This window comes from Mauremys reevesii, linkage group 13, assembly GCF_016161935.1.
Source record: "Mauremys reevesii isolate NIE-2019 linkage group 13, ASM1616193v1, whole genome shotgun sequence".
In the NCBI taxonomy this organism is placed as follows: domain Eukaryota; kingdom Metazoa; phylum Chordata; order Testudines; family Geoemydidae; genus Mauremys; species Mauremys reevesii.
In genome coordinates this window covers 308,268-379,396 of record NC_052635.1, presented here as the reverse complement: position 1 = coordinate 379,396, position 71,129 = coordinate 308,268, and the positions used below count along the sequence as shown (strand labels likewise).

The 71,129-nt window shown below is 52.1% G+C and overlaps 1 protein-coding gene and 5 pseudogenes across 1 annotated transcript; 4 read left to right on the top strand and 2 right to left on the bottom strand.

Moving 5' to 3' along the window:
• Positions 1-9,966: 9,966 nt before the first annotated feature.
• Positions 9,967-10,898, top strand: LOC120380684 (annotated as a pseudogene).
• Positions 10,899-23,219: 12,321 nt separating this feature from the next.
• Positions 23,220-24,066, top strand: LOC120380683 (annotated as a pseudogene).
• A 4,678-nt stretch (positions 24,067-28,744) lies between these two features.
• LOC120380682 (olfactory receptor 10G6-like) lies at positions 28,745-29,677 on the top strand. Its single transcript, XM_039498642.1, has one exon. It carries the CDS (start codon positions 28,745-28,747, stop codon positions 29,675-29,677), a length of 933 nt encoding a protein of 310 aa, XP_039354576.1.
• Positions 29,678-41,265: 11,588 nt separating this feature from the next.
• LOC120380681 lies at positions 41,266-42,185 on the top strand (annotated as a pseudogene).
• A 12,730-nt stretch (positions 42,186-54,915) lies between these two features.
• Positions 54,916-58,921, bottom strand: LOC120380680 (annotated as a pseudogene).
• A 3,548-nt stretch (positions 58,922-62,469) lies between these two features.
• On the bottom strand, positions 62,470-63,382 carry LOC120380709 (annotated as a pseudogene).
• Positions 63,383-71,129: the final 7,747 nt, after the last annotated feature.

The window sequence follows — 71,129 nt, the reverse complement described above, 5'->3', positions numbered from 1 at the left end:
GGAGTGAACCTAACAGGCAATGATCAAGTGATCTCTCTCCTGCCATCCATCTCCATCCTCTGACGAACAGAGGCTTGGGACACCATTCTTACCCATCCTGGCTAATAGCCATTTATGGACTTAGCCACCATGAATTTATCCAGTCCCCTTTTAAACATTGTTATAGTCCTAGCCTTCACAACCTCCTCAGGTAAGAAGTTCCACAAGTTGACTGTGCGCTGCGTGAAGAAGAACTTCCTTTTATTTGTTTTAAACCTGCTGCCTCTTAATTTCATTTGGTGACCCCTAGTTCTTGTATTATGGGAATAAGTAAATAACTTTTCCTTATCCACTTTCTCAACATCACTCATGATTTTATATACCTCTATCATGTCCCCCCTTAGTCTTCTCTTTTCCAAACTGAAGAGTCCTAGCCTCTTTAATCTTTCCTCATATGGGACCCTCTCTAAACCCCTAATCATTTTAGTTGCTCTTTTCTGAACCTTTTCTAGTGCTAGAATATCTTTTTTGAGGTGAGGAGACCACATCTGTACACAGTATTCGAGATGTGGGCGTACCATGGATTTATATAAGGGCAATAATATATTGTCAGTCTTATTCTCTATCCCCTTTTTAATGATTCCTAACAGCCTGTTTGCTTTTTTGACCGCCTCTGCACACTGCGTGGACATCTTCAGAGAACTATCCACGATAACTCCAAGATCTTTTTCCTGACTCGTTGTAGCTAAATTAGCCCCCATCATGTTGTATGTATAGTTGGGGTTATTTTTTCCAATGTGCATCACTTTACATTTATCCACATTAAATTTCATTTGCCATTTTGTTGCCCAATCACTTAGTTTTGTGAGATCTTTTTGAAGTTCTTCACAATCTGCTTTGGTCTTAACTATCTTGAGTAGTTTAGTATCATCTGCAAATTTTGCCACCTCACTGTTTACCCCTTTCTCCAGGCCATTTATGAATAAATTGAATAGGATTGGTCCTAGGACTGACCCTTGGGGAACACCACTAGTTACCCCTCTCCATTCTGAGAATTTACCATTAATTCCTACCCTTTGCTCCCTGTCCTTTAACCAGTTCTCAATCCATGAAAGGACCTTTCCTTTTATTCCATGACAGCTTAATTTACGTAAGAGCCTTTGGTGAGGGACCTTGTCAAAGGCTTTCTGGAAATCTAAGTACACTATGTCCACCGGATCCCCCTTGTCCACATGTTTGTTGACCCCTTCAAAGAACTCTAATAGATTAGTAAGACACGATTTCCATTTACAGAAACCATGTTGACTATTGCTCAAGAGTTTATGTTTTTCTATGTGTCTGACAATTTTATTCTTTACTATTGTTTCAACTAATTTGCCTGGTACCGACGTTAGACTTACCGGTCTGTAATTGCCGGGATCACCCCTAGAGCCCTTTTTAAATATTGGCGTTACATTAGCTAACTTCCAGTCGTTGGGTACCGAAGCCAATTTAAAGGACAGGTTACAAACTTTAGTTAATAGTTCCAGAACTTCACATTTGAGTTCTTTCAGAAGTCTTGGGTGAATGCCATCGGGTCCCGGTGACTTGTTAATGTTGAGTTTATCAATTAATTCCAAAACCTCCTCTAGTGACACTTCAATCTGTGACAGTTCCTCAGATTTGTCACCTACAAAAGCCAGCTCAGGTTTGGGAATCTCCCTAACATCCTCAGCCGTGAAGACTGAAGCAAAGAATCCATTTAGTTTCTCCACAATGACTTTATCATCTTTAAGCGCTCCTTTTGTATTTTCATCGTCAAGGGGCCCCACAATATAGTATTTGTAACTGAAAACTGTATCAATTCAACACACCTACATTTAAAAAGTCATGTGAATTATTTGCCAGCTATTATCTTGTGGCCAGGAGAAAAACCTGGGACACAGGAGATCTGGGTTCCTGTACAGGCTCTGTAGAAGACTCTCTATTTGACCTTGATTAACTCACTAAAAAATAAATCTCTTTGTGCCTCAGTTTCCCCATATGTTATTCGAGGGTAATTAAATCCTTTGCACTCTCAGCTACAAAATGTGTATTACATTCACGTGGGACTGTCTCTATCTGTGCTAGGTGTAGCACAAAGGAGCCCACGTCTCAGTCACAGACTGTACGTCCTACCATAGTCCCCATGATAACAATAGGGATAATACAAATTAAACAGTCAAATGTAGTTCCGGCTCCGCTGTCCTTGGCAGTGACACATGGAACTCAGCTGATGGAAACCAAGAATAACTTCTGAGCCTGGTACCAGCGCACTGAGAAGGCCCAGCCTGGGGACTCATTAGAAATGTCAACATTCTAATTAATCCCAACGGACATGGCACCCCGTGGGATGCTCTGACTGGGCTGGGGATAAAACAGCTACAGAGATTAATTATACCGTCTGCTTCTACCCCTTCGTCCTGGCTCCCAAGTAAGACGCCCCCCGGAGAAGAGCGGGAAATTATAGCGATTAGCAGAATCACAAGGGGCCTTATTACAACTGCGGTGCTGGGACACCAGCAAATGGATCGATGAGATCACTGCTGGAGCCCCCGAATCTAGCCCTGTCTCTCTCACATCCTTCTCTGTGTGGTGTCGATGGATTTGTCTACACTATAGAGCTTCCCAGCGATGTCGCTAACCACCGCCAACCCCTTAGTGTAGACGCACAGTAGAAGTCCAAGATGAGGCTTGTGTCTATTCTGCTTACTGGGCTAGTGAAGGAGCAGCTTTCGTTCAGTTAAATTGGCTGCAATCCTCTAAATGTCCTTTCTCCTGACCCCCGATTGTGCAAAGGGGTGGGCAAGAGGACACGTGCAAGGCCCAGAAAGACGCAGCGCGACGTTCATCCCGATGACAAGAGGAGGGATGGCGTTGATAACCCTTCCTATGTTTCGGTTTAATTACATAGACCATGAAAAGCAGCGTCTCTCTCACACTGTGTCCGAGCGCCACCGCAAACAACGGTGCCAGGATCTTGTTATAGTTGGGCATGGGGGAGAGTGTGGTACTGTACTGCCAAAAATGACTCAATGCTCTTTTTGGAGTCTCTTCTGAACTGCCAAAAGTGAGGAGAAGTGGTGCCCAGGACGTATGCTGCCCTCTGTCTGCACAGCGGTGAATTTCACCCTCACACATAACCACACAAGGGCACGAATACATCCCTGTGCACAGAGACACAGCGAAGGGGCAGGGGAACAGCGGGGGACACAAACCAAGGCCAAAGCTCTGTTGGCTTCACAGGCCTCCAGCTGCACGTCTGGCCCAGGTTCCTCCTATTTCACACCCCTGGGGGATTCTCTGGCTTGTGTCACACGGCAGGAGAGCCTAGACGAGCATGAACGTCCCCTCCCCCCAGACAATGTTGGGGTCAGATTCTCAGCTGGTAGAAATCTACACAGCTCCTTTGATTCCAGTGGAGTTACTCTGATTTACACCAGGGCGTGCAGCTGAGAGGGGAAACAGCCCCAGGGAATCTGATGGAGTTCCCCAGGAGTCAGGTCAAGGGGAGCGGGAGCAGAATCCGGACCCCGGTGGAGCTGGGGATCTGGCCCTCTCAGTTCAATGGCGCTACACTTATTGATGCCGGCGGAGGACCTGGTCCCAGGGGTCTAGGAGCGTTATTGAAAATGATGCAGAATCTCCGTTAATTGGCGACTCTGCTGAGGTCTCAGCCTGGGAGCCTGGCAGGGATTCAGGGCCCTGGTCCCGATGGGCCCGAAGGGGATTTAACGACCGCAGAGAGCCGTAAGGAGGCTGGAAGCTGTGAGAAAGCTGTGGGGCTCGGCCGCAGAGTGGGGCGATACGCTGTGGCAGCCCTCGCTAGCTTCGGAGCGGATTAGGTCTCCGGGCTGGATAGCAAGAGCCCAGGCTGTGCACCTCTCCTGGGCGATGGGCCGTTTGGGATAAGAAAGCTGGATGGTGCTACAGAGGAGTCAGGGCCGTGGACAGAAAGGAAGAATTCCAGCCAGCTGGAGCGGCCCCTCCCAATGCAGCCAGTGTAAGACTCCTGCTTTGGTAAAGTTCTTCTCGCTCTGTCCCTCAGTCTCTGCCTCTCTCTGAATCTGCCAGTCTCTGTCTCGCTCCGAGGAAGATGTCAGCCCAATATTTTCTGTAGAGAGAAATCGATCCAGCCGTCTGTCCATCCTTCTCTGTGTGCCTGCCTGCCAGTCTGTCTGTCTGTTGTGTAGCTATCCTTTATCTCCCTCTCTCCGTGTGTTACAGCCCCAGCCCGCCAGCGTCTCCCCTTCAGCCCAGCCTCTCCTGCATGGGGAAAACTCCCTGGCAAAACAGACAGACACTTCGTTATTGTCCTTCAAATATCACCTTAAAAATCCCTCTGGCAGGTTATCCACAGAGCCCAGCCTGCTGATCACGGCCGACCAGATGACGAACTGTGGCCATGTTGGGTGCTGAGAGCCGTTGAGCCAAACGATGAACCCTGGAAATGATGGAATGCATGTCAAGCCAAGGGGTGAAGCCACCCCCAACCTCCCAAGTTCCAGCACCTCTGGATATGGCAATTCCCCTTCTCCTTCTTTCCTTTTCCTTCTCTCTCTAACCCCCAATAACCCCCCCACACACACACACACCATTCACATCATTAAAAAAGCTGGGGCAATGCTTCACAATATTCAGTTGTTTGTATGTTCCATCCTTGTCCTCTTCCTTAACACAAACATGTAGCAGCCCCTGTATTTATAACAACAAAACCCTACCAAAACAAAGTGTTGCACTGCACATATGGCCATCCCTCTGCAGAGCGCAGGAGAGAGAGAACAAACCACCATTGATGATAAGGGTGGGGAAAGGGCCTAGATAGAATAGAATTGAAGAAATTGGAATGGATCAGGAGAGAAGAAAAGAAACTGGAATAGAATAGAATAGAATAGAATAGAATAGAATAGAATAGACATCCCCCTTGTCTCTTTGTTTCTGGACTGTAAGACCTTCAAGGCAGACAGTTTCTCTCTCTACGTTCAGCGCCAGCTCAGGGAGGCCCTGACCCCAAGTTGCATTACAATGATAGAAATATTCACCACTCCTAATGACAGTGAGTCATGGGGGCAGTGGAAGGAAGGGTGACCATTGCAGCTGTAGGATGACAGGTCTGTTTGGCCTGGTCTACACTACGCGTTTAAACTGATTTTAGCAGCGTTAAACCGATTTAACGCCGCACCCGTCCACACTACGAGGCCCTTTATATCTATATAAAGGGCTCTTTAAACCGGTTTCTGTACTCCTCCCCAACGAGAGGAGTAGCGCTAATATCGGTATTACCAGGGGCGGCTCTATAAAGTAGGCTGCCCCAAGCAGCGCGGAGCGCTGCGCCGCCCTTCCCCGGTCCCGCGGCGGGTCCCCTCTTCCCGCGGCTCCGGTTGAGCTCCTGCCGACGTGCCTGCGGCAGGTCCACCGAGCCCGGACGAGCGGACCTGCCGCAGTCATGCCTGCGGAGCTCAACCGAGCCGCGGGAAGGGGACCTGCCGCAGTCTTGCCTGCGGCAGGTCCGCCGTCCCGGCTCCGTGAACCTGCCGCAGGCATGCCGGCGTGAGCTCCACCGGAGCCAAATGCCGCCCCCCCGGGAAACGGCCGCCCCAAGCGCCTGCTTGGCACGCTGGTGTCTAGAGCCGCCCCTGGGTATTACCATATCGGATTAGGGTTAGTGTGTCCGCAAATCAACGGTATTAGCCTCCAGGCGGTATCCCACAGTGCACCACTGTGACCGCTCTGGACAGCAATCTGAACTCGGATGCACTGGCCAGGTACACAGGAAAAGCCCCACGAACTTTTAAAATTCATTTCCTGCTTGCCCAGCGTGGAGAGCTCATCAGCACAGGTGACCACGCAGAGCCCATCAGCACAGGTAACAATGCAGTCTCCTGAGAATCGAAAAAGAGCCCCAGCATGGACCGCTCGGGAGGTACTGGATCTGATCGCTATATGGGGAGAGGATTCAGTACTAACAGAACTGCGTTCCAAAAGACGAAATGAAAAAGTATTTGAAAGAATTTCTAAGGCTATGACGGATAAAGGCCACAGCAGGGACTCCGTGCAGTGCAGAGTGAAAGTTAAGGAGCTCAGACAAGCCTACCAGAAAACCAAAGACGCAAACGGAAGGTCCGGTGCAGGGCCAAAAACATGCCGCTTCTACACTGAGCTGCATGCAATTTTAGGGGGCTGCGCCACAAGTACCCCACCCCTGTCCGTGGATTCCGAGGTGGGGGTTGTAATCTCTGCCATGGCTGAGGATTATGCAGACGGGGAAGATGAGGAGGAGGAAGAGGAGGACGAGCTTGCAGAGAGCACACAGCACTCCGTGAGCCCCAACAGCCAGGAGCTTTTTCTGACCCAGACGGAATTACCCTCCCAGCCCTCCCAAGCCACTATCCCAGACAATGAAGCCATGGAAGGGACCTCTGGTGAGTGTACCTTTGTAAATATAAAACGTGGTTTAAAAGCAAGCGTTTTTTAATGATTGATTTGCCCTGAGGACTTGGGATGCATTCTCAGCCAGTAAAAGCAAAAAAGAATCCTGTGGCACCTTATAGACTAACAGACGTTTTGCAGCATGAGCTTTCGTGGGTGAATACCCACTTCTTCGGACTTGCATTTGAAGAAGTGGGTATTCACCCACGAAAGCTCATGCTGCAAAACGTCTGTTAGTCTATAAGGTGCCACAGGATTCTTTGTTGCTTTTACAGATCCAGACTAACACGGCTACCCCTCTGATACTTGTCAGCCAGTAAAGTTACTTAGAAAAGTTTGTTAACATGTCTGGGGATTGAGCGGAAATCCTCCAGGGACATCTCCATGAAGCTCTCCTGGAGGTACTCCAAAAGCCTTTGCAGAAGGTTTCTGAGCAAGGCAGCCTTGTTCCGTCCACCATGGTAGGACACTTTACCACGCCATGCATGTAGCAAGTAATCAGGTATCATTGCATGGCAAAGCATAGCTGCGTATGGTCCCGGTGATTGCTGGCATTCAAGAAACATCCGTTCTTTATCTCGCTGTGTTATCCTCAGCAGAGTGATATCGTTCAGGGTAACCTGGTTGAAAATCACGAATTTAATTAAGGGGACAGAGATGCCCATTTTCCTACTGGGTTCGTGGCCTGCTGCTTAAAAAAAATCCTTTCTTGCACGTAGCCAAGCGGGGGGAGGGGAGGAGTGAAATAGCAATGAGCTTTTTCGCGTTTGGTTAGCAGGGATCTTCCCAGCTAACAGCCACGTGGTGGGGGGGGAAAAGAGGGGTGATTAGCAGTGAGCTTTCATGGTACCAGCCATGCAGTGGGGGGAGGGGCAAAGCACTGCAGAAGCCGAAAGACAGTGGCTTACCATGGCCGCATGCAAGCTGAATTCTGATGCCCGGACCTGTGTCTGTGAGATCTGTAACCCCAGAGCTGCAGGCACTCAATATTAAGATGCAAAATGCGACCTTGTAGTGAAATCACATGTGCTATGTAAGATGAATAGTGCTGTTCACTGTGAAAGAGTATAACCATTGTTCTGTAAAATGTATCTTTTTAAATACTTCTCTCCCTTTTTTCCCTCCCTCATGCAGCTGCAAATTTTTCAAGCCTCCCTACTCCATCCCAAAGGCTAGCTCAGATAAGGCGGAGGAAAAAGAAGACGCAAGATAAAATGTTCTCGGATATCATGGAAGTAACCCGCAAGGAAAGAGCTCATCTGAATGAGTGGAAGGAGGTGGTATCAAATTACAGGAAAGATGCCAGTGAACGTGAGGACAGGAGGGACGCCCGAGATGAGAGGTGGCGGCAGGAAGATCAGCGGTGGCGGGATGCAACTCTGGGGCTGCTGCGTGATCAAACTGACATGCTCCGGCGTCTGGTGGAGCTTCAGGAACGGCAGCAGGATCACAGAGTGCCGCTGCAGCCCCTGTATAACCACCCTCAACCCTCACCATGTTCCACATCCTCCTCACCCAGACGTGTAAGAACGTGTGGGGGGAGGCTCCATGCACCCGCCCACTCCACCCCCGTGGACAGCCCAACCAGAAGGTTGTCATTACTGTGAAATTTTTTTAGTGGCCTTTTCCTTCCCTCCTATCCTCCTCCCAAACCCCACCCGGGCTACCTTCTCAGTTCTCTCCCTCTTTTTATAATGAATTAATAAAGAATACATGATTTTTCAACGATACTGACTTTATTTCCTTAAGCAAGCTGTAATCGAAGGGGGAGGGTGGGTTGCTTACAGGGACTGAGTCAATCAAGGGGGTTGGGTGTTCATCAACAAACACAGCAGTCACACTGTACCCTGGCCAGTGATGAAGCTCGTTTTCAAAGCTTCTCTGATGCGCACCGCTTCCTGGTGTGCTCTTCTAATCTCCCTGGTGTCTGGCTGCGCGTAATCAGCGGGCAGGTGATTTGAATCAGCCTCTCACCCCGCCATAAAGGTCTCCCCCTTACTCTCACAGAAATTGTGGAGAACACAGCAAGCAGCAATAACAAAGGGGACATTGGTTTGGCTGAGGTCTGAGCAAGTCAGTAATGTGCGCCAGCGCGCCTTTAAACGGCCAAAGGCACATTCTACCACCATTCTGCACTTGCTCAGCCTGTAATTGAACAGCTCCTGACCACTGTCCAGGCTGCCTGTGTATGGCTTCATGATCCATGGCATCAAGGGGTAGGCTGGGTCCCCCAGGATAATGACAGGCATTTCAACATCCCCAACTGTTATTTTCTGGTCTGGGAAGTAATTCCCTTGCTGCAGCCGTTTAAACAGAGTAGTGCTTTTGAAGACGCGAGCGTCATGAAACCTCCTTGGCCATCCCACGTGGATGTTGGTGAAACGTCCCTTGTGATCCACCAGTGCTTGCAGCACCATTGAAAAATACCCCTTGCAGTTTACGTACTGGGTGCCCTGGTGCTCCGGTGCCAAGATAGGGATATGGGTTCCATCTATCGCCCCACCACAGTTAGGGAATCCCATTGCAGCAAAGCCATCCACTATGGCCTGCACGTTTCCCAGAGTCACAACCTTTCGTAGCAGCAGCTTAGTGATTGCTTTGGCTACTTGCATCACAGCAGCCCCCACAGTAGATTTTCCAACTCCAAATTGATTCCCGACTGACCGGTAGCTGTCTGGCGTTGCAAGCTTCCACAGGGCTATCGCCACTCGCTTCTCTACTGTGAGGGCTGCTCTCATCTTGGTATTATGGCGTTTCAGGGCAGGGGCAAGCAAGTCACAAAGTTCCATGAAAGTGCCCTTACGCATGCGAAAGTTTCGCAGCCACTGCGAATCATCCCACACCTGCAAAACTGTGCGGTCCCACCAGTCCGTGCTTGTTTCCCGAGCCCAAAATCGGCGTTCAATGGCTAGAACCTGCCCCATTACCATCAGGATCTCCAAAGCGCAGGGGCCCACGGTTTGAGAGAATTCTGTGTCCATGTCCTCATCACTCTCATTGCCGCGCTGCCGTAGCCGCCTCCTCCTCACCTGGCTTTGCAGGTCCTGAGTCACCATAGACTGCACGAGAATGCGCGAGGTGTTTAAAACGTCCACGATTGCAGTATTGAGCTGAGCAGGGTCCATGCTTGCTGTGCTATGGCGTCTGCACAGTTCACCCAGGAAAATAGGCGCAAAATGGTTGTCTGCTGCTTTCCCGGAGGGAGGGGTGAGGCTGTACCCAGAACCACCCACGACAATGATTTTTGCCCCATCAGGCACTGGTACCTCAACCCAGAATTCCAAGGGGTGGGGGAGACTGCAGGAACTATGGGATAGCTACCCACAGTGTAACACTCCGGAAATTGACGCTAGCCTCGGACCATGGACACACACCACCGAATTACTGTGCATTGTGTGGCCGAGTGCACTCGACTTTATACAATCTGTTTTACAAAACCGGTTTCTGTAAAATCGGAATAATCCTGTAGTGTAGACGTACCCCTAGTTTCAGTAACTCACTGGCATTATTTCTCTCCCTTGCCCCAGGAATCAGTCCCTCATGGGACGGGTCAACCACACTGTAGTGACTCATTTCATTCTCTTTGGATCCCCAACACCGACGGCCTCCAGACCATCCTCTTCGCCACCTTCTTAGACTTCTACCTCTGCACCCTGCTGGGCAACCTGCTCATTTTCTCAGCCATCCTCACTGACCCCCGCCTGCACACCCCCATGTACTTCTTCCTCTGCAATCTCTCCATCGTAGACCTTGGATTCTCTTCCATCAGCACCCCTAAATTCCTGGCCAACCTCTGGGCTCAGAGTAGAACCATCTCTCTGGGTGGGTGCATGTCCCAGGTCTTCTTCTGGCACTTCCTGGGCAGCACCGAGTGCCTTCTCTGCACTGTCATGGCCTATGACCGGTACGTGGCCATCTGCCACCCGCTGTGCTACCTGCTCATCATGAACCGGAGGGTGTGCGCCCTCCCGGCCGCCGGCACCTGGATCGCCAGCTCCTTCCACGCCACCATCCTCACCAGCCTGACCTTCATGCTGCCCTACTGCGGGTCCAACGTGGTGGAGTATTTCTTCTGCGACATCTTCCCGGTGGTCAAGCTGGCCTGTGCGGGCACATACGTCAGCAAGATGGTGAGCTTCACCAACACTGGCATGGTGCCCACAGCCTGCTTCCTCCTCATCCTCGCATCCTACATCCACATAGTCTACTCTGTCCTGAAGATAAACTCATCTGAAGGGCGGCGCAAAGCAGTCTCCACTTGTGCCTCACATCTGGCCGTAGTGACGCTGTTCTTTGGGCCCTGCGCCCTGGTCTACACACAGCCCCAGCTGAGCAAAGTGCTGGTGACCCCTGTGCAGATCTTCAGCAACGTGGTCACGCCCATGCTGAACCCGGCCATCTACACGCTGAGGAACAAGGAGGTGAAAGCGGCTCTGAGAAAACTGAGAGGGGGTCAAACACCTGCATGTTGATGTGTGGCAGCTGCAGGAGTGGCATGTGGGTCTGCATAGAAATACATCGACAAACACATCTCCCTCTGTCTCACCTCATCCCCACACAGCATCTATCTATCTATCTGGATCACTAATAACCATAGAAATACTCTTACTTCACTGTCTGACATTTTCAAAGCTGCCTAAGGGACAGGCACACTCAGTCTGCACTACAAGTAATACAAATTGGAGATTCAAACCTTGAAGAGGCCTTTGAAAATCTCAGCCTTGTTACACAGCTCTACAGAGCTTGAACTCGTTAAGTCTATCGTTATATGGCAGGTTTTCTAACCCTTCAGTTATTCTCCTGGCTCTTCTCTGATTCCTCTCCAATGTGTCAGCACCCGTCTGGAATTGTGAACACCAGCACTGGACAGAGTGTACCATCAGTGGTCACACCAATGGTAAAATCACATCTCTGTTCATACTAGAGATTGCTCCTTTTTATATCCCAAAGTGGCATTAGGTCTTCTGGTCACAGCATCAAACTGGGGGCTCATGTTCAGCTAATTCTCCACCATGATCCCCAAATCTTTTTCAGAATTGCTGCTCCCCAGGAGAGAGGCCCCATCCTGTAAGCACAGCCTCGATTCTTTGTTCCCAGATGTGCACACATACGTTTAACTGCATTAAAATATCACAAATCCAGACTTATGGTGCCTGAGAAAAGAAAACCTGGAATGGGAAATCAGTGCACAAAATGTGTACATTGATTTTTAAAACCACTGTAGCTTCTGATGGATAATGGGACAGCTCCATTAACCTCCAAACCATGGGCACTGGACAGCCATAGAGGGAGAAGCCAAGAGAGCAGGCGGCTATAGTATTTTGTAATTGAGAACTGTATCAATTCACCACATTTAAAGAGCCTATGGGAATTATTTGTAAACCATTATCTTACAGGTAAGACAAAGGCCTGGAACACGGGAGATCTAGGTTCCAGTACAGGCTCTGTAGAAGATTTTGTATTTGACCTTAAGTAACTCACTACACTGCTTTGTGCCTCAGTTTCCTGACCTGGTTATACATGTGTAATGTAGAGCTACTGAGACCACTGAGTAAGAGAGAACAGTGAAGCTGCTTTACAGCCTTAACTAAGTGCCAGTTGACTAGAGACTCATGCTTTTAGCTCCAAAAGTCCCAGGTTCAATCCTGCCTGCTGATAACCCAAGTCTGTTGGCATTACACATGGGTAATTAAATTCTCTGTCACTCTCAGCTATGAAATGTGTATTGTATTCAGGTGGGCACTGTATCTCTGTATCTGTGCTGTGTGTTGTACAAAGGGACCCATGGCTCAATTCCAGACAATAGAAATTAAAATAGTCAAATGCAGTTCCAGCTCCAGTGTCCATGGCAATGACACACAGAACTCAGCTGATGGAAACCAAGAATAACTTCTGAGCCTGGTACCAGCGCACTGAGAAGGCCCAGCCTGGGGACTCATTAGAAATGTCAACATTTTAATTAATCTCAACGGCCATGGCACCCTGTGGGATGCTCTGACTGGGCTGGGGATAACACAGCTACAGAGATTAATTATACCGTCTGCTTCTACCCCTTCGTCCTGGCTCCCAAGTAAGACACCCCCCAGAGGAAGGGAAGGAAAATGATAGTGATTAGAGAAATTGCAGGGGGCCTTATTAAAACTGTGGTGCTGGGACACCAACAAATAGATCAATGAGATCATTGCTGGAAACCCCCCAATCTAGTCCTGTCTTTAATTCTGTAAAGACCCTTTCTCCTGAACCCTGATTGTGCAAAGGGGAGGGTGAGCGAACACTTCCAAGACCCAGAAAGACGCAGAGCCATGTTCATCCCCTGAAAAGAGGAGGGATGGCATTCATAACATTTCCTATGGTTGGGTTGGTTAGCAAACTCTGAAAGGCTGGTTCTGTGTCACTCTGGCTGAGTGGCACCCAGAACAACGGTGCCATGATCTACTCCTGGGGGAATTTCTGTGCCAAAAAATTAAAAATTCTGTGTAAAATATTTGAAAGTCTCTGCATCTCCTGTCTGGGTTCATACAGTATGTCTGGGAGGGGCCTGCCGGCATGGGAAGCTGGCTCCTTGGAGTGGTGGCACCAAGTTCTTCTCTCCTTGGCTGCTGCATTTCCTGGGAGTAGAGCCCCGTGGATCACTGGATACCAATTGCTATCCGCGGATATCCTCATCTGCAGATAGAAATTTGTATCCGCGCAGGGCTCTACACACCAGTTTGAATTATTTATGGTCATTTATTTCAAAATACCTGTAAGTAAGTATTCTGTAACATAAAAAACGATTCAGAAAATGCTTTTTGACAAATAGATTCCGTACTAGGCATATAACACAGAACTCTGAGTAATAATTAATTCAAACTACAATATAGAACCATATTTCTTGCACTTCTCAGAAGCAGTGCAAAGCTTGAGGGAATCAGAGATAATGGAGGAGCTGAGGGAGAGGGAAGTAAATTGTTGGGAAGGAGCTTGGCTGTGAACTTGGAGGGTTGTTGGATATGGGTGGGGAAAGTATGGAACAGGTTTTTTTGGGGGGTCAGAGATGGATTGTTAGGGAGTTTCCCCCATGCAGACCCTGGTTGACCCTTAGCCTCTCCCATTCAGTCTGGTACATCTTCACCTATTCCCATGTGTCCTTGTACCCCCTGTCCACATGTGTTCCTCCACCCCCACCCCCATCCCCTTGTGACCCTGCACTCCCTCCCCTTGTCCTATGTGACTGTATACCCCTCCCCCATCCCCATGTGTCTCTGTGCCCTCACTCAACCACTCTCTGTCCCTATGTAGCTCTGCATCCCCTCCCCAATCACCATGTGGCTTTGCATCCCCTCCCCTCTGTGGCTCTGTGCCTCCACTCCCATTCAGCCCCTGTACCGGTCTGTCCTCTCCCAGTAGCCCTTATGAGCCCCTGTCTGACCCCCCAGCAGCCCACACTGTCTGTCTCTCCATAGCCCCTGTCTCCTGACCTGGCCCAACAGGTGATGTGAAGAAGGCAGGCTCTTTCTCTTCCATAGCTGGTGGGGAGCTGGGCTTTGTTCTATCACCACAGTACCCTCTGGTGGGCAAAAGGCAGAATTGCAGCAATATTTTGGCAGAAGCTTTTTTCTGCACAAAAAAATTAAAAATATGTGCAGCTCATTAAAGCTGAAGTAGCACCGAATTTCCCCAGGAGTAAAATCTCAACTCCATCTTAACAATGAAACCATGGTCAACCACCTCCATAATTATACAGATACCTAGGTCAAAAGAAACTGTTCATATGTTAAAATATTTAACAATCTTTGCTAGCTGTCATTTCACTGAAATGATGCAAAATCCTGTAATTGCTCATTAGGCTGATGCCTCTGCTACCACATTCTTCCAGGAGTCCCAAGAGTGAGTGAAGAAAGATAAAAGCACCTTCTTCTTCAAAGTTTTACTCTGTTTCAATTGTTTCATCCAAAACATGAGCACAGCAGGGTATGTGAAATCTCTGGCTCCAGGAAACAAACCAACCATTCCACAACATGGGTTAAGAAAATACTTCATCTGTGCACAGGTAATCCCATAACTAACTACTGCAGAGTGTCTTACATGATCCCCTGAAGCACAGATTCACAGAAAAGGGGCCTCAACAGGTCATCTAGTCCAATCTGCCCACTCTGAAGCAGGGCCAAATATTCTTAGACTATCCCTGACAGGTGTTTGTCTAACCTCTTCTCAGAAACCTCCAATGATGGGGTTTCCACAACCTCCCTTGGAAATCTGTTCCAGTCCTTAACTACCCTTATAGTTTGAAAGCTGCATTTGATAAAGTGGGTTCCAGCCCATGAAAGCTTATCCCCAAATAAATTTGTTAGTCTTTAAGGTGTCACTGGAAACTCCCGTTGTTTTTGCTGAAACAGACTAACACGGCTACCCTTCTGAAACTTGTCACCTTCCTGAAGTGTGATGCCCACAACTGGACACAGGACTCCAGCTGGGATTTTACCACTTGTGAGTAGAGCAGGAGAATTACCTCCTATGTCTAACATACGACACTCCTGTTAATACACCCCAGAACAGGGATCGGCAACCTTTGGCATGCGGCTCACCAGGGTAAGCACTCTGGCAGGCCAGGCTGCTTTGTTTACCTGCAGCGTCCGCAGGGCGGCTCCCACTGGCTGCCGTTCACCACTCTAGGCCATTGGGGGCTGCGGGAAGTGGCGCGGGATGAGGGATGTGCTGGCTGCTGCTTCCAGCAGCTCCCATTGGCTTGGAGCGGCAAACCATGGCCAGTGGGAGCTGTGATCCGCCAAACCTGCAGACGCTGCAAGTAAACAAACTGGCCCGGCCCACCAGGGTGCTTACCCTGGCGAGCCGCGTGCCAAAGGTAACCAATCCCTGCCCCAGAATGATATTAGCCTTTTTTGCAACTATGTCGCAATGTAAACAGTGAGGTGATAATGTTTGCAGAGGATACAAAGCAGACTGGGAAGAGTTTCAAAGGGATCTCACTAAACTGAGTGACTGGACAATAAAATGGCAGATGAAAGTCAATGTTGAGAAATGCTAAATAATGTACATGATGTAGCCATGCCTCAGTGGGTCACAACTGAGAATACCAAATTCAGGACAAATTGCTGAGAAATAGGATAGACACACCCTAAACTAATGGCTATTCCTCCATAAGATATACCAAAACCAGGAATGAAAGTAAGCTTCTGTTTCACCACACTGGCTAACAAGAAGTCATAAAAGCAGTTTCCTTAGGTATTCCAGTTTTTGTATCACCCCCCAAAACACTGGTTTTAAATATGAGTGTTTTTTAAAAAACAATTTAATCAAATAAAAGGTTCTTCTGATCTCAAAGTACCAGCCATGCATCGAAGTGAATATATTTACTATACCATGCTCTAGTAAAAATATAACATTAGGGATCTATTATCGACCACCTGACCAGGACAGTAATAGTGATGATGAAATGCTAAGGGAAATTAGAGAGGCTATCAAAATTAAGAACCCAATAATAGTGGGGGATTTCAATTATCCCCATATTGACTGGGAACACTTCACTTCAGGACGAAATGCAGAGATAAAATTTCTCGATACTTTAAATGACTGCTTCATGGAGCAGCTGGTACGGGAACCCACAAGGGGCGAGGCGACTCTAGATTTAATCCTGAGTGGAGCGGAGGAGCTGGTCCAAGAGGTAACTATAGCAGGACCGCTTGGAAATAGTGACCATAATACAATAGCATTCAAAATCCCTGTGGTGGGAAGAACATCCCAACTGCCCACCACTGTGGCCTTTAATTTCAAAAGGGGGAACTATACAAAAATGAGGGGTTAGTTAGACAAAAGTTAAAGGTACATTGACTAAAGTGAAATCCCTGCAAGTTCGTGGGCCCTTTTAAAGACACCATAATAGAGGCCCAACTTCAATGTATACCCCAAATTAAGAAAAACTGTAAAAGAACTAAAAAAGAGCCACCGTGGCTTAACCACCATGTAAAAGAAGCAGTGAAAGATAAAAAGACTTCCTTTAAAAAGTGGAAGTCAAATCCTAGTGAGGCAAACAGAAAGGAGCACAAACGCTGCCAACTTAAGTGCAAGAGTGTAATAAGAAAAGCCAAAGAGGAGTTTGAAGAACGGCTAGCCAAAAACTCCAAAGGTAATAACAAAATGTTTTTTAAGTACATCAGAAGCAGGAAGCCTGCTAAACAACCAGTGGGGCCCCTTGACGATGAAAATACAAAAGGAGCACTTAAAGATGATAAAGTCATTGCGGAGAAACTAAATGGATTCTTTGCCTCAGTCTTCACGGCTGAGGATGTTAGGGAGATTCCCAAACCTGAGCTGGCTTTTGTAGGTGACAAATCTGAGGAACTGTCACAGATAGAAGTATCAGTAGAGGAGGTTTTGGAATTAATTGATAAACTCAACATTAACAAGTCACCGGGACCAGATGGCATTCACCCAAGAGTTCTGAAAGAACTCAAATGTGAAGTTGGAACTATTAACTAAGGTTTGTAACCTGTCCTTTAAATTGGCTTGGTACCCAATGACTGGAAGTTAGCTAATGTAACGCCAATATTTAAAAAGGGCTCTAGGGGTGATCCGGCAATTACAGACCGGTAAGTCTAACGTCGGTACGGGCAAATTAGTTGAAACAATAGTAAAGAATAAAATTGTCAGACACATAGAAAAACATAAACTCTTGAGCAATAGTCAACATGGTTTCTGTAAATGGAAATCGTGTCTTACTAATCTATTAGAGTTCTTTGAAGGGTCAACAAACATGTGGACAAGGGGATCCGTGGACATAGTGTACTTAGATTTCCAGAAAGCCTTTGACAAGGTCCTCACCAAAGTCTCTTACGTAAATTAAGCTGTCATGGGATAAAAGGAAAGGTCCTTTCATGGATTGAGAACTGGTTAAAGGACAGGGAACAAAGGGTAGGAATTAATGGTAAATTTTCAGAATGGAGAGGGGTAACTAGTGGTGTTCCCCAAGGGTCAGTCCTAGGACCAATCCTATTCAATTTATTCATAAATGATCTGGAGAAAGGGGTAAACAGTGAGGTGGCAAAGTTTGCAGATGATACTAAACTACTCAAGATAGTTAAGACTAAAGCAGATTGTGAAGAACTTCAAAAGATCTCACAAAACTAACTGATTGGGCAACAAAATGGCAAATGAAATTTAATGTGGATAAATGTAAGTAATGCACATTGGAAAAAATAACCCCAACTATACATACAACATGATGGGGGCTAATTTAGCTACAACGAGTCAGGAAAAGATCTTGGAGTTATCGTGGATAGTTCTCTGAAGATGTCACGCAGTGTGCAGAGGCGGTCAAAAAGCAAACAGGATGTTAGGAATCATTAAAAGGGGATAGAGAATAAGACTGACAATATATTATTGCCCTTATATAAATCCATGGTACGCCCACATCTCGAATACTGTGTACAGATGTGGTCTCCTCACCTCAAAAAGATATTCTAGCACTAGAAAAGGTTCAGAAAAGAGCAACTAAAATGATTAGGGGTTTAGAGAAGGTCCCATATGAGGAAAGATTAAAGAGGCTAGGACTCTTCAGTTTGGAAAAGAGAAGACTAAGGGGACATGATAGAGGTATATAAAATCATGAGTGATGTTGAGAAAGTGGATAAGGAAAAGTTATTTACTTATTCCCATAATACAAGAACTAGGGTCACCAAATGAAATTAATAGGCAGCAGGTTTAAAACAAATAAAAGGAAGTTCTTCTTCACGCAGCGCACAGTCAACTTGTGGAACTCCTTACCTGAGGAGGTTGTGAAGGCTAGGACTATAACAATGTTTAAAAGGGGACTGGATAAATTCATGGTGGCTAAGTCCATAAATGGCTATTAGCCAGGATGGGTAAGAATGGTGTCCCTAGCCTCTGTTCGTCAGAGGATGGAGATGGATGGCAGGAGAGAGATCATTTGATCATTGCCTGTTAGGTTCACTCCCTCAGGGGCACCTGGCATTGGCCACTGTCGGTAGACAGATACTGGGCTAGATGGACCTTTGGTCTGACCCGGTACGGCCTTTCTTATGTTCTTATGTTCTTATGTTCTTATAACTTAGATTTCACCCAAAAATCACGCTGATGCCAATCCTTTAGTATCTAATATCTAAAGGTTTATTAAGAAAGAAAGAAAGAAAGAAAGAAAGAAAGAAAGAAAGAAAGAAAGAAAGAAGTAAAAACTGGTCAAAGGAGTCAAATACATACAGTAATGGCAAAGTTCTGGGCTCAGGCTTGTAGCTGTGATGGAATAAACTGCTGGCTTAACTCAAGTCTCTGTCTGCTTCCAAATCGTTGGAAGAACCTCAGTCCCTTGGTTAGAACGCTTCCATTAGTGTAAGTTCATAGTCCAGAGGCTGGAGCAGAAAAGGGGCAAAATTGAGGGGTTTCCATTCCAGGACCTTTTATATCTTCTGCCATGTGGAGGGAAACCCCCCTCCACATGGCAGAAGCTCCCAGCACAACCAGTGGAAAATTACAGGTGATAAAATAGAATTCAGAGTCATATGTACATGCATGAAGGTTTGGCCACAGTAGAAGCCATTACCTATACCTCACACAGCATGATTACAGGACCTTAGAGGTTTTTAAGGTCAGGCTTGACAAAGCCCTGGCTGGGGTGATTTAGTTGGGAATTGGTCCTGCTTTGAGCAGGGGGTTGGACTAGATACCTTCTGAGGTCCCTTCCAACCCTGATACTCTATGATTCTATGATTCTATGACAGTTCATTCAGTGTAGATGGGCATCCCCATGGTCCATTGTCATTTAAGTGTTTCTTGATGAGCCACTTAATTTGATAGTCTCTCCAAGATGTGCTGGCTAAATACCTTGTGGGCATTACCCCAGGAGCAAACATTTGAAATACAACAATAGAGCCAATGCTCATAACTTCAAATACAAAAATAATACATGCATTCAGATAGCATAATCATAACCAGCACATCATAAGCTTTCAATAGACATCTTACATGCCACATTTTGTGCAAGGTTTGTTGCAAATATATAACAGTGGTTGCAACAATGATCTATATGGTCATATTTTGATCAAATAATGTCACATATAGAATCCCAACTATACATACAAAATTATGGGGTCTAAATTAGCTGTTACCCATCAAGAAATAGATCTTGTCATCATTGTGGATAGTTCTCTGCAAACATCCACTCCATGTGCAGCAGTTGTCAAAAAATCTAACAGAATGTTAGGAATCATTAGGAAAGGGATAGATAATAAGACAGAAAATAGACGCCCATGCTTTGAATACTCCATGCAGTTCTGGTTGCCTCATCTCAAAAAAGATATATTAGAACTGGAAAAGATACAGAAAAGGGCAACAAAATTGATTAACCTTTGGCATGCGTACATGCTTCTGTACAAAAGAGTGAAAAGCCTGGGACTAACAAGGGATATAATAGAGATCTAAAGAATAAAGAATAGTGTAGAGAAAGTGAATAAGGAAATTTTATTTACCCCTTCATATAATACAAGAACTAGGGGTTACCTAATGAAATTAATAGGCAGCAGGTTTAAAACAAACCTAAGGAAGTACTTCTTCACACAACATACAGTCAACCTGTGGAACTCATTGCTTGGGTATGTTGTGAAGGCCAAAAGTATAACTGGGTTCAAAAAGAATTAGATGAGTTCATGGAGGACAGGTCCACCAATGGCTATTAGCCAAGATTGTCAGGGACACAACCCAAAGCCTCTGACTTGCCAGATTCTGGGACTGAATGACAAGGGATGGACCACTGGATAATTGCCCTGTTTTGTTAATTCACTCAGAAGCACCTGGTATTGGCCACTGTCAGAAGACAGGATACTGGGCTAGGTGGACCTTTGGTCTGACCCAGTATGGCCGTTCTTATGTTTCTTACATTACTATCTCATAGTCAATTTGTGATCCATCTAGTACTGGCTATCACTGGAGGCAGAATACTGTACTAAATTGAACTCTGGGCAAGCCACTGTGCTCTTCTTTTTAAGAGTGAGGAATATGTCTGTCTGTCTCTCTATCCCCATCCACCCCCTCTTTCTATCTATCTATCTATCTATCCTCCTCCAGGGGCGCCAACTTATATGGGCTCGAGGGGCTTAAGCCCCAGGAATATTCAAGGCTGAGGGCTCTGCTCCACCAATATTTGGAGCTGGGTTTCTCGCCTGCCCCCGCCTCGGAGCTTCCCTGGCTGTTTTCTTTCAGGCAGTGACTCTCTCCTTTGTTTGTGCTGCTTCTGCCTAAGGCTATAGAGATCAGCAGCCGGCAGCCTCTTGGAGCATCGGGGGAGGGGAAGAGGGAGAGAGGAGGAGGAAGGAGGCACACAGGTGCTTGGGAGCTCTCTCCCCTGCCCCCCCCCCGGGGCAGCAGCAGGGGTGGGGAGGCCACACATGATGGCAAACCCCCCCCCCCCCGCCCCGGTGTGATGAACTGGGAATGTTCTCAATGTTTTCTCTGAATACTGTGTTGGTGCCTCAGTGTCCCCTCTGCAGTTCTTAAGTATCTAGGTGGTGGATCAGGGTGTGTGATTGCTGCAGAGCAAGGGGCCAGTGCACCAAAATGCCTGACCCTCTGTCTCCTAGCAACTGATGGCCTGGGCCCCTCCTCTGCAAAGGCGCCAACTGAAGGTGTTGTAGACAAAGAGGTCAGGTGACCTCCTGGCCCGGAAAGGGGCTGAGCAGAGGAGGAGGGGCTGGAGGGGGTGGTTAGTCTGGAGCTGGCTGGGGACGAGGAGTGAAGTGCGGATGGGGGGGGAGGGGTCTGCCTCACTGCCTCCCAGGATGGACCCGGCCGAGGGGTCTGGTTCGCTGTACCTATAAACTCTGTTTTAGACCCCGTTCCTGTCATCGAATAAACCTCTGTTTTACTGGCTGGCTGAGAGTCACGTCTGACTGCGCAGTGGAGGGGCAGGACCCTGTGGCTTCCCCAGGACCCCGCTGGGGTGGACTCGCTGTGGGAAGCGCACAGAGGGGCAGAGGATGCTGAATGCTCCAAGGAGAGACCCAGGAGGTGAAGCCGTATGAGCTTCTTGCCCTGGCCGAGGGAGAGGAGGCTCCCCAGAGTCCTGCCTGGCTTTGTGGGGAGCAGTTCCAGAGCACCGCCCAGGGACTCCTTGACACCAGGTACCCACCATAGGGGAGGTGAGTGGGTTTTCTGGACCTGAGAGAGTCCCTAGGAGCATGTGCAGTGACTGTGGTGCAGAGTGAGTGTGCTGCAGGGAGGGGGGAGAGGAGGGGTCCCTCCCCTGGAGCTTGCTGCTGCCGGTAATGGGGGCGGGGGGAATCCTCTCTGGCCCTAGCCCTGGGGCAGCCTGTCTGCATCCCAAGTTCCTTATCCCCAGCCCTGTGTCCCCAGTACCCCAACCCTGAGCACTCTCCTGCACTGTGAACCCCTCATCCCCAGCCCCACCCCAGAGCCCTCACCTGAGGGGAAAAACGTGCAACTTAAATTTGGTGGTCAGTTTGGTGGTCAGTTTGGAGTATCATTGTGTTTAGCACAATACTTGATTATTTTACACCCCTTTAAAGTATATAACTAGTCGTATACAGGTGTTACAAAGTGGGAATGTTCTTCTCTGAATACTGTGTGGGTGCCTCAGTTTCCCCAATGCATTTCTCAAGGATCTAGATGGTGGGATAAGGGGGTGTGATTGTTGTAGAGCCCTAGAGGCCTAGTGTGATGCCTCAGCACAGACAATGGCTGCAACCCTGTCTCCAGGCAACTGATGGCCTGGGCCACTCTCCTGCAAGCTGCCAACTGAAGGTGTGGGAGAACAAAGAGATCAGGTGGCCTCCTAATTCCTGGAAAAGAGACAAAGGCCAGAGGAGGGAGTGTCAGTGCCTGTGCAGACTTCCGGGAAGCGCATGGTGTGGAAGGGGATGCTGGGATGCTTTGGAACTACTCCATACAAAGCCAGTCAGGACTCTGGGGGAGCCTCCTCTCTCTGAGCAGACTGTCCCCAGGGCAAAAAGCTTACACCTTCCTGGGTCTGACCTCGGAGCATTCAGCATGCCCTTCCACATCATGCACTTTCCGCAGCGAGTGTGCCCAGGCAGGTCCTGGGGCGACCAGAGGTCCCTGCACCCCAACTCTGCAGTCAGACATGACTCTCAGCCAGACAGTAAAACAGAAGGTTTATTAGACGACAGGATCACAGTCTAAAACAGAGCTTGTAGGTACAGAAAACAGGACCCCTCAGTCAGGTCCATCTTTGGGGGTGGGGAGCCCAGACCCAAGTTCTGGGCCTCTCCCGATTTCCTCAGCCAGCTCCAAACTGACACTCCCTCATCTGGCCTTTGTGTCTCTTCCGGACAAGGAGGCCACCTGATCTTTGTCCCCAACACCGTCAGTTGGCACCTTGCAGGGGAAACTGAGGCACCCACACAGTATTCAGAGAAAATATTAAGAACATTCCCACCTTGTCACAACAGGTGCAACAAAATTTAATACCGTATATTGAAGCAGGCAAGTGCTGCTTCTGACTTTTCACTTTTAATTGACTCTTGTAATCTTGTGATGCCGACGCATTGTAGCTTCATTTTATATCGGCTTACAGGGCGAGAGCGGGGGATGGGGGGAACACCATTTTGGGCACCACCAAAAATTATACGAACCTGCCGCCTATGTCCTCCTCATCAGTCACTCAACCAAGATTTACTTGTAAATTCTCAGAAAATTCACCATGCTGGATATGCTTCTTCCTCACTAAATTACATAATTTTCTTTTCTGCCTTCAGACAAAAGCCTGTAGGAATAGGAACCACGGTAGAGACAAATGGCAAGGCAGAATGTCACCCATATGCTGGAATTCACCCTCCTGGGATTTTCTGGGGCTCAGGAATGGAAGGTTTGCTTTTTTTCTAGCCATCTACCTGTTGACTCTGCTGGGGAATCTTGTCATCCTGTTGACCATCAGTCTCAGCCTCCAGTGCCATTCCCCCATGTACTACTTCCTCAGCGAGCTGTCTCTCCTGGACATATGCCATTCCAGCGTCATGCTCCCCAGGATGCTGGCTGACTTCCTGGCGGGCTCCCGCTCCATCTTCCTTGGCTGTTGTGTGGCACAGCTGTATTCTTTCCACTTCTTTGGAGACACCGAGTGCTTCCTGCTGATGGTCTTGACCTACGACCAATACGTTGCTACATGTGACCCTCTGCACTATGCCAGGACCATGAACCAGAGGGTGTGTGTCCAGCTGGTGACTGGGACATGCCTGGCAGGGTCTCCCCATTCAGCACTGCAGACATCCCTCACTTTCCGGCGCCCTTACTGCAGGCCCAATCAGCTGGACCACTACTTCTGCGACGTGCCGCCTCTGCTGAAGCTGGCCTGTGCCGACACCTCATTAAATGAGGCTGTCCTTTTTGCTAACGTTGGGTCGGGATGGTGGCCCTCAGCTCCTCGGACTCGATCCTGGGCTCCTATATCCGGATGGTCACAGCTGTGTTCTGGATGCACTCCGAGTAGGGGAGGTACAAAGCCTTCTCCACCTGCGCTGCCCACCTCACCGTGGTCGCCTTGCTGTACGGCCCCTGCATCCTGCGTACATGCAGCCCACTCCGGCCATTCTGTTCCCTACTCTGGGAAGGGATTATGGGGTTGGGGCTGTCTTGTTGGGGGTCTCAATAAGATAAGTAGCCATCAAAACAGCATTTTCACCAGCTAAAGATCTGGGTGGGCAGAGACCTTCGCACCTGCAAAAGAAGCATAAAATAGTTGGCTGTGTTACAAGACTGCTCTGTAAATGCAGGATCCCTGTCTGTAAGTGGCTTCCCCAGACCTGAAGAAGAGCTCTGTGTAGCTAAACAGCGTGTCTCTTTCACCAACAGAAGTTGGTCCTATAAAAGATATTTTACCTCCTCTGCCTCGTCTCCCTGCATGAAGATTGTTCATTATTAGACAAGGTGCAGGTAGATGGTGCTCAAGGACATGTAGTGTAGATCCTGGCCTTTGTAGGACCAATCAAACTCACCATTACAGTGTGTAAATGGTTTATCATGGGCAAGGTGTGACTCAGGAGCCCAGGATTCCACTCCCAGTTCGACCACTGGGAATTTCAAAGGATCCTCAGGGCATAATGAACTGTGACGGGTTGTACCAGGCCTTTGTGGCCCTCTGCTGGGTCTTCAATTCCTGCACAGACACAGCCAATCAAAGCCCAGCGGGCTCAGATAAAAGGAGCGGCAGGACCCTGCTGGGAGCAGAGGGGTGACGATGGGGGCTCTGCTGTGGCTGCATTTGCTGGCCCTGGGAGCGAGAGGACCTGAGAACAGTAACCCGAAGATAACAGGGGGAGGTGAAGGGACTGAGTGGGAAGAGGCAGTGGGAAGCAGCAGCCAATTAAAGGGAGCAGGACATGGTGGCTGGGAAGAGGGTCCCCGGCCTGGAACCCAGAGCGGTGGGTGGCCCAGGTTCCTCCTCTGTCAAAGTGGCCTAAGCCCCAACACAGAGACAAGTCTCCTTTAGAAGCCTGAGCCAAGGGCGGGATTTAAAAGGTCCAGCAACCAGGCTGAAGGCCCTGGTGAGGGCAGACAGTTCGACGGACTCTTTGCTACTCGGTAGCAGGTCCGTTTTTTCACCGTGTGACTTGACCGGAGGGCTGAGACATGGAAGACCTGCCAAGAGGGGTCGGCAACCTGGCAGGGGGGTCAGGTGCAGAAAAAAGATTGCATGACCATACCCAGCCACTAGGAGGCACTCAGGAGGTGGGTGGCCCCCTCCCAGGAGTGCCATTCCTTTGAGCCATTTTGAGAGTCTCAAACTTAATGTGTCTGGTCCTCAGCCTGGGAAGTGGGGGTAATAACCCTTCCCTACCTCTCAGCCATGAGGCTAGATTCACTGGTGTGGGTCGGGAGGAGGGGCACAGAGGAACCGGTGAGATGCATGCTCTCATAATCTCCTCCATTGCTTGCCTTAGCTCACGCAAATGCCAGGAAGAAGGACCTTTGAAATAGGAGATCTGGGTGGGAATTCTCTGGCGAAGCATTGTTGTGGTTTTTGTTGGAAATGCCAATTCAGCAAAACCAAAACTGCTTGCAAACTGGTTTGGGGTTCATTGGAACACTCAACTCAACGCATGTTTGGTTAGAGACGTTTCAATGATGGCCAAAGCCTCCTGTTTAACACTGTCAAACCAGAAACTTTTGGGGGGTTGAGTCCAAATGACTTCATTTTGAAATTGTAGTAAATATACACTACAAATGTTTAAAAGGAAAGATGGTTAAAATAGAATAAACATGGTGAAATTATCTAAAAACAATTTTTTTATTATCCCAAACTGAATTTCCCCCCCCCCAAATTTTTAGTTCAATTTTTTTGAGATTTCAACCTTTCATCCTGACTCATAACAGGCACAATTTCTAAATGTCAAACCTTTCCATGGGAGGGGAAAACCATCTCCTGCCCTCGTATAGTCTGGCAGACATGCACCTTGGGGTCTGCTCCTTACAACCGAGAGTCAAAGTGAATTTTCTCAGTGTAAAAAGACATAGGGGCAGTAACTCCTATGGCGCTTTGGCGAATTACACCAGCTGGGGCTATGACCTGCTTTACGTTAGAGCTGCCTCTGTAACTAGGATATAATTAACTATGTTAGAATTTAGCCAGGAAATGTAGCCAAACACCATGATTAGTAACCCCAAGTACTGCGCTTGCAGCTGGGGTCAGCATTGACTCTCAGGAGACAGCAGCCCCTGCTGAGCCCCCCCCAAGGCCCCTCCCCGTAGCATAGCGCTGGGACATGGGGGTCAGCAATGACTCAGAGAGAACAGGGCCATCTACTGAACCCCCACTCCATCCTCCCAGCAACCCAGTGTTGCAACCAAGGTCCTGTAGTGGCACCAAACCTTAGGTAAAGGGGGTCATATACGGTGTCTAAGACCAGGTTCTGGGTTGCTGGTTATGATTATGCTGTCTGTATGTCTGTGTATCATTTTGTAGTTGAAGTTATAAGTATTGGCTCTGTAATGTCTATATTCTGTATTATGCTCTGCCTCTGGGAAGTGTCCCAGACAAGCTGATGTCAGCCCTGCATAGCTGGCTTGATGGCCCATTAAAGGGCCATCAGCTACACAATGGACCCATGGAGAGAAGGCAGACACGCCTTGTGACTCAGCAAAGTATGCAGGGACTGGCCCATGTGACTCCAGACTCCATATTTTTGCTGTAAATTTCCACAGTGAAGACAAAGAGATTCTTACACCTGGAAAAGTCTATATAAGGCCAATGCCTCATCTCCATCTTGTCTTCAATCCTGCTTCTGACCTCTGGAGGGACTTTGCCACAAACTGAAGCTCTACACCAGGGACTGAGGACCCATCCCAGCGGGGGATGTTCCAGAGACTTAATCTAAACCTGCAGTTTACTCCAGCACTGCTGCAAGCCTGAACTAAGAACTTTGCCATTACTGTATGTAATTGATTGCATTTAACCAATTCTACCTCTCATCTCTACCTTTTTCCCTTTGTAAATAAACCTTTAGATTTTAGATTCTAAAGGATTGGCAACAGCGTGATTTGTGGGTAAGATCTGATGTGTATATTGACCTGGGTCTGGGGCTTGGTCCTTTGGGATCGAGGGAACCTTTTTCTTTTATTGGGGTGTTGGTTTTCATAACCATTTATCCCCAGGATGAGTGCACTGGTGGTGATACTGGGAGACTGGAGTGTCTAAGGAAATTGCTTGTGTGACTTGTGGTTAGCCAGTGGGGTGAGACCAAAGTCCCTTTTGTCTGGCTGGTTTGGTTTGCCTTAGAGGTGGAAAAACCCCAGCCTAGGGCTGTAACTGCCCTGTTTAAGCAATTGGTCCTGATTTGGCACTCTCAGTTGGGTCCCGCCAGAATCGCTCCGTCACACCGTAGCATAGCGCTGGGACATGGGGGTCAGCAATGACTCAGAGAGAACGGGGCCATCTACTGAACCCCCACTCCATCCTCCCAGCAACCCAGTGTCCCTTGCTTGCTCCACACTGGGCTCCACACTGACTCCAAGCAGAGCGCACATCCTAGTGAGTAACCCACTCCAGTCTCTGACATACAGCATCTCCTAGCAGATCCTTGGGATCAGGACTGGCTCAGAGTGGGAGGCCAAGCCTGAACTATCAGGGAGAGCAGTTTTCTGCGAGAATTGCTTCATTAAATGAAGCAAATGCCAGACCTTCAGTCCATTGTGAGCACCAGAAGCACCTGCTCTAGCACGGCCACCGACTCTCCTCTCTAATGAAATCTCTGAGCTAGCTCCTTCGCTTTGCCCCAAACAACAATTCTAATAAGGCCCATTGGAGTTTGCCAATGGGAAGGCATCATTATGTTCTTAAAAACACAGCCAGTGTCAACAGTTTAACACTGATGTAGCTGCAAGTGACCTGGGGAGTGAAATACACCAGGGGGAAAGAAGAGAGAGCACAGAGAGGGTGCAAGGTTATAAGAAGCTGCAGGGAGAAAGGACACGTCAGAGCTGAAGAAGAAACTAAACAGAGCAGAGAAATGATTTACAGAAATAGAGAAACGGTCTGCTCGGATGAGCACCAGGGCGCCTCCATCCAGGTCTCCCACAATGCCTGCTACCAGCTGCGTCAGAGGCAGGGGCAAGGACACTGAGGTGGGCAACTCTGGGCTCATCTCCACAAGAAAGTTCCCCTTAAGCTCTTTCAGTCTGAGGCTGGCGTCACGTGGAGGACGAAGCCTTCTTCTGTGCGAAGAGTTGGGTCAGGGAGATGTAAAGGGCTGAAGAGAGACCTCAGGGCACGGCAGTGAGCAGGTGAGAGCACCGCAGCTGGGACACAAAGCCAGGCACTGCATCCAGATGTGTAGATTCATAGACTGATGGATTTTTAATACCGGAGGAGACCAGCATTATCATCTAGTCTGATCTTCTGGATACCACAGAATGTTGAGCCCAATAACTCATGTCTGACAAACTCCCGTCTTCCACAAAGGCCATCGTGACTCGAAAACCTCAAAAGACAGAGAACACCCTGCTTCCCTTCAGAGTGTTCCCATGACTAATCACCCTCACACTTATCAACGTGGGCTTTGTTATTTCATTTGAATGTGTCTCTGTTTAACTCCAGGGATCTAATCCTGGATGTGGGAGAAGAGAGGGGTCTTGTGAGCTAGAGTCGGGGAGCTGGGAGCCAGGACTTCAATGCAGGCTCTGGGAGCAAATGGGGTTCAGTAGGGGCTGGGGGGTTCAGCACGTGTAGGTTCATTTCCCATCTCTGGGTGGGAAGTGGGGTCTGCAAAGATCACCCATCGTTCTCCCTTGGTTAATCATTAACACCTGACGTCCACTCGCAGGGACCCAAACGGAGTGGATGGAGTGTGGGAACCAATCCCAGCTGACCCATTTCATCCTGGTGGGGCTCCCGTACCCCCCAGCACTGCAGGTGCCCTTGTTCCTCTTCTTCCTCCTCATCTACCTGTTGACGCTGGGCGGGAACCTGCTCATCCTGCTGGCGGTGGCCCGGGAGCGCCGGCTGCACAAGCCCATGTACTGGTTCCTCTGCCACTTGTCCTTCCTGGACATGATGGTCTCCTCGGTGGTGGTGCCCAAGGTGGTGGCCGGCTTCATGCCAGGCGGTGGGGCCATCTCCTTCCATGGCTGCGTGGCCCAGCTCTTCTTCTTCCACTTCCTGGGCTGCACCGAGTGCTTCCTCTACACGGTCATGGCCTACGACCGCTTCCTGGCCATCTGCAAGCCACTGCGCTACAGCGTCATTATGGACCGCAGAGCCTGCCTGTGCCTGGCAGCGGGGACCTGGCTAGGGGGCTCCCTGCACTCGCTGATAGAGACTGCATTCACCTTCCGCCTGCCCTATGGCCGGGACACCCGGGTAGGCTACATCTTCTGCGATATCCCGGCTGTGCTGAAGCTGGCCTGCGGGGACACGGCCCTCAACGAGCTGGTGACATTCATCGACGTGGGATTCGTGGCCATGGCCTGCTTCCTGCTGATCCTGATGTCCTATGTCTACATCGTCTCATCCATCCTGAGGATCCACTCTACCGAGGGCAGGCGTCGGGCCTTCTCCACCTGCGTGGCACATATCACAGTGGTGGTGACCTACTACGTTCCCCTGGTCTTCATCTACCTGAGGCCGGGGTCCCATCACCCTGTGGACAGGGTGGTGGGTGTATTCTACACCACGGTGACCCCTCTCCTCAACCCCCTCATCTACACACTGAGGAACAAGGAGATGAAAGAAGCCCTGATGAGGCTGGGGGGCAGGAGACTGGCTGTGCCCTGAGTAGTGATCTATCCTGCCTTCAGCAGGAGCTGCCTGAGGACTGGACAGGAGAGAGGGACTTGGACTTGGGGGATTCTGGACTCCTGCGTTCTAGCTAGGGTCTGAAGGACTGTGGTCTGCCAGGGTGGAAGATGGGTGGCACCTGGTAAGCTTAGCAGGCATGTCATCTGTTTATTTTTAATTATTATTGTTGTATGTTCTCTCTGTAATGCTAAACATAATAGACTGTGTGAAATCTGGCTGGTCACTGGTCATTCTTGTCCTTGTCCCTGAGAATGAGCAAACCACAGGTGCTGGAGTAAGCTCAGATCCATGGAGATAGTTACAGTAAATTGCGGGGGGGTTTCAAGCTCCCTGGTCTAGCGGGAGAGGTACACGGATCCCCTCCCAGCGAGAGGTGGCAGCCGGAAGCATTTGAGCTAAGGGGGCACCGTGAGCATACAACAAAGGGGGTGGAGGTGCAATTAACCCTGAAACTGCGATACTCAAAATGGTCTATTCTGGACTTAAATTCTTTGAAAACATGATCAGTTTCTTACCTTGGCTTTCCTCCCGGCCAAACCTCCTCCACTAGGTTCCACCATTATCTGCCAAATACCCTGGGAATTCTTCTGGGGAGGAGCCGTCTCTCACTGTGTGTCTGTGATGCACAGTGGGGTCCTGGTCTCAGGGCAGGTCTACACTAAGAGCGGGGGTCGAACTAGGGTACGCAAGTTCAGCTACGTGAATAGCGTAGCTGAATTCGAAGTACCCTAGTTCGAACTACTCACCCGTCCAGACGCCGCGGAATCGAAGTCCGCGGCTCCAAGGTCGACTCCGCCACCGCCTTTTGCAGTGGTGGAGTACCGAAGTCGACCCCGGCGCTTCCGGAGTTCGAACTATCGCGTCCAGATTAGACGCGATAGTTCGAACTCTGAGAAGTCGAACTCACCGCGTCGACCCGGCTGGTAAGTGTAGACTAGCCCTTAGTTACTGTGTGTCTGTGATACACCTGCCATGGTGGGGTCCCAACCTCCGTCACTGTGTGGCTCTGAAGTGCCTTGCATGGTGGAGGTCTGTTTCTGTGTATTTAGGCAGCACCTGCCACAAAGGGGTCCCGTTTTCAGTTACTGTGTGTCTGTGCAGTGCTTGTGTATCTATTGGGTTTCCGGGAAACGGGGCGGGTGAAGCCCACCCCATGCTAATGGAACACCCCCCCCAGCCTAAGGGGAGGTTCCACAGGGCCTCAGAAACCCACTAATTGCGGGGGACAACTAATAAAAGAACAGGGACAGGAGTGTGGTCAAAGGGTCATAAGAAGGGAGCCTGACGGGGACACCAAGCAGAGAACCCCAGACAGTGCCCACTGCTCCTCGAAGGCATCCAGGGAGCCAGCGGACGCCGGCAGTGCTTGTGTATCTATTGGGTTCCTGGGAAATGGGGTGGGTGCAAGCCCGCCCCATGCTAACGGATCCCCCCCCCCCAGCCTAAGGGGAGGATCCACAGGACCACGGAAACCCACTAAGTGCGGGGGACAACGAATAAAAGAACAGGGACAGGAGTGTGGTCAAAGGGTCATAAGAAGGGAGCCGGACGGGGACACCGAGCAGAGAACCCCGGACAGCGCCCACTGCTCCTCGAAGGCATCCAGGGAGCCAGCGGACGCTGGCAGTGCTTGTGTAGCGGGGTGGTTACCCGCTCCTGCCCTTTGGGGCTTAAAACAGCCTAGGAGAGGGCTTAAAAGCTGCAGCTCAAAAAGCTGGGCTGATTGGGGAAGGGGCTGCAGCTGGGCCCCAGCCTAATCAGGCCACAGCTGGCCTGTGTAAAAGGGCCAGGGAAGCTAGGAGCAAACAGTCTTCCTTTGCCTGTAGAGGGAGAAGGGCCTGGCTGCTTAGAAGCTAGAGACAAGGTACCTAGAGTGGAGCAGGGCTGGGGAAAGGCAGAGGAGCTGGGAAGTTCCAGCCTGGAAAGCCCCAGGCTGTGGCCTTGATAAAGGAGCCAGGGGTAGGCAAAGGCAGCAGGTCCAAACCCCTCTTTGCCAGTGATGAGTGGCAGATACTGCAGTCAGCCCTAGGGAGCAGGGGCTAGAGGAGACTGGGCAGTAACCAAACTGAGGCAAAGTGGGGATAGTGGGTTGGGGGTTCCCCAGGGAGGGGAGACCCAGATTGGTGAGGTACTGCCAGGGGGCAGCACCCCAGTTAAAAGGGCACCAGGGTCCAGGGAGGGACACAGGGGGGCCAAGAGGACAGGTGGATCACCGGCCTGCAGAGGGTGCTCTGGGCTGGAAAAGAGCTAATTCCTGAGGACAACCAGTAGGAGGCGCCGCAGTGGTGAGTCTGCACATCTACAGCTTGGCACAGTGGGGGTCTGTTCTCAGTTACTGTGTCTCTGTGCAGTGCTTGGCACAGTGGGGTCCCGGTCTCAGTTACTGTGTCTCTGTGCAGTGCTTGGCACAGTCGGGGTCCCGGTCTCAGTTACTGTGTCTCTGTGCAGTGCTTGGCACAGTGGGGTCCCGGTCTCAGTTACTGTGTGTCTGCGCAGTGCTTGGCACAGTGGGGTCCCGGTCTCAGTTACTGTGTCTCTGTGCAGTGCTTGGCACAGTTGGGGTCCCGGTCTCAGTTACTGTGTCTCTGTGCAGTGCTTGGCACAGTGAGGTCCCGGTCTCAGTTACTGTGTCTCTGTGCAGTCCTTGGCACTGTCGGGGTCCCGGTCTCAGTTACTGTGTCTCTGTGCAGTGCTTGGCACAGTGGGGTCCCGGTCTCAGTTACTGTGTGTCTGTGCAGTGCTTGGCACAGTGGGGGTCTGTTCTCAGTTACTGTGTCTCTGTGCAGTGCTTGGCACAGTCGGGGTCCCGGTCTCAGTTACTGTGTCTCTGTGCAGTGCTTGGCACAGTGGGGTCCCGGTCTCAGTTACTGTGTGTCTGCGCAGTGCTTGGCACAGTGGGGGTCCCGGTTTCAGTTACTGTGTCTCTGTGCAGTGCTTGGCACAGTCGGGGTCCCGGTCTCAGTTACTGTGTCTCTGTGCAGTGCTTGGCACAGTGGGGTCCCGGTCTCAGTTACTGTGTCTGTGCAGTGCTTGGCACAGTCGGGGTCCCGGTCTCAGTTACTGTGTCTCTGTGCAGTGCTTGGCACAGTGGGGTCCCGGTCTCAGTTACTATGTGTCTGTGCAGTGCTTGGCACAGTGGGGTCCCGGTCTCAGTTACTGTGTCTCTGTGCAGTGCTTGGCACAGTGGGGGTCTGATCTCAGTTACTGTGTCTCTGTGCAGTGCTTGGCACAGTGGGGTCCCGGTCTCAGTTACTGTGTCTCTGTGCAGTGCTTGGCACAGTGGGGGTCCCGTCTCAGTTACTGTGTCTCTGTGCAGTGCTTGGCACAGTGGGGGTCTGGTCTCAGTTACTGTGTCTCTGTGCAGTGCTTGGCACAGTGGGGTCCCGGTCTCAGTTACTGTGTCTCTGTGCAGTGCTTGGCACAGTGGGGGTCTGATCTCAGTTACTGTGTCTCTGTGCAGTGCTTGGCACAGTTGGGGTCCCGGTTTCAGTTACTGTGTCTCTGTGCAGTGCTTGGCACAGTGGGGGTCCCGTCTCAGTTACTGTGTCTCTGTGCAGTGCTTGGCACAGTGGGGGTCCCAGTCTCAGTTACTGTGTGTCTGCGCAGTGCTTGGCACAGTGAGGTCCCGGTTTCAGTTACTGTGTCTCTGTGCAGTGCTTGGCACAGTGGGGGTCCCAGTTTCAGTTACTGTGTCTCTGTGCAGTTCTTGGCACAGTGGGGGTCCCGTCTCAGTTACTGTGTCTCTGTGCAGTGCTTGGCACAGTGGGGGTCCCAGTCTCAGTTACTGTGTGTCTGCGCAGTGCTTGGCACAGTGAGGTCCCGGTTTCAGTTACTGTGTCTCTGTGCAGTGCTTGGCACAGTCGGGGTCTGTTCTCAGTTACTGTGTCTCTGTGCAGTGCTTGGCACAGTGGGGTCCCGGTCTCAGTTACTGTGTCTCTGTGCAGTGCTTGGCACAGTCGGGGTCCCGGTCTCAGTTACTGTGTCTCTGTGCAGTGCTTGGCACAGTGGGGTCCCGGTCTCAGTTACTGTGTCTCTGTGCAGTGCTTGGCACAGTTGGGGTCCCGGTCTCAGTTACTGTGTCTCTGTGCAGTGCTTGGCACAGTGAGGTCCCGGTCTCAGTTACTGTGTCTCTGTGCAGTGCTTGGCACTGTCGGGGTCCCGGTCTCAGTTACTGTGTCTCTGTGCAGTGCTTGGCACAGTGAGGGTCCCGGTCTCAGTTACTGTGTGTCTGTGCAGTGCTTGGCACAGTGGGGGTCTGTTCTCAGTTACTGTGTCTCTGTGCAGTGCTTGGCACAGTCGGGGTCCCGGTCTCAGTTACTGTGTCTCTGTGCAGTGCTTGGCACAGTGGGGTCCCGGTCTCAGTTACTGTGTCTGTGCAGTGCTTGGCACAGTGGGGGTCTGTTCTCAGTTACTGTGTCTCTGTGCAGTGCTTGGCACAGTCGGGGTCCCGGTCTCAGTTACTGTGTGTCTGTGCAGTGCTTGGCACAGTGGGGGTCTGTTCTCAGTTACTGTGTCTCTGTGCAGTGCTTGGCACAGTCTGGGTCCCGGTCTCAGTTACTGTGTCTCTGTGCAGTGCTTGGCACAGTGGGGTCCCAGTCTCAGTTACTGTGTGTCTGCGCAGTGCTTGGCACAGTGGGGGTCCCGGTTTCAGTTACTGTGTCTCTGTGCAGTGCTTGGCACAGTCGGGGTCCCGGTCTCAGTTACTGTGTCTCTGTGCAGTGCTTGGCACAGTGGGGTCCCGGTCTCAGTTACTGTGTCTGTGCAGTGCTTGGCACAGTCGGGGTCCCGGTCTCAGTTACTGTGTCTCTGTGCAGTGCTTGGCACAGTGGGGTCCCGGTCTCAGTTACTGTGTCTCTGTGCAGTGCTTGGCACAGTCGGGGTCCCGGTCTCAGTTACTGTGTCTCTGTGCAGTGCTTGGCACAGTGGGGTCCCGGTCTCAGTTACTATGTGTCTGTGCAGTGCTTGGCACAGTGGGGTCCCGGTCTCAGTTACTGTGTCTCTGTGCAGTGCTTGGCACAATGGGGGTCTGATCTCAGTTACTGTGTCTCTGTGCAGTGCTTGGCACAGTGGGGTCCCGGTCTCAGTTACTGTGTCTCTGTGCAGTGCTTGGCACAATGGGGGTCCCGTCTCAGTTACTGTGTCTCTGTGCAGTGCTTGGCACAGTGGGGGTCTGGTCTCAGTTACTGTGTCTCTGTGCAGTGCTTGGCACAGTGGGGTCCCGGTCTCAGTTACTGTGTCTCTGTGCAGTGCTTGGCACAGTGGGGGTCTGATCTCAGTTACTGTGTCTCTGTGCAGTGCTTGGCACAGTTGGGGTCCCGGTTTCAGTTACTGTGTCTCTGTGCAGTGCTTGGCACAGTGGGGGTCCCGTCTCAGTTACTGTGTCTCTGTGCAGTGCTTGGCACAGTGGGGGTCCCAGTCTCAGTTACTGTGTGTCTGCGCAGTGCTTGGCACAGTGAGGTCCCGGTTTCAGTTACTGTGTCTCTGTGCAGTGCTTGGCACAGTGGGGGTCCCAGTTTCAGTTACTGTGTCTCTGTGCAGTTCTTGGCACAGTGGGGGTCCCGTCTCAGTTACTGTGTCTCTGTGCAGTGCTTGGCACAGTGGGGGTCCCAGTCTCAGTTACTGTGTGTCTGCGCAGTGCTTGGCACAGTGAGGTCCCGGTTTCAGTTACTGTGTCTCTGTGCAGTGCTTGGCACAGTCGGGGTCTGGTCTCAGTTACTATGTGTCTGTGCAGTGCTTGGCACAGTGGGGGTCCCAGTCTCAGTTACTGTGTCTCTGTGCAGTGCTTGGCACAGTGGGGGTCCTGGTTTCAGTTACTGTGTCTCTGTGCAGTGCTTGGCACAGTGGGGTCCTGGTTTCAGTTACTGTGTCTCTGTGCAGTGCTTGGCACAGTGGGGTCCCAGTTTCAGTTACTATGTGTCTGTGCAGTGCTTAGCAGTCTCTGTGCTGGGCCTGGAAGGAGCTAATCCCCAGAGCAGTCAGGACAAGTTGCTGTAGTGGTGAGTGGCCCTGTGATAATCCTGATCTCTGTTACTGTTTATCTTTGCTGTGCCTAGCACTGCAGTCTCCTGATATCTGTTGCTCTGTGTGTCTGAGCAGTGCCCAGTGCAGTGGGGTTCCCAAGCACAGTCACTCTGGGTTTGTCTGTGCAGTAGGATCCCAGTGGCTGTCACTGTTTGTGCAGTCTCTGACCAGTGTGGGCCTGACCTGTTACTGTGTCTGTGCAGCCCCTGGGAGAACAGGGCTCCATTCCCAGCTGGGCCTCCAGGTGAACCACCATTCACACACTGACAGTATAAATGAGATCTGTCAGCACTGGGAGCACTGGACAGAGACTCGTTCTGGGAGCCTTTCACCTCTAGGTCTCCATTGCAATCCAATAGAAGTGCAGCTACCCACTTCTACCCACTCAGGATCTGGGCCAGGGTCCTTCAGAAACAACAAAGACATTTCCACCTGCAAGGGGCACCTGTGCAGTCACAGCACTGTGTCGTGTTACAGGAGTGCTCTGTGAAGGAGACACACCTCTGTGAGTGCATGGCTTGTTAGCAGTGAGGCTGCTGGTAGATGGCACTCCGGAACATGTAGCAGGGTTCCTGGATTTCATAGGAGCAATGGAAGTTGTTGTTCAATGAATGGTTTATTATGGGTCACCTGCAACTCAAGAGATTTGGGTTTGAGATCTGCCCAGACACTGGGTGAGTCTCCTATGCTGGAAAGGTCAAAGGAGGCACCTAAGTCTGTTGGGCTCCTAAGAAAATTCCTGATAACCTCTCTGGCCCTTAGCCTGTGAAATGGGCCTTCGAGGGGACCCAGGGCAATGCAAGCACTCAGGTAGAAATTGTATCCTTCAGTCTCCTCACTCTTCCCCTAACTCTCCACTTAGCTTGTTCAGATGCCAGAAAAATGAACCTTTGACATACAACTGGTGGGGCATTTTCTGGTGTTTGGTGTGGGTTTGTTTGGGTTTTTTGTTTGTTTGGATTTGTTTGTGGATTTTTGGTAGGATAATGTCTATTTTGCAAAACCAGAACTACTCCTGAAACAGTGTTGGGCTCAGTAAAACACTTGACTCAAATAAAAATCCTCAAGACTGTAGAAACACCCTGTTTCAATGTTGTCAACCCAAAAAGTTGTGGGGGTTTTAAGTCTAAACAATGCCTCGTTAAGAACTTGTTAAAGGGGAAAGGTCAGTATTGACTAAAACACTTACAGATTATTAATAAGAAACATTTATTTATTTATTGAGATTTTTGGGTAAGAAACACTTTGTGGATTTTGCTTTTTTTTATTGAAAAATTTCAAAATGCCAGAAATTCTCCTGGGAAGGAAAAACTTTTTCCCACCTAGCCGTGCTTTGAAAGAAAAGCCACCATCGTATAATCTGATAGACGTGCAGCCAAGAACCAAAGTGAATTTGCTCAATGTAAACAGACATGAGAGTATTAACTCCCAAGGCGCTTTGGTGAGGCGTGCTAGCTGGGGATATGACCTGCTTGATATTACAGCTGCCTCTACACTCTCGCTTAGACAGTTAATTACATTCTAGTTATAGACAGGAAATGAAGGTTAAAACGTCGACTTTGATCAAAATGTGCCATGAGTGCTCCAATGACCATGCGCTGGGTTCTCACCTGGGCTCTCACTGACTCGCAGGAGACAGCACCCCTACAGCATCACGCCCTCAGCTACCATGCTGGGATATTGGATCCAAAGCCGACTCAGAGGGTATGTCTACACAGGGATAAAAGACCGGTGGCTGGCCTGGGTCAGCTGACTCAGGCTCAGGCTGCAGGGGTAAATATCGCTCTGTAGATGCTTGGAGTGGGGCTGAGCTGAGAAATCTATTGAGCGAATGTTTTTGTTGGTGGTGGGTTTTTTAGCCCCAGAGCCCTGCAAGCCCAAGTCTTTGATCCTTGTTCAGACATACCCAGAGAACAGGGTCCCACCCCTTCCCTGCAGCACAGCATCTCCTAGATCAGGCCTGCACAACTCGTAAAGCGGCGAGGGCCACATTACTCCAAAGAAAACAGCTGAGGGCCGAAACCTCCTGGCCCTGCAGAAACACCCTTCTCCCCCCCCCCCCCAGCACCTCCTGACCCTGCGGAAACACCCCGCCCCAGCACCGCCCAGCCCTGCAGAAACAAACCCTCCTTCCCCAGCGCCACCCCACCAGAACAGCTGTGGGCCAAAAAGGAAGGTTGGCTGTGGGGAGGTGATACTTGATTTTAAATCAACCAGGGGCTCCCAGCTGAAGAGGTGGCTGGGAGCCCTCAGGAGCAAATTAAAGGGCCCGGGGCTCCAGTGGCTGGGGGAACCCGGAGCTTTCCAGGGCTGGGGCAGGGATTTAAAGGGCTCTGGGCTGCCCGCAGCGTTGGGGAGCCCTGAGCCCTTTAAATTTCGGCCATGGCCGGGAGTCAAAGGGCTCTGGGCTGCCCACAGAGTGCCGTGTGAGGGCGATTTAGAATCCCCTCGCGGGCCGCACAGTGAGGCTCCACGGGCCGCATGTTGTGCAGGCCTGCCCTAGAACTTTGCTGGGACATTGGGGTCGGCACTCACACCAAGGGAAGAGACACCCACTCCACTCTGTGCAAAGCAGCATCCCCTTGCAGAGCCCTGGGCTCAGGCAGTGGTGAGCTGGAGCCGGTTCGCACCGGTTCGCACGACCCGGTTGTTAAATTTAGAAACCCTTTTAGAACCGGTTGTTCCAGGACAACGGATTCTAAAAGGGCCGCCCCGCACCCGGCCCCAGCTCACCGCTGCTTCCTGGGCTCCTCACCTGAAGGCTCTGCCCTGCCCTTCTCCTCCCCCTTCCCTGCTTGCCGCCAATCAGATGTTAGCGCGGGAAGCTTGGGTCTGGGGAGGACTCAGAAGCAAGAAGCAGCTTGGCAAGGTAAGCTGGGGCGGGGAAGCCAGGAGGGGACCAAGGAGGGGTGGTGCGGCCTACCTCAGTCCTGCTCCTGCCGAATGCCCCGGCTCCGGCAGAGTGGCTCTGGCCCCACGCCTCCGGCCCCAGCCCCGAGCGCCTCGGGGCCGGGGCTGGAGGCGCTCGGGGCCGGGGCCGGAGGCGCTCGGGGCCGGGCCGGGGCCGGAGGCGCTCGGGGCCGGGCCGGGGCCGGAGGCGCTCGGGCCGGGCCGGGCCGAGGCGCCGGGGCCGGGCCGAGGCGCTGGGGCCGGGCCGGGCCGAGGCGCTGGGCCGGGCCGGGCCGAGGCGCCGGGCCGGGCCGAGGCGCTGGGCCGGGCCGAGGCGCCGGGCCGGGCCGACCGGGCCAGAGGCGGCCGGGGCCGGGACCGGGGCCAGAGGCGCTCGGGGCCGGGGCCGGGACCGGGGCCAGAGGCGCTCGGGGCCGGGGCCGGGACCGGGGCCGGAGGCGCTCGGGGCCGGGGCCGGAGCTCCGGCTCCGGCCGCGAGCACCTCTGGCCCAGTCCGGCTCCGGCCCCAGTCCTGCTCCAGCCTAGCGCCCCGGGCCTAGCTCCGGCTCTGGCTGCGAGCGCCTCTGGCCCCGGCCCTGAGTGGCTCTGGCCGCAAGCGCCCCGGGCCTGGTTGAGCAGCGCTGGCCCCGGCCCAGAGGATCTGGCCTAGGCTCTGGCTGAGCAACTCCAGTCTCGGGCCGGGGCCAGAGCCACTCAGCCCAGAGCCAGGGCGAGGCCTGGGGCGCTAGGCTGGAGCAGGACTGGGCTGGGCCCTCCCAGGAGCCCTCCTCGCTCCCCCACCCCATCTTACCTTGCCAAGCCTGGCTCCGGCCAAGCAGCTCCCCCCAGTGCTGGTCCCTGCCAAGGGGCTGTGGGTCAGCCCCAGCCTGGTCCAGCTGGCCCGGCCTCCAGCGTGGTAAGGGAGCAGGGAGGGGGTGTTGGAAGAGGGCAGGGGAGTTTGGGAGTGGGGGTGGGTGGATAGGGGTCAGGGCAGTGTGCGGGCCGGGAACAGGGGGATTGATTGCGGGCTAGGGTCCCTGGGGGGCAGTCAGGAAGGATCTGAGGTTGGATGGGGCGGTGGGGGCCAGTTGGGGGCAGAGGTTCTACTTCCAGGGGCAGTCGGGGACAGAGAGAAGGGGTGGTTGGATAGGGCAGGAGTCCCGGGGGGCCATCAGGAATGAGAGGAGGGGTTGGATGGGGTAGGGATCGGGGGGGGGGGTCAAAGAATGGGGGGGTTGGATGAGGCAGGAGTCCCCGGGGGAGGCACGACCCCCCCGAGGGGTGAGGAGGAGGGGACCGGTTGTTAATTTTTTGGCAGCTCATCCCTGGGCTCAGGCCTGGCTCAGAGCATTCTGTGTGTGGAATATCAGCGAGAGCAGTTTTCTATAAGAATCGTTGCATTAAATTAAGCACAGGCAGGACCTTTGGTGTAACCATCATTGTCAGCCCCAGGTGCGTTCTGCAGTCCAGCCTAGCCAGGCCCACAGGCTCTCCTCACTAATGAAATACACGGATCCTCTTCACTGTGCCCAAACAACACTTCTAATAATGCCCACTGGAGCTTCCCAGTGGTGGTCGGAGGGCATCGTTATATGTACTTAAAAGCACAGTGAACATCAGCAGTTTAATATTGGCCCAGCCATGAGTGATCCTGAAGGAGAGAGATACACAAGTGGGGAAGGGAGGAGAGCACAAGGAAGAGCAGAGAGAAGGTGCAAGGTTATAAGAAACTGCAGAGAGAAAGGACATGTCAGAGGTGAAGGAAACACTAAACAGAGCAGAGAAACTGCCTGATCGGATCAGGGCTGGGGCCCCTCCAGCCTGGTCTTCCACTGTGGCTGGTACCAATTACTTAGGAGGCAGATGCAAGGAAGCTGCAGTGGGCAGCTCTGGGGTAATGCTCTGTAGAGACGAAGACCCTGAATCCCAGCTGGTTTGAGGCTGGCTTCACATTCGAATCGAACCCAGCTCCTGTGTGAAGTGTCTGGTCGGAGGGATTTATGAGGTGAAGGGAGAGCTGAGAGGGCAGCTTAGAGCACTGGCTGCAGCATCCCAGCAAGCACACGGCCAGGTACCGTGCACAGCCACAGAGTCCTACAGAGAGAGATTTTAAGGCTAGAGGAGGCCAGGATGATCCTGGGTACCAAAGACCATAGAATTTCACCCAGTTACCCCTGCACCAAGCCCAGCAACTCCTGCCTGACTAAAGGCCGTCCTCCATAGAGGCAGGTGCGCTTCCACAAAGGCAAGTGCTCTTGTCTTGAAGACAGGGAGAGACACAGAATCTGCCACTTCTCCTGAGAGCTTGTTCCGAGGGTTAATCACCCTCGCAGCTAACCACATGTGCTTTGTTTCTCATTGGAATTTGTCTGAATTTTGCTCTGGGCTTCTATCCCCAGCTCTGCGAGAGGAGTGGGGTCTAGTGGGCTAAAACAGAGAAGGCTGGGAGTCAAGACTTCTAGGTTCTATCTCCAGATCTGGGAAGAGAGTGGGGTCCAGTGGGTTGGAGCAGGTGCGGAGCCAGGACACCTGGGTTTGATTCTGAGCCCTGTACGTGAGTGTTATTCCGAATGCCCATGCAGAAATCACCCATCGTTCTCCCTTTGTTAATTATAAACACCCCACGCTCACTCACAGGGACCCAAATGGAGTGAATGGTGTGTGGGAACCAATCCCAGCTGACCCATTTCATCCTGGTGGGGCTCCTGGGTGCCCTTGTTCCTCTTCTTCCTCCTCATCTACCTGTTGATGCTGGGCGGGAACCTGCTCATTCTGCTGGCGGTGGCCCGGGAGCGCCGGCTGCACAAGCCCATGTACTGGTTCCTCTGCCACTTGTCCTTCCTGGACATGACGGTCTCCTCGGTGGTGGTGCCCAAGGTGGTGGCCGGCTTCATGCCAGGCGGTGGGGCCATCTCCTTCCATGGCTGCATGGCCCAGCTCTTCTTCCACTTCCTGGGCTGCACCGAGTGCTTCCTCTACACGGTCATGGCCTACGACCGCTTCCTGGCCATCTGCAAGCCACTGCGCTACAGCGTCATTATGGACCGCAGAGCCTGCCTGTGCCTGGCAGCGGGGACCTGGCTAGGGGGCTCCCTGCACTCGCTGATAGAGACTGCATTCACCTTCCGCCTGCCCTATGGCCGGGACACCCAGGTAGGCTACATCTTCTGTGATATCCCGGCTGTGCTGAAGCTGGCCTGCGGGGACACGGCCCTCAACGAGCTGGTGACATTCATCAACGTGGGATTCGTGGCCATGGCCTGCTTCCTGCTGATCCTGATGTCCTATGTCTACATCGTCTCATCCATCCTGAGGATCCGCTCCGCCGAGGGCAGGGATCGGGCCTTCACCTGCGTGGCACATACTTACTTACTGCGTGGTGACTTACTACGTTCCCCTGGTCTTCATCTACCTGAAGCCGGGGTCCCATCACCCTGTGGACAGAGTGGTGGGTGTATTCTACAGCACGGTGACCCTGCTCCTCAACCCCCTCATCTTCACACTGAGGAACAAGGAGATGAAAGAAGCCCTGATGAGGCTGGGGGGCAGGAAACTGCCAGGGCCTGAGCCATGATTATCCTGCTGCCAGCGAGAGCTGCCTGAGAACTGGACAGAGAGAGAGGGACTTGGAGATGAACATCAGGACTCCTGGGTTCTGTCGCTGGCTCTGGGAGGGGAGTGGGTCTAACGATTGAACTCCAGGCTCCTGGGATCTATTGGAATTTGTTCCAATGCTCTTATGGCTAGAGAAGCTGATTGGCACTCCGGACTCTTGGGTTGCATTTCTGTTTCTTGGAAGGGAGTCGTGTCTCGTGCTAAGAGCAGGGTGGGCTGGGAGTCGGGACTCCTGGGTTCTATTTCCCTGTATGACCTTGGGCAAGTCCCTTGGCATCTGTTTCCCCATGCGGGTCATTTCACTACCACACAACACCCAGGGTTGTGAGGCTAAAGTCATTACCGACTGGGAGGAGAATGAGGAGGAATTCAGTCATGGGAGCCAGAGAAATAGGTGGGGTCTGTGTGTGACAATGGGAGGTGATGGGATCGGCAGCTTGAGGGTAGGAGCCGTGTTTTTGTCCCATGTTTGAACATCTGGCATACTGGGGTCCTGGTCCGTGACTGTGGCTCTGACGTACTAATCCAAGGAGAAAGGGAAAAGAACAGAATTTCAGGCTCATCTAAGAAGGGTCCCGGGGCAGAATCCGAAGTGTTTAACTTGTTTTAGGGACACAGGAACAGCCAATCAGCATCAGACCACTGGTCCGAACAGCCCATTATCCCACCCCTTGGAACTGTCAAAGCTCTTCAACTCCTAAAAATAAAATGACGTCTGTCACCACATGGTCTTATTTTTGTAAACCCCACCCCCGCCCTCAGTATGCCACATGCACTTGCTGTGTCTTGCCTCAGGTTAGAATGTCCTGTCCTCGGGGCCCATGCGGCCTCTCTAGCTCCGTGCAGCACACAGCACAAGGGGGCCCGTAGGCCCCCAGCAATTCCCAAAGAAGGAAGGGTCTGAGGTGAAGGCCCTGGAGTGGGATGCCAGACAGCCTGTCACGTGCTCTGCGCAAGCCTTGGTTTCCCATCTGTAAAATGGGGCTAGGGCACTGCCTTAAGGCTGTTTGGATTATAAACTCCTTTAGGACAGGGACTGACTCTGCACAGGGCCCACCACATCGAGCCAGACCGCTAGGCGTTATTGGACAGATCCCCAGCTGGCAGAAATTGGCTGTAGCTCCATTGGAGTTAATGGTTCAGATCTGCAACTGGTGTGAACCCACCACAGCTCCACGGGAGTCAATGGTTCAGATCTCGAGCTGGTGTCAATTGAAGTCAATGGGGCCACGTCAGTTTATACCAGAGAGGGTCGGGCCGCGTATGGCCATATCTGTATGTAGTGAGATTTCTACACCTTTCTGGCCCAGCAGTATTACTTTCCTTGGTGCCCAGTTCACTGTGGGTTGATATAGTAGAGGGTCATATTCCCATCTAGTGGATGATGTTTACCCCTGGGCAGGTCCATTGAAAATCGAATTTTCCACCAAAGAAAAGCTCCAAAAGAAAATTTACTACTTGTCCTTGAGTTATATAAAAGCCAGTCATCATCATCAAGATGTTCTCGTTATCCAGATCAATCTCTGATCCTTGTTTGAAATCTACTAAGCTCTTGGCCTCAATAATAACGTGTGCCGATGAGTTTGTCAGGGTAATTGTGCAAGTATAAAATGGTTTAGGACGGAAGGTGGTATAAAACTGGAGAGCTGACCTTCTGCGCACCCAGGTGAACTTCATCTCACACTTTTGCTTTAGATTGGGAATTTCAAAAGCACCTCACAAGAGCTAGGTGTCTAACTGCCATAGACTTTTAACTTTCTTTGGAAATTCCAGCCTTAACGTCCAGCTATTTTTGCTGTTCTCTAAGATTTCACTTGCTCTTTGTCAGTCTCATAATGGGGCCCAACCGTCTCCAGACACTAGATTCCAGATTTATTTTTAATTTGAACAACTAGAAAAAGCACAGAAAACTTAATGACCGTTTCCAATGACACAACAGCTGGGGGCAGGAAACAAGAAAAAAATCCCCATTTTATTCCCAGGTTTAGGTTCTATGTGTATTGCATATTACTCAAAATTCAAGGCAACAGGTGCAGAAGACGCAATACATAAGCACCACAAATCCAAAATACATTGTGTGTGATGAGTGTAGCATTCTCACCTCGGTTAAATCTATTAGCATTTTTCTTTCTTTTTTATCTTTCTACTTTATCTATGGGTATGTCTACACTACAGGATTATTCCGATTTTACAGAAACTGTTTTTTAAAACAGATTGTATAAAGTCGAGTGCACGCGGCCACACTAAGCACATTCATTCGGTGGTGTGCATTCATGTACCGAGGCTAGCGTCGATTTCTGGAGCGTTGCACTGTGGGTAGCTATCCCATAGTTCCCGCAGTCTCCCCCGCCCATTGGAATTCTGGGTTGAGATCACAATGCATGATGGAGCAAAAACAGTGTCGCGGGTGATTCTGGGTAAATGTCATCACTCAATCCTTTCTCCGTGAAAGCAACGGCAGACAATCATTTCGCACCCTTTTTCTCTGGATTGCCCTGGCAGATGCCATAGCATGGTAACCATGGAGCCCGTTTAGCCTTTTTTCACTGTCACCATATGTGTACTGGATGTTGCTGACAGATGCGGTACTGCAGTGCTACACAGCAGTATTCATTTGCCTTTGCAAGGTAGCAGAGACGGTTACCAGTCATATTGTACCGTCTGCTGCTGTCATGGGTGCTCCTGGCTGGCGTTGCTGAGGTCGGCTGGGGGTGCATGGACAAAAATGGGAATGACTTCCCAGGTCATTCCCTTCTTTATGTTTTGTCTAAAAATAGAGTCAGTCCTGCCTAGAATATGGGGCAAGTCTACTAGAGAACCAGAGAGCACAGCCACTCCAGGTCAGAGCCCCAGCTATCCCACAGAAATGATGAGCTGCATGCCATTCTAGGGGGTGCCCCTGCAACAACCCCACCCATTGCTTCCCTCCTCCCACACATAGGCGCCGACTTATATGGGCTCCCTGGGGCTTTAGCCCCAGGAAATTCCCAAGCAGGGGCTCTGCTCCACCAATGTTTTCTCCCCTGCTTGGAGCGCCCCCCCCCCGCCACCGCCACCGCCACCGCTACCGCCGCCAGGGCTGGAGCTTCCCCCCTCCCCGCCCAGCAGGGGCGGCTCTAGGCACCAGCAAAACAAGCTGGTTCCTGGGGCAGCAAAAGGCTGGGGCCCCAACTCATCCTGCCGCTGTGAGCCGAGGAGCGGCCCGTCCCCTGCAGCCGGGCAGGGCCGCGCTCTCGGCTCCGCTTGGGGGAGAGGGATGGCCCCTTACCGGTAGCGCAGCCCCACCCTGGCTGCAGAAGACGGGCCGCTCCTCCTCCGCTTGTTCGCGCCCGGGTCCTAAACAGCACTGCAGCAGCAGCAGCCGCTTGGCTGGGAGCTCTGCCCCGCTCAGAGCCGTGTGGGAAGGGGGCGGGGCTGGGAGCTCCACGCCGAGCGGGGGCAGCTGAGCTCAGCCCCCTCCGGAGCCACGCGGCTGCCGCGCTGGGCAGGGCCGCTTCTCGAGGCGCGCGGTGAGCCGGGGGTGAGCAGCCGGGGCCCGGGGGGTGGCTAAGGGCAGGGAGTCCCGGGACACTCAGGGGCACAGGTTCTGTGGGGAGGGGCGGTCAGGGGCCAGGAAGGGGGTTGGATTGGGGGTCTCAGGGTGGGGGTTGTCAGGCTCCCCCCCGACCCGATTTCCCCCCAGGCCCAGCCCTGACCCCCAGCTCCAAGCCCAGCCCCTCTGAGGTGGGCACCCCCCCAACCCCATTCCCCCCCACCCAGCCCTGACCCCCAGCTCCAAGCCCAGCCCCTCAGACCTGGGCACCCCTGGCCCCATCCCCACAGCCCTGACTCCCAGCTCCAAGCCCAGCCCCTCGGACCTGGGCACCCCGGCCCCATCCCCTCACAGCCCTGAGCCCCAGCTCCAAGCCCAGCCCCTCTGATCCGGACATCCCCTGTACCCATTCCCCACAGCCCTGACCCCAGCTCTGAGCCCAGCCCCTCTGAGCTGGACACCCCTGACCCCATTCCCCACAGCCCTGACCCCAGCAGCTCTGAGACCAGCCCTCTGATCCGGACACCCCTGACCCCATTCCCCCACAACCCTGACCCCCAGCTCCGAGCCCAGCCCCTCTGAGCTGGACACCCCAGACCCCAATGCCCCCACAGCCCGGACCTCCAGCTCTGAGCCCAGCCCCTCTGATCCGGACACCCCCGACCCCATCCCCCACAGCCCAGACCCCAGCTCCGAGCCCAGCCCCTCTGATCCGGACACCCTCCTGTACCCATTCCTCCCACAGCCCTGACCCCAGCTCTGAGCCCAGCCCCTCTGAGCTGGACACCCCTGACCCCATTCCCCACAGCCCTGACCCCAGCTCTGAGACCAGCCCCTCTGATCCGGACACCCCCTCACCCCATTCCCCCCACACCCCTGACCCCCAGCTCCGAGCCCAGCCCCTCTGAGCTGGACACCCCTGACCCCATTGCCCCCACAGCCCTGACCCCAAGCTCTGAGACCAGCCCCTCTGATCCGGACACCCCTGACCCCATTCCCCACAGCCCTGACCCCAGCTCTGAGCCCAGCCCTCTGATCCGGACACCCCTGACCCCATTCCCTCCACAGCCCTGACCCCCAGCTCTGAGCCCAGCCCCTCTGATCCGGACACCCCTGACCCCATTCCCACAGCCCTGACCCCAGCTCTGAGCCCAGCCCTCTGATCCGGACACCCCCTCACCCCATCCCCTCACAGCCCTGACCCCAGCTCTGAGCCCAGCCCTCTGATCCAGACACCCCCTCACCCCATCCCCTCACAGCCCTGACCCCAGCTCTGAGCCCAGCCCTCTGATCCGGACACCCCCTGTACCCATTCCCCCCACAGCCCTGACCTCCAGCTCTGAGCCCAGCCCTCTGAGCTGGGCACCCTGACCCCATCCCCCACAGCCCTGACCCCCAGCACTGAGTCCAGCAGCTCTGAGGGGGGCACTCCTGACACCATCTCCTCACCCCAGACCCCCAGCTCCGAGCCCAGCCCCGTTGAGCCAGGCACCCCCGACCCCATCCCCACCCCAGACCCCAGCTCTGAGGCGAGCCCCTCTGAGCCAGACAACCTCCGACCCCATCTCCCCACAGTCCTGAGCCCAGCCCGTGAGCCGGGCACCCCCCAGAGCCCAGCTCCCCACCCAGCCCTGGGCAACAGCAGCACCACCTCCAGGCAGTGACAGCCCATTGGCACCAACCATCACCCAGCAACAGCCCATTATGTAATTGCAAATGTAGACAGACCAGTAAAGCATTTAATGTTTTTAAATAATGTATTTGGTGTATTTTCAAATTATTACAAATTAATTTTCACTAGTTATTTTTTACATTTCCAAATACATGTTACTATAGTATTGCAACTTTTTTTTATGGAAGGGGCCCCCAAAATTGCTTTGCCCCAGGCCCCCTGAATCCTCTGGGTGGCCCTACCCAGTGTGTGTGAGGAGCTGGGGAGGGACGGAAACGGGGTCCCCTGGAGCCGAGCCCGGGCTGCGATGGCGGCGAGGGGCTCCTGGAGTGTGTGAGGAGGTGAGCGGCCGGCTGGGTTCGTCGGTGCTGAGCAGGTAGCCCCGCAGCCGGAGATCCTTGCCTTCCCTCCTGCCGGGGCTGGGCCAGGGCACCGTGAGGCTGAAGAGCAGCAGGTCCAGGGGGCTCTCCAGGTCCTCGGCCGCCAGCATGTCGGGGGTGAGGGCGGTGAGCGCGAACTGATCCACCTCGGCCACCAGCAGTGCTGCGAAGCCCAGGGAGGGGGCCGTGTTCTTTGCGCCACCCCGTAGCCGCGCCGCCACCTGGAAGTACTCCCACTCCGCGCTGCCCAGCAGCTCCACCCGCATGGCGACAGAGTCGCAGCTGGGCCAGGGTTCGGCTGCAGTGTGCTGGTAGCGGATCCCACATTTGGGGGGGAGCCCAGTGCTGGGGCAACAGGGGGTGTGAGTGGGGGGCACTGGTGGGTGGGGGGGGCTCATGTCTGGGGGCGGGGGAGGGCAGCCAAAAAATGTTTTGCTTGGGGCGGCAAAAAACCTAGAGCCGGCCCTGCCGCCCGGCCCCAGAGCTTCCCTGCCTGAACACAGACCAGACAGCGTGTCTCTCTCCCTTGCCTCTGCTGCTGCCGGCTGCTGCCTAAGGCAATGCAAGCTGCTGTTGCTTGCTGGAGCACCGGCCGGGGGAGGGGAGCGGAGTGGAGGGGGCTGTGCCATGTTTGGCAGCCCTCCCCTCCCCCTACCTGGAGGAGAGGCAAAGGGGACTTCCGGCCAGGACTCGGAGACTGACCTCACTCACCTGAGCAGCTGCTGGGGCTTCCGTGAATGTTTGACCCTATGATTCCCCCCCCAGCCCCCACTCCTGCCCAACGCTGGGGAAGGGGCAGCCCCATGCCATCCCCTCCCACCGTCCCCCAGTGAAGCTATGGTGAGGGGCAGCAGGCTGCAGCCTGCAGCAGGGGTCAGGGAGGCAGGAAGCCATATGTGAAGGCAGTGCCCCTCCCCTCTAGCACCCAACCACCACAGGGCAGATGGGGGAGGGGATTCATAGACCTACCTGAGCAGCTGGGGCTTGGGTGAATTTTATGACACCCTGCTCCCCTGCCCCATAGCCATCACCGTGCAGACCCCACTTCTGCCCCATGCTGGGCAAGGGGCAGCCCCATCCACAGTGAAGTTATGGTGAGGGGCAGTAACATGGAAGGCCACCTGTGATGGCAACCCCCACCCCCTAGTACCCATCATAGAGGAGGTGAATGAGCTTTCTGGACCTGAGAGGGGGCCTAGGAGCATGTGCAGTGATTGTGGTGCAAAGTGAGTGTGCTGTGGGGGGTAGGGGGGCAGAGGAGGGGTTCCTCCCCTGGAGCTTGCTGCTGCCAGTGGTGGTGATGGGGAGTCCTCTCAGGCCCTAGCCCTGGGGCAGCCTGTCTGCACCCCAAGTTCCTCATCCTCAGCCCTGGCTCACCCCAAAGCCTGCACCCCAGCACCGAGCACGCTCCTGCACTGTGAACCCCTCACCGCCAGCCCCACCCCAGAACCCTCACCTGAGGGGAAAAACGTGCAACTTAAATTTGGTGGTCAGTTTGGAGTATCATTGTATTTAGCACAATATTTGATTATTTTACACCCTTCAAAGTATGTAACTGGTCGTATACAGGTGTTTTCTCTGAATACTGTCTGTGTGCCTCAGTTTCCCCAATGCATTTCTTAAGGCTCTAGATGGTGGGATAAGGGGGTGTGATTGTTGTAAAGCCCTAGAGGGCCAGTGTGATGCCGTCTGCACAGAGAATGGCCGACACCCTGTCTCCAGGCAACTGATGGCCTGGGCCACCCCCCTGCAAGGTGCCAACTGAAGGTGTTGGAGAACAAAGAGATCAGGTGGCCTCCTAATTCCTGGAAAAGAGACAAAGGCCAGAGGAGGGAGTGTCAGTGCCTGTGCGGACTTCCGGGAAGCGCATGGTGTGGAAGGGGATGCTGGGATGCTTTGGAACAACTCCATACAAAGCCAGTCAGGACTCTGGGGGAGCCTCCTCTCTGAGCATACTGTCTCCAGGGCAAGAAGCTTACACCTTCCTCGGTCTGACCTCGGAGCATTCAGCATGCCCTTCCACACCATGCACTTTCCGCAGCGAGTGTGCCCAGGCAGGTCCTGGGGCAACCAGAGGTCCGTGCACCCCAACTCCGCAGTCAGATGTGACTCTCAGCCAGACAGTAAAACAGAAGGTTTATTAGATGACAGGGATACAGTCTAAAACAGAGCTTGTAGGTACAGAAAACAGGACCCCTCAGTCAGATCCATCTTGGGGGGTGGGGAGCCCAGACCCAAGTTCTGGGCCTCTCCCGATTTCCCCAGCCAGCTCCAAACTGACACTCCCTCCTCTGACCTCTGTGTCTCTTCCGGACAAGGAGGCCACCTGATCTCTTTGTCCCCAACACCGTCAGTTGGCACTTTGCAGGGGAAACTGAGGCACCCACACAGTATTCAGAGAAAACATTAAGAACATTCCCACTTTGTCACAACAGGTGCAACAAAATTTAATACTGTATATTGAAGCAGGCAAGTGCTGCTTCTGACTTTCCACTTTTAATTGACCCTTGTAATCTTGTGGTGCTGACGCATTGTAGCTTCATTTTATATCAGCTTACAGGATGAGAGCGGGGGGGGGACCACCATTTTGGGCCCCACCAAAAATTATACGAACCTGCCGCCTATGCTCCCACACCCCTCCTGGGCTACTGTGGCAGTTATCCCCCAATTTGTGTGATGAAGTAATAAAGAATTCAGGAATAAGAAACACTGACTTTTTAGTGAGAGAAAATGAGGGGGAGGCAGCCTCCAGCTGCTATGATATTCCAGGCAGGACATCTCCATTACTCATTAATGGGTTGGGGGGAGAGGAGCACAGCCTCCCGCTGCTATGATAGTCCAGAATCTCCATTAGACATGAAAGGCGGAGGGGGAGAGGAGCTCAGCCTCCAGCTGCTATGATGAGGACGGTTACCAGCCCTTTTGCACCATCTGCCAGGACTGAATCTCCAGGACACAAAGCTTAAAGAAGGGAATGACCGGGAGTCATTCCCATTTTTGCCCAGGCGCCCCCAGCCGACCTCACCAAGGCCAGCCAGGAGCACTCACAGGATGATGACGAGGACGGCTATCAGTCATATTGTACTGTACCATCTGCCACCAGGGACAGGAGGGGAGAGGATGCTGCTGTTTAGTGCTGCAGCACCCCGTCTACCAGCAGCATCCAGTAGACATACGGTGACATTGAAACGAGGCAAGAAACAATTTTTTCCCCTTTTCTTTGAGGGGAGGGGGAGGGGGGTAAATTGACAACATAGTCCCGGAACCACTGGCGACAATGTTTTTGACCTTTCAGGCATTGGGAGCTCAGCCAAGAATGCAAATGCTTTTCGGAGACTGCAGGAACTGTGGGATAGCTCGAGTCCCCCCCTCCCTCCCTCCCTCCATGAGCGTCCATTTGATTCTTTGGCTTTCCATTATGCTTGTCACACAGCACTATGTTGAGTCCGTGCTGTGGCCTCTGTCTATCATAGCCTGGAGATTTTTTCAAATGCTTTGGCATTTCGTCTTCTGGAACGGAGCTCTGATAGAACAGATTTGTCTCCCCATACAGCGATCAGATCCAGTATCTCCCGTATGTTCCATGCTGGAGCTCTTTTTGGATTTGGGACTGCATTGCCACCCGTGCTGATCAGCGCTCCACGCTGGGCAAACAGGAAATGAAATTCAAAATTTCACAGGGCTTTTCCTGTCTACCTGGCCAGTGCATCCGAGTTCAGATCGCTTTCCGGAGCGGTCACAGTGGTGCACTGTGGGATACCGCCCGGAGGCCAATACCGTTGAATTGCGGCCACACTAACCCTAATCCAACATGGCAATACCGATTTCAGCGCTACTCCCCTCGTCGGGGAGGAGTACAGAAATCAGTTTTAAGAGCCCTTTATATCGATATAAAGGGCTTCGTTGTGTGGATGGGTGCAGGGTTAAATTGGTTTAACACTGCTGAATTCGGTATAAACGCGTAGTATAGACCAGGCCTATGTAGCAAATAAAAATGTCAAAACCTCCTCATTAACTTAGGAGAGTAAGTCCCATTTTCAAAAGCCATTCAGGAGCCCAGTTCTCACTGAAATTCAAACGTGGCCAGATTGTCACAGGTGTATCACCACCTAAAGATGCAGATAGGCACGTAGTGGGATTTTCAAATGGACCGTGGTGTTTAGGCCCAACTTTTGGTCACAGTTCAGAGTAACTGCACCTGTATTTCCCCTTATTGGTCCAGCAGGAGCAACTCTCTCGGGCTTCCAGCTGTTGGGTGGAGACCCACATCTCTCTCCCTCCTGACTGGAGCCGTTCCAGGCTGAGCAGTTCCTTTCACTGCATTATTCCCTCAAAAGCCAGCCCGCCTGAGCAGCCCGACTTTGCTTCTTCCCCCCAGGTGTGGTGCACAGTGTAATTGCCTTTGTTTTAAGTTCACACTGTTCTCCCTAAGTCACCATATTTTATTTGTAAGGTAAAAGCAATACAGAGAAAACATATTAAAATATGCTCTTAAGCAAAATAAGCTGTCATGGGATAGGAGGGAAGGTGCTCTCATGGATTGGTAACTGGTTAAAAGACAGGAAACAAAGGGTAGGAATAAATGGTCAGTTTTCAGAATGGAGAGAGGTAAATAGTGGTGTCCCACAGGGGTCAGTACTGGGCCCAGTCCAGTTTAACATATTCATAAACCACCTGGAAAAAGGGGTAAACTGTGAGGTGGCAAAATTTGCAGATGATACAAAATTACTAAAGATAGTTAAGACCCAGACAGACTGTGAAGAGTCTTGGTGACTGGGCAACAAAATGGCAGATGAAATTTAATGTTGATAAATGCAAAGTAATGCACATTGGAAAACATCATCCCAACTATACATATACAATGGTGGGGTCTAAATTAACTGTTTCCACTCAAGAAAGATCTGGGAGCCATTGTGGATAGTTCCCTGAAAACATCCACTCAATGTGCAGCGGCAGTCAAAAAAGCGAACAGAATGTTGAGAATCATTAAGAAAGGGATCGATAGTAAGACAGAAGATATCATATTGCCTCTCTATAAATCCATGGTACGCCCACACCTTGAATACTGTGTGCAGATGTGGTCATCTCATCTCAAAAAAGATATACACCTCTACCCCGCTATAACGCGACCAGATATAACACGAATTTGGATATAACGCAGTAAAGCAGTGCTCTGGCGGGGCAGGGCTGAGCACTCTGGCAGATCAAAGCAAGTTCAATATAACGCAGTTTCACCTAAAACACAGTACGATTTTTTTTGGCTCCCGAGGACAGCGTTCTATCAGGGTGGAGGTGTATTGGAAAAGGTTCAGAAAAGGGCAACAAAAATGATTAGGGGTAGAGAATGGCTTCCATATGAGGAGAGATTAATAAGACTGGGACTTTTCAGCTTGGAAAAGAGGAGACTAAGAGGGGGATATGACAGAGGTCTATAAAATCATGAGTGGTTTAGAAAAAGTAAATAAGGAAGTGTTATTTACTCCTTCTCATAATACAAGAACAAGGGGCCACCAAATGAAATTAATAGGCAGCAGGTTTAAAACAAACACAAGAAAGTATTTTTTCCACGCAACACACTGTTAACCTGTGGAACTCCTTGCCAGAGGGTGTTGTGAAGGCCAATACTATAATGGGGTTCAAAAGGGAGCTAGATAGATTCATGGAGGATAGGTCCATCAATGGCTATTAGCCAGGATGGGCAGGAATGGTGTCCCTAGCCTCCGTTTGCCAGAACCTGGGATTGGGTGACAGGGCATGGATCATTTGATGATCACCTGTCTGTTCATTCCCTTTGGGGCATCTGCCATTGGCCACTGTCAGAGGACAGGATACTGGGCTTGATGGACCTTTGGTCTGTCTCAGTATGGCTGTTCTTATGTTCTTATATTAATAAAAGTGCCTACGTGCATAGTAATAAACTTACCAGAGATCACCCCAGCTCCACCATGGACTCTGTCGGGTGACTAGCCCTTCAAACCCCACAATGGGGTCTCGTCTGTGGTCACCAGCTTATAACAGCCTCAGCTCAGAACTAGCTCTGTCATGACAAGTTTAGTCCATACTTTATGCAGGATGGGGGTTTTTGATCCGGGGTTTCCAGGACCAGCTAATCAGTAGAGCCCTCCCAAATGTGTCCTGGCCCCCTTCACACATACTGTCCGAAACAGTTCTGAGAAGTTTTTAACATTTCCCCAGGATTACATTAGTCAGTCTCCTTTGAAAGTTACGTTCAATCCACAATAATGCATACACAATTGTATTTTTAATACAACGGACCCCAAAGGGATTAAGCTTAATTCAATGTTTATCCAGGAAATTGCCGTAACTGTCACGCCTTTAAAAATCAGGCCCTAGATAGCTAACTCTCATTGATTTCAATGAGAAAAACTTTTGCAAAAGCTTCTGAAAATCCTAATTGGTGCCTAAAGAGCTTTAAAAATCTGGCCTACTGTCTAGCTTTACAGAGGTTTAGGAAATCCCACTAGGCACATAAAACTTCTAAATAGGTCAGGTGCTTAACTCCCATTGAAAGTAACTGGCTAAATGCCTTAAAAAATCTGGTCTGCAGACGCCTAAATCCCACGGCCATTCAGTGAGAATTAGACTCCTAAATACCTCTATCACTTGAAAATGGGAGTTAAGTCGCCAAATCACTTAGGTGGTTTTTGCAAATTTTATCACAAATTCGTTGATCTTCAGGGCATGTTGAAAAGTCCAACTGTTCACCCAGGAACTTTAGGCAAGTACCTAGGACAGGTGCCTGGTGATCTGGGGTTCATGCCAGAAGATGAAGGGAATTTTTTTCCCTTTCCTTTTGCATGTTCAGAAGATGCTGCACTTCCTTCCACAGATCTGTGTAACAAGGCTGAGATTTTCAAAATCAGCTACAAGATTTGGATCTCAAATTCCTATTAATTTTAGTGCACAGTGATTGTGCCTATCCCTTAGGCAGCTTTGAAAATATCAGCCTTACTGCATGTCAAAGACAGGTAGGTATTTTTAGGAGCATTTCTATGACTTGTAGAGATACAGACAGAGGGGGCTGTGTGGTGATGGGGAAAGACAGGTTCACAAGAGCCACGGAGCAGCCATGCAGATGTGTTTGTCAATGTATTTCTATGCAGACCCACATGCTACCCCTGCAGCTGCCGCACATCAATGTGGAGGTGTTTGACCCCCCTCTCAGTTTTCTCAGAGCCGCTTTCACCTCCTTGTTCCTCAGCACGTATATGGCTGGGTTCAGCATGGGTGTGACCACATAGCCAAAGATCTGCACAGCGGTTACCATCCCTGTGCTTAGCTGGGGCTGTGTGTAGACCAGGGCACAGGGCCCAAAGAACAGCGTCACCACCGCCAGATGCGAGGTGCAAGTGGAGGCTGCTTTGCGCCGCCCTTCAGCTGAGTTCATCTTCAGGATGGAAAGACGATCCTGACGTAGGAGGCGAGGATGAGGAGGAAGCAGGTCATGGGCACCACCCCAATATTGGTGAAGGTCATGGTCTCAATGACGTACGTGTCCGCACAGGAAAAAGATCTTGGAGTTATCGTGGATAGTTCTCTGAAGATGTCCACGCAGTGTGAAGAGGCGGTCAAAAAAGCAAACAGGATGTTAGGAATCATTAAAAAGGGGATAGAGAATAAGACTGACAATATATTATTGCCCTTATATAAATCCATGGTACGCCCACATCTCGAATACTGTGTACAGATGTGGTCTCCTCACCTCAAAAAAGATATTCTAGCACTAGAAAAGGTTCAGAAAAGAGCAACTAAAATGATTAGGGGTTTAGAGAGGGTCCCATATGAGGAAAGATTAAAGAGGCTAGGACTCTTCAGTTTGGAAAAGAGGAGACTAAGGGGGGACATGATAGCGGTATATAAAATCATGAGTGATGTTGAGAAAGTGGATAAGGAAAAGTTATTTACTTATTCCCATAATACAAGAACTAGGGGTCACCAAATGAAATTAATAGGCAGCAGGTTTAAAACAAATAAAAGGAAGTTCTTCTTCACGCAGCGCACAGTCAACTTGTGGAATTCCTTACCTGAGGAGGTTGTGAAGGCTAGGACTATAACAATGTTTAAAAGGGGACTGGATAAATTCATGGTGGCTAAGTCCATAAATGGCTATTAGCCAGGATGGGTAAGAATGGTGTCCCAAGCCTCTGTTCGTCAGAGGATGGAGATGGATGGCAGGAGAGAGATCATTTGATCATTGCCTGTTAGGTTCACTCCCTCAGGGGCACCTGGCATTGGCCACTGTCGGTAGACAGATACTGGGCTAGATGGACCTTTGGTCTGACCCGGTACGGCCTTTCTTATGTTCTTATGTTCTTATGCACAGGCCAGCTTGACCACCGGGAAGATGTCACAGAAGAAATACCACGTTGGACCCGCAGTAGGGCAGTGTGAAGGTCAGGCTGGTGAGGATGGTGGCATGGAGGGAGCTGGCGATCCAGGTGCCGGCGGCCAGGAGGGCGCACACCCTCCGGTTCATGATGAGCAGGTAGCGCAGCAGGTGGCAGATGGCCACATACCGGTCATAGGCCATGACAGTGAAGAGAAGGCACTCGGTGCTGCCCAGGAAGTGGTAGAAGAAGACCTGGGACATGCACCCACCCAGCGAGATGGTTCTACTCTGAGCCCAGAGGTTGGCCAGCAACTTAGGGGTGCTGATGGAAGAGAATCCAAGGTCCACAATAGAGAGATTGCAGAGGAAGAAGTACATGGGGGTGTGCAGGTGGGCGTCAGCGAGGATGGCTGAGAAGATGAGCAGGTTGCCCAGCAGGGTGCAGAGGTAGAAGGCTAAGAAGGTGGCGAAGAGGATGGTCTGGAGACCGTCGGTGTTGGGGATCCCTAGGAGGATGAAATGAGTCACCACAGTGTGGTTGACCCGCCCCACGAGGGACTCATTCCTGGGGTAGGGGAGAGAAATAATGCCAGTGAGTTACTGAAACAAACAGACCTGTCATCCTAGAGCTGCAATGGTCAACCTTCCTTCCACTGCCCCCATGACTCTCTGTCACTAGGAGTGATGTCTATTTCTATCATTGTAATGCCACTTGGGGACACGGCCTCACTGGCTGGTGATGAACATGGAAAGAGAAAATGTCTGCCTTGAAGACCCTACAGTCCAGACACAAACAGACAAAGGGAACCTCTATTCTATTCTATTCCACTTTCTTCTCTTCTTTCCTGTCCTATTCCAATTGCTTCAATTCTATTCTATCTAGGCCCTTTCCCCACCCCTATCACCACAGTACCTTAGAGCCTTTCTTTTGTGGCTAACATTTCCCATGTGTGGTTTGTTCTCTCTCTCACCTCTCCGCAGAGGGATGTCCGTGTGTGCAGTGAAGCGCCTTGTTTTGGTAGGGTTTTGTTCTCATAGAAACATGGGCTGCTACGTGTTTGTGTTAAGGAAGAGGACGAGGACGGAACATATAAAAAAATGAATTCAGGGAAGAATTGCTCCAGCTTTGTTAATGATGTGAATTGTTGGGGGTTCATGGGAACAGAGAGAGAAAGAAAAGGAAAAAGCAGAAGGGGAATAGTCACAGCCAGAGGTGCTGGGGCTGGGGTGGCGGCCGCACCCCCTGTCTTGATGTGGTTACCATCATATCCAGACATCACAGTTTGGCTCAACGGCTCTCAGCACCCAACGTGGCCACAGTTTGTCTGTGCTCGGCCATGATCAGCAGGCTGGGCTCTGTGGATAACCTGCCAGAGGGATTTTTAAGGTGATATTTGAAGGACAATAACAAAGTGTCTGTCTGTTTTGCCAGGGAGTTTTCCCCGTGCAGGAGAGGCTGGGCTGAAGGGGAGACGCTGGCGGGCTGGGCTGTAACACACGGAGAGAGGGAGATAAAGGATAGCTACACAACAGACAGACAGACTGGCAGGCAGGCACACAGAGAAGGATGGTCAGGCGGCTGGATCGATTTTCTCTCTACAGAAAATATTGGGCTGACATCTTCCTCGGAGCGAGACAGAGACTGGCAGATTCAGAGAGAGGCAGAGACTGAGGGACAGAGCGAGAAGAACTTTACCAAAGCAGGAGTCTTACACTGGCTGCATTGGGAGGAGCCGCTCCAGCTGGCTGGAATTCTTCCTTTCTCTCCACGGCCCTGACTCCTCTGTAGCACCATCCAGCTTTCTTATCCCAAACGGCCCATCGCCCAGGAGAGCTGCACAGCCTGGGCTCTTGCTATCCAGCCCGGAGACCTAATCCGCTGCGAAGCTAGCGAGGGCTGCCACAGCGTATCGCCCCACTCTGCAGCCGAGCCCCACAGCTTTCTCACAGCTTCCAGCCTCCTTACGGCTCTCTGCGGTCGTTAAATCCCCTTCGGGCCCATCGGGACCTGGGCCCTGAATCCCCACCAGGCTCCCAGGCTGAGACCTTGGCAGAGTCACCAATTAACGGAGATTCTGCATCATTTTCAATAACACTCCTAGACCCCTGGGACCAGGTCCTCTGCCGGCATCAATAAGTGTAGCGCCATTGAACTAAGCGGGCCAGATCCCCAGCTCCACCGGGGTCCGGATTCTGCTCCTGCTCCCCTGACCTGACTCCTGGGGAACGCCATCAGATTCCCTGGGGCTGTTTCCCCTCTCAGCCGCACGCCCTGGTGTAAATCAGAGTAACTCCACTGGAATCAAAGGAGCTGTGTAGATTTCTACCAGCTGAGAATCTGACCCCGACATTGTCTGGGGGGAGGGGACGTTCATGCTCGTCTAGACTCTCCTGCCATGTGACACAAGCCAGAGAATCCCCCGACCGGGGTGTGAAATAGGAGGAACCTGGGCCAGACGTGCAGCTGGAGGCCTCTGAAGCCAACAGAGCTTTGGCCTTGGTTTGTGTCCCCCGCTGTTCCCCTGCCCCTTCGCTGTGTCTCTGTGCACAGGGATGTATTCGTGCCCTTGTGTGGTTATGTGTGAGGGTGAAATTCACCGCTGTGCAGACAGAGGGCAGCATACGTCCTGGGCACCACTTCTCCTCACTTTTCACAGCACAGTAACCCTCCCCCGCGCCCACCAGCAGCACCACCAGGAAGATCCTGGCACTGTTGTTCTGGGTGCAGCTCAGACACAGAGCGAGACGACCCAGCCTTCATGGTTCACTCTCTAACTAACCCAAACACAGGGAGGGTTATCAACGCCATCCCTCCTCTTGTCATCGGGATGAACGTCGCGCTGCATCTTTCTGGGCCTCCCACGTGTCCTCTTGCCCACCCCTTTGCACAATCGGGGGTCAGGAGAAAGGGCATTTAGAGGATTGCAGCCAATTTAACTGAACGAAAGCTTCTCCTTCACTAGCCCAGTAATCAGAATAGACAAAAGCCTCATCTTGGACTTCTACTGTGCGTCTACACTAAGGGGTTGGCGGTGGTTAGCGACATCGCTGGGAAGCTCTATAGTGTAGACAAATCCATCGACACCACACAGAGAGGGATGTGAGAGAGACAGGGCTAGATTGTGGTGGGCTCCAGCAGTGATCTCATTGGTCCGTTTGCTGTGTCCCAGCACCGCAGTTGTAAGAAGGCCCCTTGCGATTCCGCTAATCGCTATAATTTCCCGCTCTTCTCCGGGGGGCATCTTACTTGGGAGCCAGGGCGAAGGGGCAGAGGCAGACGGTATAATTAATCTCTGTAGCTGTGTTATCCCCAGCCCAGTCAGAGCATCCCACAGGGTGCCATGGCCGTTGGGATTAATTAAAATGTTGACATTTTTAATGAGTCCCCAAGCTGGGCCTTCTCAGTGCGCTGGTACCAGGCTCAGAAGTTATTCTTGGTTTCCATCAGCTGAGTTCCGTGTGTCATTGCCAAGGACACCGGAGCCGGAACTGCATTTGACTCTTTTAATTTGTATTATCCCTATTGTTATCATGGGGATTATGGTGGGACATGCAGTCTGGGACTGAGACATGGGCCCCTTTGTTCAGCACCCAGCACAGATAGACAGGGGCGGCTCTAGGAATTTTGCCACCCCAAGCAGGGCAGGCAGGCTGCCTTCCGCGGCTTGCCTGTGGACAGGCCGCTGGTCCCGCGGCTTCGGCAGATCTCCCGCAGGCACGCAGAGCGCCCCACGCGGCTTGCCGCCCCGAGCATGCGCTTGGCGTGCTGGGACCTGGAGCAGCCCCTGCAGATTGAGAGACACAGTCCCAGCCTGAATGTGATACACATTGAATAGCTGAGAGTGACAAAGGATTTAATTATCCATGTATATAACAGATGTGGAAATCGAGGCACAAAGTCATTTAGTGAGATACTCAAGGTCAAATAGGGAGTTTTCTACAGAGTCTGAACTTGAACCCAGATGTCCTGTGTCCTTGTTTTGTGCTTTGCTTAACCGCAAAGTAAAGGTTGGCAAATAATTTCCAAGGGCTCTTTAAATGTAACTGTTTTGAACTGATACAGTTCTCAGTTTCAAAATACTACAGCCACCGCTCCCTGCTTCTCCCTTTACGGCCACCCAATACCCCGGCTTGGAGGTCAGTGGAGGTTTCCCATTGTCCATCAGAATCTATTGCGTTTTTTCAAATCAATGTTCACAACTTGTGCCCTGATCTTCCATTCCAGGTTTTCTTATCTCCATCTCACCATAGTCTGGATTTGTGGCTTTTTGGAAATTGATTCCCTGGACCAGTGCAAAGAAACAACCGAGAAAATTCAGGATGAACCCAGCAGTGCAAAGGGGTGCTGCAGTGCTGTGAGTGGTGCAGGTAACTCAGTAGGGGGCGCTCTTCCCTCGGTGTCAGGGATGTTTCTAATGCCAGGTGTTGGGCTTGCATGCGCTGTTCTGCAGGGAAATGTTATCTCCCCAGGTTCCTTTCCTAATTTTGTTATATTATTTTTTCATGTCAAGGCTACAAGATTAAAACCCACGTCCGAGGAGTCAGTGATAATTCTGAACAGTACGTTATTGTTTCTGTCGGATGGGAGGCCTGGATGCCCAGGTGCAAGGGGTGCTGCACCAACACACAGAGAGACAGCACCTGCCCCAAAGAGGTTACAACAGAAATGGGGGGGAGAAAGGAATAATTTTTACCACAGTGTCTCAGGTGGGGAACTCAGCCCCAAAGATATGTCGTCATTCACCTCCCTTCCTGCCTATCCCTCCTAAGCCCTGGCATCAATGTATTCGCTTCCTGCCTCACCCAAACACTGGGTAACCTCACTGACTTCATGCATCACCTGAACCCTAACATCACCCAACTGCCCTGCCTCAATCCAGGCATCCTTCCTTTGGCCTTTTCCCCGACCCTAACGCTAACCCTAGCCTAGGGGTCGGCAACCTTTCAGAACTGGGGTGCCAAGTCTTCATTTATTCACTGTAATTTAAGGTTTCGTGTGCCGGTAATACATTTTAATGTTTTTAGAAGGTCTCTCTCTGTCAGTCTATGTTATATAACTAAACTATTATTGTATGTAAAGCAAATAATAGTGCAGCAGGCTGAGCGGGGCCGGGGGTCAGAGCCCCAGGCCGGCAGGGGCTGGCGGGGCCGGAGCGGCCGGGCGGCAGGCGGCTGAGCGGGGCTGGAGGACAGAGCCCCAGGCGCGGGGGGGCTGGCGGGGCGGTGGCCGGAGCCCAGGCAGCGGCGGGCGGCTGAGCTGAGCCGAGGATGGATGGAGCCCCAGGGGAGCGGGCGGCGGGGGCGGCCGCCGCCGGCGGGCCAGCAGGGGGCTGAGCTGACCGGCGCCGGAGCCCCGGCGGCGCGGGGGGCTGAGCCGGGGCGGCGGCAGGGGCTGAGCCGGGGCGGGCGGGGCGGCAGGGGCTGAGCCGGGACCGGCGGCCGGAGCCCCGGGCCGGCGGCAGGGGGCTGAGCCGGGGCCGGCGGCCGGAGCCCCGGGCCGGCAGCAGGGGGCTGAGCGGGGCCAGAGCCCCAGGCCGGCGGCAGGAGGCTGAGCCAGGGCCGGAGGCCAGAGCCCCAGGCAGGCAGCAGAGTGCCACTAAAAATCGGCTCTTGTGCTGCTTTTTGCACATGTGCCGCAGGTTGCCAACCCCTGCCCTAGGCTAACACCAGTGTCGTCCTCCCTCACCCTGGGAAAACTCCATTGACCTCACTCCGAACCCCAACCCTGGAATAGCTCCTCCAACCTCCTCCCCCGTTGGGATCAGGATCGCTGGGTAAGGGGGTACAAGCAAACAGTGAGCATTTGGATTCAGGTGAATGTACGCACATAAATCTAGGAACAAAGAACCAAGGCTGGTTATAGGATGGGACTCTCTCCTGGTGAACCATGACTCTGAAAATGATTTAGGGGTCATGATGGAGAATCAGCTGAGTGTGATCTCACAATTTAGCACTGGTGTGGCCACTGGTGGTACACTGTGTCCAGTTCTGGTGTTCACAATTCCAGAAGGGGACTGATAAATTGGACAGGATTCAGAGATGAGCCATGAGAATAACTGAAGGATTAGCCATAGTAGTGATGTAAGTACGGTGATTTCAAAGACATTCCACCAGCAGAGAACATGGAGTGAGACTTCTAAAAGCAAAAACATGAATTGGGTTTCCAACTCTCACTCTTTCCATGGGAGTTGGGTACCTACAAGCCCTTTGTGCCTTTTAAAATCTCCCCATTTCTTCCAATAATTTCATTCCCACAAGGTTAAGGGGGAAGACATTCCATTTCAGCTGGCGATTTTTGCTGGGCTGCCGTTAGCCACCTTTCATTTTCCTGAATGCTGCCTTGACTTCCCTATTCCTCAGTGTATAGACCACCGGGTTCAGCACCGGGGTGACAACATCGCAAAAGATCTGAATGGGGGTAGCCAGCACATTGCTTAGGAGGGCTGGGTGAGGAGGCGCAAGGCCCGAAGAAGAAGCACACCACTGTCAGGTGTGATGCGCAAGTGGAAACGGCTTTCCAACCTCGCTCAGCACTGTGCATCCTCACCACAGAGGCAGCAATCCTGACGTAGGAGGCGAGAATGAGGAGGAAGCAGGTCATGGGCACCACCCCAATATTGGTGAAGCTCACAGTCTTGACGACATATGTGTCCGCACAGGCCAGCTTGATCACCGGGAAAATATCACACAAAAAATACTCCACCACATTGGACCCGCAGTAGGGCAGCGTGAAGGTCAGGCTGGTGAGGATGGTGGCGTGGAAGGAGCTGGCGATCCAGGTGCCAGCAGCCAGGAGGGCGCACACCCTCCGGTTCATGATGAGCAGGTAGCGCAGCGGGTGGCAGATGGCCACGTACCGGTCGTAGGCCATGACAGTGAAGAGAAGGCACTCGGTGCTGCCCAGGAAGTGGTAGAAGAAGACCTGGGACATGCACCCACCCAGGGAGATGGTTCTACTCTGAGCCCAGAGGTTGGCCAGCAATTTGGGGGTGCTGATGGAAGAGAATCCAAGGTCCACAATGGAGAGGTTGCAGAGGAAGAAGTACATGGGGGTGTGCAGGCGGGAGTCAGTGAGGATGGCTGAGAAAATGAGCAGGTTGCCCAGCAGGGTGCAGAGGTAGAAGGCTAAGAAGGTGACGAAGAGGATGGTCTCAAGACCTTTGGTGTTGGGAATCCCTAAGAGGATGAATTCCGACACCACAGTGCGATTCTCCATTTCCATGCGAGATGGAGTTATTCCTGAAGACACCGAGATTATGCAACCAGATTAGCAATCTCAATAAATCATTGTTTGTTTATCCCTTTGCACCCCACCAGCCTTAACTGCAAAAGGTAGGTCTTTCTTACCAGCCTAAATTTGGTGAAAGTGAATGGAAAGTCAGGACTCTTATATTTGGTTGATTTTGTACAATTCTACTTGATACTATTCAACTATATTCTATTCAGTTCTTATAGCTTATCCACCATTGCGGCATCAGTGAGCCAAAGAAAAATTAATAAAAGCAAAGCAAATTACCACGAATTGGAACAGGGGTTGTCAACCTTTGGCAGCGGCTCACCAAGGTAAGCACCCTGGTGGGCCGGGCCGGGCTGGGCAGGTTCGGCCGATCGCGCTCCCACTGGCCCCAGTTCGCCACTCCTGGCCAATGGGGGCTGCGGGAAGTGGCGTGGGACGAGGGATGTGCTGGCCATGGCTTCCCGTGGCCCCCATTGGCCAGGAGGGGCGAACCGCGGCCAGTGGGAGCCATGATCCGCCCAACCTGCCAACAGGGCAGGTAAACAAACCGGCCTGGCCTGCTAGGGTGCTTACCCTGGCAAACCATGTGCCAAAGGTTGCCAACCCCTGAATTGGAACATGATTTTACCTGACTCCTAGCTGCCTTCACAATGAGTGTACAAGGCAGAAAGAAAAAAAACGAGGAGTCCTTGTGGCACCTTAGAGACTAACAAATTTATTTAGGCATACCACAAGGACTCCTTGGGGTTTTTTTGCTGATACAGACAGCTACCACTGAAACTGGTCACCGAGGCAGAAAGAAAACCTCCAAAATGCTTCAGCATGATAATGCAAATTTCTCCTCTGTATGTGTATATATAGAGAGAAACTGCCTATTGAATGGGAGAGAGAGGGAAAGTTTCAGAGAGTTTAGTGCTCAAAGGGTCCATTAGATAATGTAGTCTGACCTCCTGTACATCACAGGCTGTTCACTTCCAAGATATATACCCCACACTGAGCCCAATGATTTCACTTAAACTAAAGCACTTCAGTTCTCAAAAGACTAAACTTCTGTGACCTCAGGCAGTGAACAGGAGAAACCAAGGAGCCCCCAATGCCTGAGGCAGGGAATTGACAGAGTGAGAGACTCAGATTATCCCAGCAGGTGACCAACCCCTTCCATCCCTCTGCCTGCAGAAGAAGGTAAAAAAATCCCAAAGGTTGCTGCAAATGTAACCTGGGGGGAAATTCCTTATGCACACGAAATCTGGTGATCAGTCAGATCCTGAGCAAGAACCAACCAGTCAGGCATCTACGACTGAGCGTTTTCTGTGCCGGTCAGAGCCCCAGTCTACCCCAGCTGCCAGACAGAGAGAGAGAGAAATGGAGCGAGAAATGGAGAAAGAAAGAGTCACAGAGACAGAGCGAAGGGGAGGAAATGGATAAGAAGGACACTCCAGTAGCTTACGCTCTGTGCCTCTGTCGAGAGTCACACAGTCACCGGGCGGTGGAAACCTTTGGCTCTTTCTCCCCAGTTTGCTCCACCCGTATATATGGAATCAGATCCTCTAAAACCAACCAGTCTGAGGTCTGAGCACAGCTCATGCTGTTGGGACTTGGAGATGGTCTCTCAGTGACAGAGGTGACAGGCAAGACCTGCGTGGTGACAGCCACCACAGTGACACCAGGAGTGTTCATGATCTCAAGCTGCAGGAGCATTTGTGCTGTTCTTGGGCCTGGCCTTTGGGAGCTTAGCCCTTGGGCAGCTCCCCTCTCCCAGTCTGAGACCTGAGCAGAGGGAGCAATTAACCAGCGCTTTGCATCAGCTATTTTCCAGTTAGTAGCTTGGGATAATGGGCCACCTGCGTTAGCGGAAGGTGTGAGAAACCCTGCAGGGGGCAACCATGGGATGAGCTGCCAGGAGTGGAAGTGTCCCCTACCCCATCAGCTGGGGATGGCTCTAGACCCTGAAACAGGGGATTTTTACACCTTCGGCTGCTGAAGGAAGTGTGTAAGCAAAGCATTATTTTTAATCAAGGCACTACACCCCCTCTAAAGAGTTTGGTTGGTAACACAGTGCCAAAAGGAGTAGAACACGGGAAGGCTGGGAGTTTCAGAGGAATTTAAGGGAGTTGGTACTCCTATCCTATCCTATTGAGTTGGGTGCCTCTACCCCTTCGGCTCCACTGAAAATTCCAGCCTAAAAGACCTTATAAAATTCTTCCAACACCAAAGGGTCCTGGGCATCTGTGACAGGTTCGGTCACAGAGACCCCCTTAGGACTGTAACCTGAAGTGCTGAGACTACCTCTGAGCCTGTTTTCCCTGTGAGCTCAGGACTCCAGAACCCTGCCTTGTTGAGCCAGACATGCCAGTCTGCTCCAACCCAGACCCAGGGTCTGAACCACGCCCCCAAAGCTGCAGGCTTTAACTGAAAACAGCTCAGCAGGTCACCTATCTCCGGCACCCAGACACCCAGTTCCCAATGGGATCCAAATCCCAAATAAATCTGTTTTACTCTGTATGCATCTTATACAGGATAAACTCATAAATTGTCCGCCCTCTATAACATGGATAGAGAGAGATGCACAGCTGGTTCCCCCCCCCCCCCCCCAGGCATTGATCACTTACTCTGGGTTAATTAATAAACAAAAGTGATGTTATTAAGGATAAAAAGTAGGATTTAAGTGGTTTTGAGTAATAACAGACAGAACAAAGTAAGTTACTAAGCAAAATAAAACAAAACACGCAAGTCTGAGCCTAATATATTAAGAAACTGAATCCAGGTAAATCTCACCCTCAGAGTCGTTCCAATGAGCTTCTTTCACAGACCAGACGCCTTCCTATTCTGGGCCCGATCCTGTCCCCGGTACAGACCTTGTTAGCTCCAGCTCAGGTGGTAACTAGGGGATTTCTCATGACTGGAACCTCCTTTTTCCTGCTCCACCCCCTTATACAGCTTTGGCCCAAGGCAGGAATCTTGTCTCCTGGGCCCCCACCCTCCTTCTAAATGGAAAAGCACCAGGTTTAAGATGGATTCCAGTGTCAGGTGACATGGTCACATGTCACTGTAAGACTTCATTACCCACTTGCTGGCACACACAGGAGTAAACAGAGCCATTTACAATCAGTTATCATGGTTGATGGGAGCCATCAAGATTCCAAACCATCATTAATGGCCCACACTTCGCATAACTACAGTAGGGCCTCAGAGTTATATTTCATATTCCTAGTTTCAGATACAAGAATGATACATTCATACAAATAGGATGACCACACTCAGTAGATTATACGTTTTCTAATACCTTACAAGAGACCTTTTTCACAAAGCATAGTGCAGTTACATCATAGCCACACTTACAAACATTTTTATAAAGCATATGGAGTGCAACGTCACAGCATCCATCCAGCAATTAACACATTTTGTAGTGACCTGTTTTCAGGTGCGTGCATGAAAATACATGCATGTATTTATGTGACCATACGTGGGTGAGATCCTTAGCTGGTGTAAACTGGTGTAGCCCCATTGGAGTCAAAGGAGCAGATCCCCAACGGGTGTCATGTGGATCAGCCCAGCTTGTCCAGGGAAGGCAGCTATGCTGTGAACAGGGATAGCAGGAAGCCAGGCTGCAGGTTTCAGTGCAGCTGGCACCTGTTCCCCTCGCTGTGTCTCTCACTGCGCAGTAGTAGATGCCGGCGTCACTCAGGCTGGCTCCATCTCGGGTGAGGTTGGTGGAGCGGGAGGCCTTGTCCACAGCCATGATGAATTCTCCAGTGGTGGAGGAGCCATCGTGCCCAATCCCTAGAAAGCTCGGCGCCCTCCGGCCCTGCTGGGCTGTTTGTACCAAGACATCGAGTTATGGGAGGTGGCGTTTTGGCTGCATGGGATCAAGATCCTTTCTCCTTCCACTCGTGTGATCTGGGGAAGCTGGAAAACCTGGGCCAGGGCCCATCTCAGAGCCACTACGGGAAGAGAGGCAGGAAGTGAGAGAGGAAGAACCAGTCACTGCCTGGGAAACAACCTTCAAATACAGGCTGGAAACACAGGGAAATAGCTGGAAAATCCTGACAACAGGGATGGAAAGCAGAACTGAGAGTGTCCTCATGGTGGGACAAAAACTTCATTTGCCTTCTCCCACAACCTTCAGGATCAAACCTCTGTCTCCACACCCCACCCGTTGCTCACTTTCCTTGCCTTCACCTGCACATCTCTGTCAATGGGACTCTCTGTGTCACTGTCTCCTCCGACACCTGCCAGCCAGCCCCTTTGACACAATGATCAAACTTCCTGTTTCACACCCATGCAAACCCACGCCCACACAACACAGACGGTACACGCTCACACAACACAGACACACCCACACAACGCAGACGGTACACACGCTCACACAACACAGACACGCACACACAACACAGACGGTACACACTCACACAACACAGACACACCCACACAACGCAGACGGTACACACGCTCACACAACACAGACACGCACACACAACGCAGACGGTACACACTCACACAACACAGACACACCCACACAACGCAGACGGTACACGCTCACACAACACAGACACACCCACACAACGCAGACGGTACACACGCTCACACAACGCAGACGGTACACACGCTCACACAACACAGACATGGACACGCCCACACAATACAGACGGTACGCGCCCACACAATACAGACAGTACAGGCTCACACAACACAGACACACCCACACAACGCAGACGGTACACACGCTCACACAACACAAACGGTACACACCCACACAACACAGACGGTACACGCTCACACAACACAGACACACCCACACAACGCAGACGGTACACACGCTCACACAACACAGACACGCACACACAACACAGATGGGACATGCACGCACAACACAGACACGGACAAGCTCACACAACACAGACACACCCACACAATGCAGACATGGACACACCCACACAACACAGACGGTACACGCTCACACAACACAGACACACCCACACAACGCAGACGGTACACACGCTCACACAACACAAACGGTACACACCCACACAACACAGATGGTACGCGCCCACACAATACAGACAGTACAGGCTCACATAACACAGACACACCCACACAACGCAGACACGGACAAGCTCACACAACGCAGATGGTACACACGCCCACACAACACAGACATGGACACGCCCACACAACACAGACAGTACACGCACACACAACACAGACTGTACAGACACACACAAAGACTGCACACACACATACATCCTGAGGTGTATAAGGTATATTTCTAATACATGGTAGCTGCCCATCTCTAATATCTGTCTATCTCTATCATCTCTCTCACTGGCCGGTGCAACCATTTAGGCGACCTAGGGGGTTGCCTAGGGCACTGGGATTTGGGGGGCGCCATTTTCTTCTGCAGCGACCGCAGTGGCCGGATCTTTGGCTGCCCCGGTCGCCGCCGGCATTTAGGCGGAGGGAGCTGGGGAGTGCGGGGAGGGCTGCCTGCAGCAAGTAAGGGGGGCGGGGGCAGCACACAGGGGAACTCCCCGCCCCAGCTCACCCCTGCCCCACCTCCTCCCCGAGCACACCGTGGCTGCTTCACTTCTCCCGCCTCCCAGGCTTGTGGCACCAATCAGCTTAGGCGCCACAAGCCTGGGAGGCGGAAGAAGTGAAGCAGTGACGGCGTGCTCAGGGTGCTCGTGTGTGCGGAGCAGGGGTGAGCTGGGGGTGCCTGAGGGTGGGGGTGGGAGCTGCCGCAAGGGGGCACCTCAGGGCGGAGGGGGAGCTGCTGCGGGGAGCCTCAGGGCGGAGGTGCGGGTGGGGGGAAGGGCACAACGTGGAAGTTTTGCCTAGGGTGCGAAACATCCTTGCACCGGCCCTGGCTGGCTCTATCATCCGTCTGTGTCTCGCTCTCTCCCCGTCACGTTGTTCTCTCTGACTACTCAGTGCAACCACAGATCCAGAGCCCGCACACCCCATTTTGTGCAGAGACCCAAGCTGCCTTCCCTCAGTGTGGGTCTCTGCGCACCAAGATACCCGGTGCTGTCCCGGAGAGTCACCTCCCAGATCCCAGGGGGACTGTGTCATTCCCCACATGTAACTCAGCAGAGAGTCGCCCGAGTTCCTTTCTGAGCTGGGATTTGTCCAGCTGAATTAGCATCTGCGAGGGCTGGTGTGGGAGCTCCCGGTACCAGAAGAGATACGGAAAGCTATCGCTGGTGGAAGAGTTACACTGCGCCGGCTGGGACTGTCAGGGCAGAAGGGGACTGGAACACAGGCTCCTTTTGACCTAGGCCTGCAAAGACAAGGATTCATTGTTGCACGGCTTTCCTGTGTCTCTGGCTAGCCATCCCCATACATACCCTCACCTCCCTCTCTAACCCTCCAGGCCCCGCTAATATCTATCCCTCCATCCCCACACACACCCTCACCTCCCTCCCTATCCCTCCATCCCGACACACACCCTCACCTCCCTTCCTAACCCTCCAGGCCCAGTTACTATCTATCCCTCCATCCCCACACGCATCCTCACCTCCCTCCCTATCCCTCCATCCCCACACACACCCTCACCTCCCTCACTATCCCTCCATCCCCACACGCATCCTCACCTCCCTCCCTAACCCTCCATCCCCACACGCACCCTCACCTTCCTCCCTAACCCTCCATCTCCACACACACCCTCACCTCCCTCCCTATCCCTCCATCCCCACACGCATCCTCACCTCCCTACCTAACCCTCCAGCCCCACACGCACCTCACCTCCCTTCCTAACCCTCCAGGCCCAGTTACTATCTATCCCTCCATCCCCACACACACCCTCACCTCCCTCCCTATCCCTCCATCCCCACACGCATCCTCACCTCCCTTCCTAACCCTCCAGGCCCAGTTACTATCTATCCCTCCATCCCCACACACATCCTCACCTCCCTCCCTAACCCTCCATCCCCACACACACCCTCACCTTCCTCCCTATCCCTCCAGGCCCAGTTACTATCTATCCCTCCATCCCCCCCACACACCCTCACCTTCCTCCCTATCCCTCCATCCCCACACACACCCTCACCTTCCTCCCTAACCCTCCATCCCCACACACATCCTCACCTCCCTCCCTAACCCTCCATCCCACACACCCCTCACCTTCCCCCCTCTCCCTCCTTCCCCACCCACACCCTCTCCTTCCTCCCTATCCCTCCATCCCCACACACATCCTCACCTCCCTCCCTAACCCTCCATCCCCACACACATCCTCACCTCCCTCCCTATCCCTCCATCCCCACACACACCCTCACCTTCCTCCCTAACCCTCCATCCCCACACACATCCTCACCTCCCTCCCTAACCCTCCATCCCCACACACCCCCTCACCTCCCTCCCTCTCCCTCCATCCCCACACACCCTCAACTACCTCCCTATCCCTCCATCCCCACACACACCCTCACCTCCCTCCCTATCCCTCCATCCCCACACGCATCCTCACCTCCTCCCTATCCTCCATCCCCACACACCCTCATCTCCCTCCCTATCCCTCCATCCCCACACACCCTCACCTCCCTCCTAACCCTCCATCCCCACACACCCCTCACCTCCCTCCCTCTCCCTCCATCCCTACACACACCCTCACCTCCCTCCCTATCCCTCCATCCCCACACGCACCCTCACCTTCCTCCCTATCCCTCCATCCCCACACACACCCTCACCTTCCTCCCTATCCCTCCATCCCCACACGCACCCTCACCTCCCTCCCTATTCC

What these genes read in the sequence shown, in the direction of transcription:
- LOC120380682 (XM_039498642.1), top strand. Translation starts at nt 28,745, where the DNA reads ATGGAGTGTGGGAACCAATCCCAGCTGACCCATTTCATCCTGGTGGGG.